The sequence below is a fragment of the Spinacia oleracea genome, chromosome 3 (assembly GCF_020520425.1).
Source record: "Spinacia oleracea cultivar Varoflay chromosome 3, BTI_SOV_V1, whole genome shotgun sequence".
Taxonomy (NCBI): domain Eukaryota; kingdom Viridiplantae; phylum Streptophyta; class Magnoliopsida; order Caryophyllales; family Amaranthaceae; genus Spinacia; species Spinacia oleracea.
In genome coordinates this window covers 64,940,258-65,012,346 of record NC_079489.1, presented here as the reverse complement: position 1 = coordinate 65,012,346, position 72,089 = coordinate 64,940,258, and the positions used below count along the sequence as shown (strand labels likewise).

General features: G+C 36.5%; 4 protein-coding genes across 8 annotated transcripts; 3 read left to right on the top strand and 1 right to left on the bottom strand.

Moving 5' to 3' along the window:
* Positions 1–24,002: 24,002 nt before the first annotated feature.
* On the bottom strand, positions 24,003–25,859 carry LOC130470370 (protein FAR1-RELATED SEQUENCE 5-like). Of its 2 annotated transcripts, none has more exons than XM_056840390.1 (2): positions 25,412–25,859; positions 24,003–25,098 (listed from the first exon to the last, which is right to left on the bottom strand). In XM_056840390.1, the coding sequence occupies exon 2, from the start codon at positions 24,846–24,848 to the stop codon at positions 24,189–24,191; it is 660 nt and encodes a 219-aa protein (XP_056696368.1). In that variant the 5' UTR covers positions 24,849–25,098; positions 25,412–25,859; the 3' UTR covers positions 24,003–24,188. Both variants share the same exon structure in this region, with proteins under 2 accessions (XP_056696368.1, XP_056696369.1).
* A 134-nt stretch (positions 25,860–25,993) lies between these two features.
* LOC110783558 (protein FAR-RED ELONGATED HYPOCOTYL 3) lies at positions 25,994–32,072 on the top strand. 3 transcript variants are annotated; one of them, XM_021987906.2, is made up of 8 exons: positions 25,994–26,222; positions 28,167–30,364; positions 30,480–30,536; positions 30,674–30,745; positions 30,827–30,895; positions 30,984–31,049; positions 31,518–31,568; positions 31,662–32,072. In XM_021987906.2, the coding sequence occupies exons 2-8, from the start codon at positions 28,196–28,198 to the stop codon at positions 31,722–31,724; spliced, it is 2,547 nt and encodes an 848-aa protein (XP_021843598.1). In that variant the 5' UTR covers positions 25,994–26,222; positions 28,167–28,195; the 3' UTR covers positions 31,725–32,072. The 3 variants fall into 3 exon arrangements, with proteins under 3 accessions (XP_021843598.1, XP_021843599.1, XP_021843597.1); XM_021987907.2 differs by lacking the exon at positions 25,994–26,222 and adding an exon at positions 26,245–28,069; XM_021987905.2 differs by lacking the exon at positions 25,994–26,222 and having other exon boundaries at positions 26,245–30,364.
* Positions 32,073–40,112: 8,040 nt separating this feature from the next.
* On the top strand, positions 40,113–47,629 carry LOC110783557 (protein SUPPRESSOR OF FRI 4). Of its 2 annotated transcripts, XM_021987904.2 has the most exons (7): positions 40,113–40,600; positions 42,421–42,521; positions 43,722–43,839; positions 45,430–45,824; positions 46,097–46,248; positions 46,365–46,418; positions 47,116–47,629. In XM_021987904.2, the coding sequence occupies exons 1-7, from the start codon at positions 40,407–40,409 to the stop codon at positions 47,185–47,187; spliced, it is 1,086 nt and encodes a 361-aa protein (XP_021843596.1). In that variant the 5' UTR covers positions 40,113–40,406; the 3' UTR covers positions 47,188–47,629. The 2 variants fall into 2 exon arrangements, with proteins under 2 accessions (XP_021843596.1, XP_021843594.1); XM_021987902.2 differs by having other exon boundaries at positions 40,143–40,600; positions 46,365–47,629.
* A 4,191-nt stretch (positions 47,630–51,820) lies between these two features.
* LOC110783556 (choline-phosphate cytidylyltransferase 2) lies at positions 51,821–58,599 on the top strand. Its single transcript, XM_021987901.2, has 8 exons — positions 51,821–52,210; positions 52,922–53,035; positions 53,323–53,418; positions 53,583–53,625; positions 53,734–53,889; positions 54,001–54,069; positions 57,815–57,925; positions 58,021–58,599. Exons 1-8 carry the CDS (start codon positions 52,074–52,076, stop codon positions 58,288–58,290), a joined length of 996 nt encoding a protein of 331 aa, XP_021843593.1. The 5' UTR covers positions 51,821–52,073; the 3' UTR covers positions 58,291–58,599.
* The last annotated feature ends 13,490 nt before the right edge of the window (positions 58,600–72,089 follow it).

Below are 72,089 nucleotides of genomic sequence, written 5' to 3'. Positions count from 1 at the left end.
AATATTTAGCATATCTTTATTTCCTTGAATCAAAAAATATTCCTATGTACCTTTTCAAGTACCATAAGTTTTTCTTGATCTCAATCTAGTTGATCTTCACTTAGATCAATAGAGATTGGTATATGTTCGTTATGCCTAAAGTCATACGATACGTTTTTGGCGATCCTCATATTATATCATACATGATAAATTCTTTTGCAGAATAATTCCCAATTGAATTCTATTCATGTGACTTTAGCTCATTCAATTTCAGCAGATACTGAATCCAGCTAAATTCTTTGACATATAATATAGGTTTAAGAATCTCACTTAGATCCTTTGATGTTTAACTTAGTAAATGCTTATACATAGTTCAAACATCTTTTACTTAGATTTATTCATATGGATCGAATATCTCCAATGGAGTCTTTCGTGTTTGATTTAGTAAATTCCATTTACTTAATCCAGAACAATATTATAAGATCTTTGTGAATGGATCTTAATACCCAGTATGCACTAAGTTTCGCCTTGGTCCGTCATTGATGAATAATTTTCAAATCTAAGTCATTAGCATTTGAATGTTATTTCACAATAGAGAGATATGTGTATGACACACATAGGACCAATTAAGTTTTTATGTACTCCCACTAAACTTCTTATATATCTATAAGAATCATGTACATTTTATGAAACTAAAATACTTATTAGCTTCACTAAAATACAATTTTAATTCCCAATTTGCTTGCTTAAATCTGTACTTAGACTTTATAAGCTATCTTTCCTTTTCAAGTATTTATTTGGATCCACAAATCCTATGACATACCGTGTACATAGTTTCTTCCAACATTTGATTGAGGAATTCGTTTTTGTCATCCAATTGCCATATGTACCAATATGCAATCATTTCTTGAATTATAGACTTAAGTATTACGATTATGCATGAGGTTTCAACACAATCCACGCCGTGAATTTTCTTGTAACCTTTAGCAACTAATCTAGATTTGTGTGTGAACACAATTCCATGTTTGATGGTTTTTATCCTTAAAACAAACTTGCAACCAATAGGTGTGAAACTATTCTTGCAAATCAACAAAATTTCAATTTTGTCATCAAAACATTGAGCATGTTTTAATGGCCTTTAACCAATTAAACATTAAGTCTATATATGGCCTCTAACCATTTTAGGGAATCTATGTTTCGTCATAGCTTTCTTACGAGTCATAAACTCATTAATCTTCGTGATAATAGTTTGACTGCAAGTTGTAGGTTTCTTCACTATCTAATAGAAGAATTGCATAGCTTCAGTGACCTAAACTCCATGCCTACTAGGGTATAGAACATCAAACAATAGAATATCAATAGCCACTTGTTAGTCTTTTGAATATTCTGTTCTCCTTGAAGCACTTGTAAAGTCTTCTAAGAGATGTCTATTCTTTAAAGCCACTTCTAAAGTCCTTAAAGAATACGTGTTCGGATTTTCTAAAGAACTTTGAAAAGCCTCCGGAATGTCCGTTTATGTTTGTTGTTTGCCTCGAAGACTTTCGAGGTCTATTTTCTCCCACTTGTCATTTTGGAAACGAATCTCCAAAAGGACATCATTTCGAGCAAACAAACATTATGTTCTCAAAAATTCGTGGTAGAAACAATACCCTTGTGTCTCATTTGAATAAATCACAATGAAACATATATCTATACTTGGGCCTTAGTTTGTTGAATAACAAACACTAAGCTCCCACTGAGTTTAGGAACTCTTTAGATATGTTATGAAAAGATATTCTGAAATTACTTTTCAATAGCTTTGACGAATTTGGTTTAGTTTGGTGGTAGTTGAGCATTTTGTTTTAGAAATTATAGGAAAAGTCTTTATGATTCATCATTGATCGAATCAAGTACTAATTGACTTCGATCATTCCAACTTAGATATGCCATATCTTATGGAGCTAGATCGTGAAATTGCAACACACGATCATTGATGATCATTTTTGGTCTCAAGTAATCATCAACATGATCTAACCTAGATCTTTATGATTTCTTTCCAAGTGGATTTTATACTTCTGAATCTTTGAACTAGCCAAACAGATTCAAACTTATATCACATTTAGTAAATAAACCTATATTCACTCCAATTGAGGTGAAATAATAAAGTCATAAAATCTTTCTTTAGCTTTTGAACTCTATTGTCTAGGTGTTCTAACAATAGTTCATATCTTTTGTAACTTTCAACAAGTAAGACTAGCTTGTCTTTAATGATCTAGAAATCAATCAACTTTCAAAAGTCCATCAAAATAGAGCTTATGAATGTTAACTTGTAGACATGGTCTAAGCAACAATGCCAAAGATTAGTGGAACTCAAATCAAGGGGTTGATTTGAACCTAGTAAAGTTCTTATTGTTAAAGAGTTGTTTGTTTTAATCAAGCATATTGACTCAACCTGTAATTGACCATTTCATTCAAATAAACAAACAAACATTGTTTTTGTTTTTCTTGAATATGAGTCTTTCTGTGTTTGAAGCAGAAATTTAGGTATGCTGATTATGGAACAAAATAGCCATTAAGTTCCAGCCTTTGAAAGGACTTAAAACAAACTAGATGACCCTACAACTAATGTAGCATTGCCATGTTTCATTTCCCACTTGTAGGCCATTAGTGTAGCCTAGCTTCCATTGTTTGAGTTATTACCGAAGTGAGAACCTCAAGCGGTATATGATACCAAGGAAGTTTGATTGCTAGGTCACTTCTCTTTAAACATAAACTTATAGGTAGGAACGGAATCGTAAATTCCTTTCATTTGTTCCTTTGTTTTCCTATTTCTTGTACCTTTCTTATAGTCTTAAGAATTGAATTCTTTAGTGTTGACTTTTATACTTTGTTAGACATGTCCAATGTCACTTCAACAAGGTTCTTACCATTTAATTTATGTTGAATATTTGTTTCAACTAGATGATCTTACCAGAAGCTTCTAAAGTTCTCTAAGCATCGATCTATTCGAATGTCTAGGGACTAGACTCATTCGATAATTAAATGGACAAAGATATTAGGTTGCTAACCATTGGTAAAGCTGAGCGTTTAAACTCAATGCTTTATGATCTCAAAGCTACATTGTATTTTGAATTCACAAGCACCAATCGGTTTGCCATTCGACTTTGATACTCGAAAACAACCATAAAAGTCGCTAAAAGAAACGTACATTTAAATTGCTCATTTTCTCTCATTTCCGTGAATCGTTCTTGGATTCACTACCAATCGAGGAAATTTATTGTTACCTTTCTAAAAGGATTTACTGCAGTGCAAGATATTTAATTATAAACAATAATTAAAACACTCATTGAAGCATGCAAAGTCTAAACATTTATCATGAATAATAACTTGAAAATTAAAGCAATCATGCAATTTAAACAAGTCATTAGCATTTTATTCGAATTATGTGTTCCGGCAGGTGTGAATAAAATGATTCCAAGACCCTAAAACCATTGAAGAATTAAGCACATTATGTATTTTGACTCAATTCTAAAACATCTTAGGTAAGCAAAAGCCTTTTGCTAATAGTCTAGAAACTACTCTTGGTTGTTAGGTACGTCTAAGAACCTATCGATTTTTGCCACGACATAAAAGGACTCCTTACTTATATCGTTGAGTTTCACCAAAACTAACATGTACTCACAATTATTTGTGTATCTTACCCCTTTAGGACCAATAAGTAACACCTCGCTGAGCGAAAACTATTACTAGATTGATGTAAAGGATATCCAAGTAAGTGTTTATTTTGGCATGGCACCTTTTAACTCAATTTTTTTTTAAGTTTGGAACTTAAGGCTCTTACTATGTTGGTTAGATTTTAAGTGAACTAAAATCCTTAATCATGCAACATAATCAAGCCACAATCTCATGCATAATTAAGACATATTTAAAGCAATAAATAACTTAAAGCATGCATAAGATAAATTTGATCTAGTATGGCCCGACTTCATCTTGAAGCTTCAACTTCAAAGTCCGTCATGAAAATGGATTGAAAACTCCGTCTTGAATTTCACCGTGGGAGGCGTCATTTTCTTCAAATAGGATAAGCTATAATTAAACTAATTACAACTATTTGATGGTACGCAGACCATGTTTAAATTGAAAAACAAATTTGGTGCATTAGACCAATTACATTCAAATTAATGGTACGCGGACCATATTTTCTATCCTATTTGGGCCATACTAGTCACTCCATAACCTGCAAAACAGTACAATATATACCATTCATCCATTCATTATCATGAATGGCCCACATAGCTGGTTAGTGCATCACATAAATATTTGCAGCGATTAATCAAGGGCACCAATAATCTACCAATTATTCAGTCCTTATTAATTCTAATCAAGTTGTTTAACCTTAAAGGATTTGTAGACCTAATCAAGAGTTTATGAATAAAATTGCTCCCACTTAAACCAATAAATTCATATGCTTTACTAATTTTAAACATAAAAATATATTTCTAGTCTAACCGGAAACATACAAATTTAATTAAAAATTTAAAGCTCATATAAATTTATAATTGAATCCATTAATTTAATTTATTTCAGTTGAATTAAACGAATTTAAATTAATTCAAGGTTTAATTTTGGTAAAATAATTAGTATAAATAATATTTATAATAATTATAATATTCAAAATTAAAATCCGAGAAAACAATTTAAATTATTAATTTTAAAATTAATTAAAATTATTTCCAAACTGAAAATTCAAAATTAAATTTGAAACGACTCAATCGAGACACGACGAGGCACTTGGGCTTGTGCCCCAAGCCCCATCGAGTGCACGAGGCTTAGTGCCCCTTGATTGTTTGTACAGCAACACGCAAGCAACCACACGCAACGCAGCACTGCAGGCCACGCTGTGCGCGCGCTTGCTCGCACGTCGCGCCTGCAGGCCACACGCAACGCAGCACTGCAGGCCACGCTGCGCGCGCCCGCTTGCTCGTCGCCTTGCGTCTGCTTGCTTGCTGGGCGTGGCAGCGCGCGCTGTGGCGCAGCACGCTTGCTGCCCACACGCGTCTGCCACTGGCTTGCGCCTTGCCCTTCGCCCTTGCCCACTCGCCCACATGCGCACAGCACTCGACACAGGGTAGCGTGCTGCCTTGTGCTCGTGTGCCATGGCCCTTGCTCGTTGCATCGTACCGCTTGGGCGACGAGCTCCCTTGCTCGTCGTCGCATGCCCGCACTATACAACACCTCTTAAGGGTAACACGTAGCGTCCATTGCTTTGTGCGTGCAAGTTTTATGAGCGAATTGCATAAAAATTAAAACTTTTATTTCCAAAATTAATGACAAATTAATAAATCATATTAATTTCATAAATTTAGGGCGAAAAATCGAAAATTTATTAATCAATTAATTTCCGATTAACATGGATTCAAATCTAGGTCATAAAAATTTAAAATTTAACACAAATTAACAATTTTTATGGTGGTTTTTAATCATTGGTACCTAATTAAATTATTAATTAATTATGAAAATCAAATCAATTCTAAATTATTCGAATTTCAACAAATTAATCATAATTACAAATTAGGTTGTATAATTAACAAGGCTAGGCATTCAAACTTGTTAAACATATACAGTAGGTCAATCAAAGATTCAAGATTTATCAACAAGAATCGCAAATATTCAATTTAACATCTTAAATTTACAAACTTTTGCGATCGAAAAACTAAAACCTCCGAAAAGTCATAGTTATGCTTCGAATTTGGGAATTCTGGGTTTCGGCAAAAAATAACAATTTTTGTCAAAATTTTAGAATGCCTTTTACATGCGGAATTGACACAAAAATCACTCGATTTGGTTGAGTAACGAACATTCTGCCGAAAAACTGCGTACATATAATTAAATAAACGCAATTTGCAATTAGTTAACAATTACGAAAATTAATCACCCCTTTTAATTCCTTGCAAATTTGTAATATTTAACCATGTTTATGCAATTTAGATTATAAAAATAATAAGAGGCTCGTGATACCACTGTTAGGTTATGATACATATGACAAAACATAAATCATGCGGAAAAACCATAAAGCTAGGAAACATATTATTCACACATAATCATTTAGCATAATTCAGATGCATACACTTTGTTGCGTGCCCTCCCTATCTGCGCTGGAACCGAACAAGAACAAGTCTTTAGGACTCCAAGTGTCGTCCCTCCAAAGATAGTCCACAGCACGTCCGGATCCGCCTTAAGCTTGACCAACTAGAATCGCCCTTAAGGTTACTAGGATTTTCGGCTAATAGGTTGCAAGTGTTTGGCTGATTTTTGCTTCAAAATCTTACCTTTAGAATACTTCAATTGTCGTCTGTTAAATATGTGACCCTAGGCCTATATTTATAGAGTTTATGGAAAGGAATTATAATCCTACTCGGATATGGATTTATTAATTAGAATCCTATTTGAACTCTAAATAATAAATTTAATCTATTAGGATTAGGATTTAATCAATGCACGAATTCCGATAGGATTAGGATTCGTTATGAACACGAGTGTCGCACGACCCCGAGGGAAGCACGCACCGCGCAGGTCTTGCGGCCCACACGCGTGAGCGCTGCCTCGCAGCCCACGAGCATGCAGCCCTCGCTGCCTCGCAGCCCACGAGCATACAGCCCGCGCGCGCCTGCAGCCTTGCTGGGCCTGGCCTTGCGCTGGGCCTGTCGAGGCTGTGGCCTTTCGTGTTGGGCGCTCGGCTTGTTGGGCGCGGGCCTGGCTTCGTGTTGGGCCTTCGTCTAGCAAGCCTCATCCGATGTTAATTCGTACGATGCGCTTCCGATTAAATTCCCGGTTCCGGAATTCATTTCCGATACGAACAATATTTAATATTTCCGATTCCGGAATTAATTTCCGTTTCGAACAAATATTTAATATTTCCGTTTCCGGAATTATTTTCCGATTCCGATAATATTTTCGATTCTGACAATATTTCCGTTTCCTGCAATATTTGCGATTCCGGCAATATTTCCATTTCCAATAATATTTTCCGATACGTACCATGTTTCCGTTTCCGGCAACATCTACGACTTGGATAATATTTATATTTCCGATACGATCCATATTTCCGTTTCCCGCAATATCATCGTTTCCAGAGTATTCATTTCTTGCTTGTGACGATCTTAGCTCCCACTGAAACCAAGATCCGTCGATTCCGAATATCCATAGATAGAGTATCTAATGCCATTAAATACTTGATCCGTTTACGTACTATTTGTGTGACCCTACGGGTTCAGTCAAGAGTAAGCTGTGGATTAATATAATTAATTCCACTTGAACTGAAGCGGCCTCTAGCTAGGCATTCAGCTCACTTGATCTCACTGAATTATTAACTTGTTAATTAATACTGAACCGCATTTATTAGACTTTAACATTGAATGCATACTTGGACCAAGGGCATTATTTCCTTCATAGTTGACTTGGTTAGGATGTGTGATAGCTTCCTGGTGTGTCTTTGATTTTGAGTATTGATTTGCAACTGTTAGTAGTGTTTTATGACTCATATACATGCACATTGTGGAGGACGAAGGCATTTTTCTATTTAGGTAGCCTTCAGACGAATTTAGATACATTTGTTCCCTCCTTTTCTACCCATGTTGTTGCTTGTGCCCTTTATTCGGTGACTAGCCATATTACAAGCCCGTGAAAACCCCAGTGGTTACTAGTCCCAAGCCTAGCTTGGGGGAGCTAATAGTAGTGAGGTGAGGAGTTGTAGTGTGCTACATTTTGAGCACAAAGTGAGTGTTGAAAAAGGAGTTCTTCTTATCATGTTTGTTGTTGAAAAATGAGTTGAAAATGAAAGAGATGAAAGAATAAAGCAAATGTGAAGGTTTCTAAAAGAAAGAAAAAAAAAAGAGAGATTGAAAAGGAAAAAAAGAGCAAATATTACTCTCAGAAAAAGTTCAAAGTATTGTTTCAATCAAGTTTTGCAAATTCTTATCCTTATGAGTGATTGGTTGTAATAGTGAAAAAGGCAAGAAAGTACGGTGTTGTTATTTGTTGTTTCGTCATGTGTTGAGTGGGAGAGTTATGGTCATTATGTTGGTTGATCATGGTTGTATTTAGATTTATGCTCCCCAAAGCCAAGGCTTTAAGCTCACATTTTACCCAAATTCACCGCACCCTTACCTAAGCCTAATATTACAAGCTTTGAAGACCTTCCGACCTTTGTGCATAGAGTCGTATTTATGTGAAAATAGTTGTTTATCAATGCAAGTTATGACATGACACATTTCGAGTCGACTACTAGGTTGAGTGTATGTTTTTCTAGACACACGAGTGTTGTGAGTTTTGGAGGGCATTGTTCACTTATATGTTGGGAGGAGAGCGAACGGGTACATCTTTTATCCGCCACATAAATGAGTGACGAGTGTGTGAGCACTAGTCTTGAATTCCATTGTGCACTTGTGGTTCGCTTTGCGTGACGATTGTTATGGTGGATTTGCGGTTGGATGGATTTGATTGGTTGACATTGATGCATGCTCGTTGGATTTTGCCTTGAATTATGTTTTTCATTTTGAAATATGTTGGGGGTGAAGTTGGTCTTGTATTCATCGGTGATTTCCTTGCTTAGGGACAAGCAAGGATCTAGCTTGGGGGAGTTTGATATGTGTGTTTTATATAGTGTTTTACCCCCGTCCCTTGGTACTTTTATGCATTAAATGAGCTCTTAGGAGCCGTTTTTAGTACTAATATGCGATTTTGAGTGTGCCTTGAGTTTCAGGTTTGATTAGTGAGAAATTGGTCTTTTTAGACCCGTTTCATGGTGATTTAGGCCACTACACGATCCCGAGGAGTATTCTGGGCTTTCGCAAATCGGCCGATCGGGCGGAATTCGGCCCGATCGGGCCGACTATCGAGCACCTCGCCCGATCGGGCGAAGCGTCGCCCGATCGGGCGACGCCAACCTCTGCAGCTTTTCGCGTGTTTTCTTTTCCGTTTTTTAGGCTTTCTTTTGGCAAACTATATAAACTAGCCTTAGTTATTTTTAGAGGTACCTTTATTTTCGAGTATTGAACCTTAGTTTATTTTCCTTAAGCTTTAGTTTTCTCTCATAGTTTATGCAAAGACTTAGTTTAATTTTCAATAAAAATCGAAGCTTTCAATTTCCATTGTTCTTGAATTAGGTATTTCTCTTATTTTAATTCATTGTCTTGCTTTAATAATGCTTTCAATTATGATTATCACTTTGTTTATTGTTAATATGCTTGAGTAGTCTAATTTCTAGGGTTGGGGATCCATGAATAATATGAAGGGGTGATTGAATAATTGTGATTTTTGGCATTGTAATTGATTCCTGTTGATTGGTTTATTTCACTATGCAATTAGATTTGCGCAGGTTTAATTGTGATAGTCATGCAATATCAAATTAAGATTCGAGAGATGCAATTTGATGTTTAGGCTTGTGTCAATAGGTGGAATTAGAGTTAATACGTAGCGAGAGCCCGTTAATTCTAAGTCTATGATTAGTATCGATTCGAGAGAGCATGCTAGTCTAATTAATTACTTTGTTGATTGTCGTGATTGTTTATCGACCTGGATTGTTATTTGTTGGTGAACCTATGCCCTAGATTTCTTAATATCTTGATTCTTAATCGTTTAATTATCGTCGTAGTCTTAGCAAACCATCAACCAAACTCTTGTTCCCAATAGTCTAGATTAATTGATTAATAGTAGAAAGAACGCCTGTTTCCCTGTGGATTCGATCCTGACTTCCCTTGCTACCTAGCTAGTAGACTTAGGTTTATTTTGTATTAGGTGATACGACTTTAGCCTATCAATTTTTTTTAAATATAATATTATCTAGGAAACCATATATTTCACGTACAAGGTTTCTTATATTTTTTTCTAAGAAACCGTACTTCTAAGATAATTTGTTTCTTCATCTAAGAAACCTAATAAGTCCCTTATACGGTGCCCTGTCAATGGTTCCTTAGCCCATTTTTGTAGTAGTGTTGAATGAGTTGGTGTCTAATATTTGGTTTGGCGAGGGTGTTTCGTTGGCTTCTGATCCCGTCATTGTGTCTCAAACACAACAACTTCTCTCTGATCCAGCATACCATAAGTTAATTGATGGTATTGTTGATTAGTGTTTAAAAATTAAGGCGGCAAGTGAAGGTTTTCAATTCAAGCCTCCTGGTATATCTAGAAAAGCATATGCAGGCAGTTCTAGTAATCAACTTTGCCGAGCCGGTTGTTCTTTGGATTGTGGCCCTCCCGAATCTAAAGTCTTATATGCGAGTCTTTTTATGAGGACCAATGCTCGTCTTATGGTAAGCATGCTACGGTTACAACTCGAAGTTGTTGACTATTATTTGCTGGACGACGACGTGATGAACACAAGGTTTTCTTTACTTCAATTTTTTTTTTCTATTTTGATGAGTGAATTGTTTTCTAATCTTATTTTTTTAATGCTTAGTGAGAACCTGGTGACGTTTGGCTTGAATTACATTGTTGAAAGGGAAGACATGCTTTCTCTTATTTCACCAAGGAGGATATTGTGGTGCATTGTTGATTGTTATGCCATGTATCTTAATGAGTTGCAAAAGTCTGATATTGGCATTACAAGATTCTTTTTTAGTGTAAAATCAAGTGTAAGTATCATTTCTTGACATTATTATCATGATTTGTGATTCTTTTTCTGTGTGTGTTATTATTGTTTTTAATTAACCATTTACTTGTGTTTTTCTTCTAGTTTTCTTTGGTAGAAGTTATGGACAAAGAGGAAGGTGAAAGTGATAATTCTGCAGTCGTGGAGAACTTGCAGATGTGTTGGGAACGTTGGGCGTATTACAAAAATTTTGGTTGTGATGTTCTGGGAGCTGAAATGGTATCTTCTGAAAGTCTACTACCTTTTCTTTCTACCATTCAACTTTCTTTTAGATGTAGAATGCAGAAAAATGAACCAAGGCTTATAGTTTTCTTTTTGTCTACAGATTTTTGTCCCTCTTTTGATTGAGGAGCACTATATCATGTTTGTTATTGATCATTTGAACGAGAAAATACATTACCTTGATAATATCATTTGGGCTACTGAGACACTTGGCTATTTTGAGAAGTTGTCCTTTCATGTGGTATTTATTCTTTCCTTGTTTCTCTTTTATCTTTTTCATTTTTTCCTGTTCATATATTTTCTAATATGCATATTTACAAACACATTTGTACAGGCGGATCAAATGGATGATTTTCTTAAAAAAGTAAATCATCCTAAAGCTGAAAAGGTACATTTTTACAAGTTTCATGTTCAAAATCTTCAGTGGAGAAAGAAGAAGCATGATAATCTTAATTGTGGTGTGTTCGTTATATATGAAATGGAGTTTTATGGTGGTGAACAGTTTCAATACGATGATTTGATGACAGTTAATGCTCTACTTAATTTTTCTTTGAGTTTATTTTTCTAGTTTGTATCTATATTTTTCACCTAACTTTGTTATATTTTTACAAGATTTTTGGGAGGCGGTTTCTTCGAGCTAAGATTTGTGCCACACTTGTTCTGTCTGACATGAATGCGTCAAGGTCTGATATTGTAGATGAAGTAATCAAGTTCAACAATAACAACAGAAACTCTGATTTTGTGAAGATTGTTGAAGGAAAGAGGAAGTTAGCTTTGGCTGAGCAGAAAAGGAAGATGGATGAACAAACTAAGCAGCTTAATGTAGCCAATGCACAGAAGGAAACTAAGGAAAAACGAGTAGTGGAAAAACAGAAGAAGTATACTCCTTCAAAAGATTAGCCATATTTGAACATTTTACATAGGACTAACTAAACTAAGGTCTTAAGGTGCAGGTCGTACATGAATGTGCAGTTCTAATTCTATGTGTAGTATGAATATTAGTATGATTTTGGTTTAATCACTATTATGCTTGTAATGAGTGACATTTATGACTGATAGAGGTAACTCATCTTATGACGTAATATTTTGGTTTTGTAACTTTGTGGATAAATTTTTAGAAGGGGTTATTGGTCATGTGCCACTATTACTTGTACTATGACACATTTTTGCACGTCTAGGCATTAGCGCCTGGAGGTTTTTTGTAAATTTGTTGAGACTCCTTGTATGTATTATCTTATACATGGGTAACATTATGCTACATAAGGGTAACATTTGTGCAACACTAGGGTCACATTTATGCTACAATGTAAAGAGTAACATTGTGCTATATAAGGGTCACATTGGTGCTATATTAGGGTCATATTTATGTTACAGCGAAAAAGGGCCATGAAGACACTTACACATTAGACTGACATGTTTAACTGGCTTTAGAATTCTTGATGCCAAAATTACAACATAAAATTTTAGAAACATAATAAAGTTTGAATAAAGAAATTATTAAAGTATAACTAAAACAAATGTGCATTAGGCGTCTTGGATCCAAACTCCGAATTTGCTTGGGGAGCTATGCTCTTCTTCGAACTCTTGCTTTCCAATCCGCCTTTTATTCTCTTGTTTCTTCCTTTCGTCACAACACGTTTAGGATCCAATACTCTTGGCACACTTACACCTGTTGATGTTGATGATGAATCAGGTTCAATAGTAGTGCTTTCAGTGAAGGAAATAATGCCCTTGGTCCAAGTATGCATTCTATGTTAAGTCTAATAAATGCGGTTCAGTATTAATTAACAAGTTAATAATTCAGTGAGATCAAGTGAGCTGAATGCCTAGCTAGAGGCCGCTTCAGTTCAAGTGGAATTAATGATATTAATCCACAGCTTACTCTTGACTGAACCCGTAGGGTCACACAAATAGTACGTAAACGGATCAAGTATTTAATGGCATTAAATACTCCATCTATGAATATTCGGAACCGACGGATCTTGGTTTCAGTGGGAGCTAAGATCGTCACAGGCAAGAAATGAATACTCCGGAAACGATGATATTGCCGGAAACGGAAATATGGATCGTATCGGAAATATAAATATTATCCAAGTCGTAGATGTTGCCGGACACGGAAACATGGTACGTATCGGAAAATATTATCGGAAATGGAAATATTGCCAGAATCGGAAATATTGCCGGAAACGGAAATATTGTCAGAATCGGAAATATTACCGGAATCGGAAAATAATTCCGGAAACGGAAATATTAAATATTTGTTCGAAACGGAAATTAATTCCGGAATCGGAAATATTAAATATTGTTCGTATCGGAAATGAATTCCGGAATCGGAAAATTTAATCGGAAGCGCATCGTACGAATAAGCATCGGACGAGGCCTGCCGGACGAGGCCCAGCACGAAGCCAGGCCATCGCCCAGCAAGCCAAGCGCGCCGCACAAACAGCCACGCCAGGCCTAGCGCAAGGCCAGGCCCAGCAGGCTGCGCAGCGCGCACAGCGCGCACAGCACGCACAGCGCGCACAGCACGCGCAGCGCGCAGCGCGCGCGGGCGCTGCGTGGGCTGCTGCTCGCGCGCACGCATGGGGCCCATCGTGGCAGCCGTGCGTGTGTGTGCAAGTGTTTGTGTTCGTGCACGTTTCCTAAAACATGCAGAGTTTGGTTAATGATTAAATTCCTAATTCTATTTGATAAATTAATTAAATTAGAGTTCTTGTAGGATTCTAGGTTTAATTAATTTGTATCTGAATAGGATTTCGATTCCCTTTCCATACCCCTATAAATATGAGGCTAGGGCTCACAATTTATAACGAGTTTCAAAGTATTCAAAAGTGAGTTTTTGAGAGAAAATTAAAACACACATCTTGCTCATAAAAGTGCCGAAATTTTCTAGTACCTTAAGGGCGATTCTAGTTGGTCAATCTTAAGGCGGATCCGGACGTGCTGTGGACTATCTACGGAGGGACGACACTTGGAGTCCTAAAGACTTGTTCTTGTTCGGTTCGGGCGCAGCTAGGGAGGGCACGCAACAAAGAGTATGCATCTAAATTATGCTATATGATTATGTGTAAATAATATGTTGTCCTGGGTTAATGGTTGTTTCCGCATGATCTATGTAATGTCATATGTATCATAACCTAACAGTGGTATCACGAGCCCCTTATTATTTTCATAATCTAAATTGCATGAACATGGTTAAATATTACAAATTTGCAAGAATTAAAAGGGGTGATTAATTTTCGTAATTGTTAATTAATTGCAAATTGCGTTTATTTAATTATACGTACGCAGTTTTTCGGCAGTTTCTTCGTTACTCATCCGAATTGAGTGATTTTTGTGTCAATTCCGCATGTAAAAGGCATTCTAAAATTTTGACAAAAAAAGTTTTTTTCTGCCGAACCCAGAATTCTCAAATTCGAAGCCTAACTATGACTTTTCGAAGGTTTTAGTTTTTCGAATGCAAAATTTCGTAAATTTAAGATGTTAAATTAAATATTTGCGATTCTTGTTGATAAATCTTGAATTTTTGATTGACCTACTGCATATGTTTAACAAGTTTGAATGCCTAGTCTTGTTAATTATGCAATCTAATTTGTAATTATGATTAATTTGTTGAAAATTAGAATAATTTAGAATTAATTTGATTTTCATAATTAATTGTAATTTAATTAGAAACCTATGATTAAAAACCACCATAAAAATTGTAAATTTATGATAAATTTTAAATTTTTATGACCTAGACTTGAATCCATAACAATCGAAAATCAATTGGATAATAAATTTTCGATTTTTTCGCCCTAAAATTATGAAATTAATATTATTTATTAATTTGTCATTAATTTTAAATATAAATTTTAAATTTTTATGCGATTCGTTCATAAAACTTGCACGCACGAAGCAATGGACGCTTCGTGTTACCCTTAAGGGGTGTTGTATAATGCGGGCATGCGACGACGAGCAAGGGAGCTCGTCGCCCGTGCGGCACGAATGCAATGAGCAAGGGCGTAGTGCACGAGCACAAGGCAGCAGCCCTGCCTTGTGTCGTGTGCCACGAGCAATGGACGAATGGGCATGGGCGAAGGGCGAGCCAAGGCAGTCGCGTGTGGGCAGCAAGCGAGCTGCGCCACAACGCGCGCTGCCTCGCACAAGAGCGCGCAGCCTCGCGCGCAGCCTCGCGCGCAGCGAGCGCAAGCTCGCGTGCCACGAGCGCTGCGCCCAGCATTGCTCGCGCGCACAACGAGCGAGGACTCGCGCGCACAGCCAGCATTGCTCGCGCGCACAGCGAGCGATGTCGCCCGCCCTGCGAGCGATGTCGCGCGCCCAGCGAGCGATGGCTCGCGCGCCCAGCGAGCGATGTCGCGCGCCCAGCGAGCGATGTCGCGCGCGCACTGCGAGCGATAGCTCGCGTGCGATGAGCGCTGGCGCGCGCAGCGAGCACCAATGCGTGCGGAGGCTTGCGATGGGGATGCAGCAGCTATGGCTGTGTGCGTGCGGCCCATGGGCGTGCAATGTGTAGGGTGTTTGCGTTACGATTAGATCGTTTTGAAATGTTTAATTTGAAATTTTTCAGTTTACGTAATTTTAATTAATTTTAAAATTAATAATTTAAATTATTTTCTTGGATTTTAATTTTGAATATTGTAATTATAATAAATGTTATTTATTCTAATTATTTTACTAAAATTAAAATCATGAATTAATTTAAATAACGACTGAAATTAAATTAAACTTTTTGGATTCAATTATAAATTTATATGAGCTTTAAATTTTAATTAAATTTGTATGTTTCCGGTTAGACTAGAAATACATTTTTATGTTTAAAATTAGTAAAGCATATGAATTTATTGGTTTAAGTGGGAGCGTATTTTAGTCATAAACTCTTGATTAGGTCTACAAATCCTTAAGGTTAAAACAACTTGATTAGAATTAAATAAGGACTGAATAATTGGTAGATTATTGGTGCCCTTGATTAATTGCTGCAAATGTTTACGTGATGCATAATGTGTTTTACTAACCAGCTATGTGGGCCATTCATGATAATGAATGGGTGAATGGTATATATTGTATATGTACTGTTTTGCAGGTTATGAAGTGACTAGTATGGCCCAAATAGGATAGAAAATATGGTCTGCGTACCATTAATTTGAATGTAATTGGTCTAAAGTACCAAAGTTATTTTTCAATTCAAATATGGTCTGCGTACCATCAAATAGTTGTAATTAGTTATAGCTTATCCTATTTGAAGAAAATGGTGCCTCCCACGGAGATTTTCAAGACGGACTTTGAAGTTAAAGCTTCAAGATGAAGTCGGGCCATACTAGATCACAAATATCTTATGCATGTTTTAAGTTATTTATTGCTTTTAAATATGTCTTAAAATGCATGAGATCAAAAGCTTGATTATGTTGCATGATTAAGGATTTTAGTTCACTTAAAATCTAACCAACATAGTAAGAGCCTTAAGTTCCAAACTTAAAAATTGAGTTAAAAGGTGCCATGCCAAAATATACACTTGCTTGGATATCCTTTACATCAATCTAGTAATAGTTTTCGCTCAGCGAGGTATTACTTATTGGTCCTAAAGGGGCAAGGTACACAAATAATTGTGAGTACATGTTAGTTTTGGTGAAACTCAACGATATAAGTAAGGAGTCCTTTTATGTCGTGGCAAATTCGATAGGTTTACCTAATAAGTTCTTAGACGTACCTATCAACCAAGAATAGTTTCTAGACTATTAGCAAAAGGCTTTTGCTTACCTAAGATGTTCTAGGATTAAGTCGACAAACTGTGCTTAGTTCTTCAATGATTTTAGGATCTTGGAATCATTTTATTCACACCTGCCGGAACAATAAAATCGAATAAAATGCTAATAACTTGTTTGAATTGCATGGTTGCTTTAATTTCAAGTTATTATTCATGATAAATGTTTAGACTTTGCATGCTTCAATGTATGTTTTAATTATTGTTTATAATTAAATATCTTGCACTGCAATAAATCCTTTTAGAAAGGTAACAGTAAATTTCCTCGATTGGTAGTGAATCCAAGAACGATTCACGGAAAAGAGAGAAAGTGAGCAATTTAAAATGTACGTTTCTTATATCGACTTTTATGGTTGTTTTCGAATATCAAATTCGAATGGCAAACCAATTGGTGCTTGTGAATTCAAAATACACTGTAGTTTTGAGATCATAAAGCATTGAGCTTAAACGCTCAGCTTTACCAATGGTTAACAACCTAATATCTTTGTCCATTTAATTCTCGAATGAGTCTAGTCCCTAGACATTCGAATAGATCGATGCTTAGAGAACTTTAGAAGCTTCTGGTAAGATCATCTAGTTGAAACTTAATATTCAACATAAATTAAATATTAAGAACCTTGTTGGGGTGACATTGGACATGTCTAACAAAGTATAAAAGTCAACACTAAAGAATTCAATTCTTAAGACTATAAGAAAGGGTACAAGAAATAGGAAAACAAAGGAACAAATGAAAGGAATTTACGATTCCGGTTCTACCTATAAGTTTATGTTTAAAAGAAAAGTGACCTAGCAATCAAACTTCCTTGGTATCATATACCGCTTGAGGTTCTTACTTCGGTAATAACTCAAACAATGGAAGCTAGGATACACTAATGACCTACAAGTGGGAAATGAAGCATGGCAATGCTACATTAGTTGTAGGGTCATCTAGTTTGTTTTAAGTCCTTTCAAAGGCTGGAACTAAATGGCTATTTTGTTCCATAATCAGCATACCTAAATTTCTGTTTCAAACACAGAAAGACTCACATTCAAGAAAAACAAAAACAATGTTTGTTTGTTTATTTGAATGAAATGGTCAATTACAGGTTGAGTCAATATGCTTGATTAAAACAAACAACTCTTTAAAGAACTTTACTAGGTTCAAATCAACCCCTTGATTTGAGTTCCACTAATCTTTGGCACTGTTGCTTAGACCATATCAACAAGTTAACATTCAAAAGCTCTATTTTGATGGACTTTTTGAAAGTTAATTGATTTCTAGATCAATTTAAGATGACTAGTCTTACTTGTTGAAAGTAACAAAAGATATGAACTATTGTCAGAACACCTAGACAATAGAGTTCAAAGCTAAAGAAAGATTTTATGACTTTATTATTTCACATGGATTTGAGTGAATATAGGTTTATTTACTCAAATGTGATATAAATTTGAATATGTTTGGCTAGTTCAAAGATTCAGAAGTATAAAATCCACTTGGCAAGAAATCATAAAGATCTAGGTTAGATCATGTTCATGATTACTTGAGACCAAATATGATCATCAATGATTGTGTGGTGTAATTTCACAATCTAGGTCCATAAGATATGGCATATCTTAGTTGGAATAATCGAAGTCAATTAGTACTTGATTCGATCAATGATGGATCATAAAGACTTTTCCTATAATTTCTAAAACAAAATGCTCAACTACCACCAAACTAAACCAAATTCGTCAAAGCTATTGAAAAGTAATTTCAGAATAACTTTTCATAAAATATATCTAGAGAGTTGCAAAACTCAGTGGGAGCTTAGTGTTTGTTATTCAACAAACTAAGGCCCAAGTCTAGATATATGTTTCATTATGATTTATTCAAATGAGACACAAGGGTATTGTTTCTACCACGAATTTTTGAGAACATAATGTTTGTTTGCTCGAAATAATGTCCTTTTGGAGATTCGTTTCCAAAATGACAAGTGGGAGAAAATAGACCTCGAAAGTCTTCGAGGCGAACAACAAACATAAACGGACATTCCGGAGGCTTTTCGAAGTGCTTCAGAAAATCCAAACTTATTCTTTAAGGACTTTAGAAGTGGCTTTAAAGAATAGACATCTCTTAGAAGACTTTACAAGTGCTTCAAGGAGAACAGAATATTCAAAGGACTTTCAAGTGGCTATTGATATTCTATTGTTTGATGTTCTATACCCTAGTAGGCATAGAGTTCAAGTCACTGGAACTATGAGATTCTTCTATTAGATAGTGAAGAAACGTGGAGTTCAGGTCATTGAAGCTATGCGATTCTTCCATTAGATAGTGAAGAAACCTACAACTTGCAGTCAAACTATTATCATGTAGATTAATGAGTTTGTGACTTGTAAGAAAGCTATGACGAAACCCAGATTCCCTAAAATGGTTAGAGGCCATATATAGACTCAAATGTTTTAAATGGTTAGAGGCCATTAAACATACTCAATGTTTTGATGACAAAATTGAAATTTTGTTGATTTGCAAGAATAGTTTCACACCTATTGGTTGCAAGTTTGTTTTAAAGGATAAAAACCATCAAACATTGAATTGTGTTCACACACAAAGCTAGATTAGTTGCTAAAAGTTACAAGCAAATTCACGATGTGGATTGTGTTGAAACCTCATGCATAATCGTAATGCTCAAGTCTATAATTCAAGCAAAGATTGCATATTGGTACATATAGCAATTGGATGACAAAACGTATTCCTCAATCAAATGTTGGAAGAAACTATGTACATGGTATGTCATAGGATTTGTGGATCCAAATAAATGCTTGAAAAAGAAAGCTAGCTTATGAAATCTAAGTACAGATTTAAGGAAGCAATTGGGAATTAGAAATGTATTTTAGTGAAGCTAATAAGTATTTTAGTTTCATAAAATGTACATGATTCTTATAGATATATAAGAAGTTTAGTGGGAGTACATAAAACTTAATTGGTCCTATGTGTATCACACACATATCTCTCTATTGTGAAATAACATTCAAATGCTAATAACTTAGGTTTGAAATTATTCATCAATGTTGGACCAAGGCGAAACTTAGTGCATACTGGGTATTAAGATCTATTTACAAAGATCTCATATTAATGTTTTAGATTAAGTAATGGCATTTACTAAATCAAACACGAAAGTCTCCATTGGAGATATTCGACCCATGTGAATAAATCTAAGTAAAGGATGTTTGAACTATGTATAAGCATTTACTAAGTTAAACATCAAAGGATCTAAATAAGATTCTTAACCTATATTATATGTCAAAAGAATTTAGCTGAATTTAGTATCTACTGAAACTAGATAAGCTAAAGTTACATGAATAGAATTCAATTGGGAATTATTCTGCAAAAGAATTTATCATGTATGATATAATATGAGGATCGCCAAAAACGTATCGTATGACTTTAGGCATGACGAACATATACCAATCTCTATTGATCTAAGTGAAGATCAACTAGATTGAGATCAAGAATACTTATGGTACTTGAAAAGGTACATAAGATTAGTTCTTGATTCAAGGAAATAAAGATATGCTAAATATTGATGCTACACGCATAAACACTGGCAAAGGATCAAGCAAGACCCTTTGGAGTTAACCATTGATAAGGACGAGCTATAGAGCATCGTGTTTTGAAATGGCAACATGGATTGGAGACCATGAGTTGTTGCGTGGGAAATTAAAATAATAATTTCTATGTTCTAAGATATAGTTGGAGAGTCTTCCACATGTCTATGAACTGCTTGGATAGGTAAAACCAAACAAAGCATCACTAGCAACCTATACAGTTGAAGTAAAAGTAATTATTGCCTAAGAAGCAATAAAACAGGGTTGTTTAAAGAGTTCTTCACTGAACTTGGGAAGATCACCTATCTGCTGGCTTGATGGTTCTTCATTGAAAAATGCGTAGAACCACTCTTGAAGCAAGAAAAAGGTCTGCTAACTTGATGGTTCTTCATTGAGAAATGCGTAGAACCACCATTGTAGCGAGAAAGACTAGATCACAAAATAAACATACTCAAAAGATCTTATCATCTATCTCGAAGAACATTCGATGAAAAGGATATTAAGATTGGCAAAGCATGATAACTAAACCTATGCAACAAGTGAGAAGCAACACTTACATTGTAGCACTGGAAATCAAGCATAGCTTTGAAATTCCATGAACTGTTTTAGAAGATGGGTTTGAGGCCCATGGTTGTAAAACATTGGGGTTGAACATTTATCATATATGAAATGTATTTTCATATTCCATTTAATCTTGGTTTAGTATTAAATGATGAGTCCCTTCAATTTGACGATATATTCAAGATAGACTGTCAGGACCAGTCCTGTGACTAAGAAATGTCTATCAAGTGAACTTGAATGTCAAAGGTTGAAAATGGTCCCTAGTCGGAGTTTTCTATAAAATCGGACGCATAGAAAACGTTAGACGACTAGAATGCAAGATGACTAGTAGTTCTGTTTCTTGAACTATGTGGACATGGCAATGTCATAATCATTTGCATAGATACTTACTTTGGGAAGACTAGTATCGGACAAGACCTATGAAACTTTACTGTAAGAGATGAAAATCTGTCATGAGTAAATTTCATTAAATTATTAGACACTAAATCCTCAATACCTGAGTGATTTGAGATTACTTGTTTGAGAACTGGTTGCTTTGACGTTGACCAACCGTCGCACCGTAAAAGGAGGCTATAAAGGCAACGCTCAGGTAATCACCTATCAAACGAAGTCTAATCTCAAGATCGCAAGATTGGGATTGTCCTCCCATAAATCGGGATGAGATGCTTAAAAGTTGTACAAGGCCACTCGGAGAGCTAGAAACTGTGAAATGCATGGCCGTGCTCGGATGAATCATAGGCTATGATTATCTGTTTATTTGATCAGTTGAACTCTGAAACCGAGGAACACCTCTGGACATAATAAGGATGACAACTCTTACCTTATGTTCAAGAGCAAGCATCGAGCGACAAAGGAATTAGGAAATGCACACTTGTCCCTAAGGACAAGTGGGAGACTGAAGGAAATAATGCCCTTGGTCCAAGTATGCATTCTATGTTAAGTCTAATAAATGCGGTTCAGTATTAATTAACAAGTTAATAATTCAGTGAGATCAAGTGAGCTGAATGCCTAGCTAGAGGCCGCTTCAGTTCAAGTGGAATTAATGATATTAATCCACAGCTTACTCTTGACTGAACCCGTAGGGTCACACAAATAGTACGTAAACGGATCAAGTATTTAATGGCATTAAATACTCCATCTATGAATATTCGGAACCGACGGATCTTGGTTTCAGTGGGAGCTAAGATCGTCACAGGCAAGAAATGAATACTCCGGAAACGATGATATTGCCGGAAACGGAAATATGGATCGTATCGGAAATTTAAATATTATCCAAGTCGTAGATGTTGCCGGAAACGGAAACATGGTACGTATCGGAAAATATTATCGGAAATGGAAATATTGCCAGAATCGGAAATATTGCCGGAAACGGAAATATTGTCAGAATCCGAAATATTACCGGAATCGGAAAATAATTCCGGAAACGGAAATATTAAATATTTGTTCGAAACGGAAATTAATTCCGGAATCGGAAATATTAAATATTGTTCGTATCGGAAATGAATTCCGGAATCGGAAAATTTAATCGGAAGCGCATCGTACGAATAAGCATCGGACGAGGCCTGCCGGACGAGGCCCAGCACGAAGCCAGGCCATCGCCCAGCAAGCCAAGCGCGCCGCACAAACAGCCACGCCAGGCCTAGCGCAAGGCCAGGCCCAGCAGGCTGCGCAGCGCGCGCGGGCGCTGCGTGGGCTGATGCTCGCGCGCACGCATGGGGCCCATCGTGGCAGCCGTGCGTGTGTGTGCAAGTGTTTGTGTTCGTGCACGTTTCCTAAAACATGCAGAGTTCGGTTAATGATTAAATTCCTAATTCTATTTGATAAATTAATTAAATTAGAGTTCTTGTAGGATTCTAGGTTTAATTAATTTGTATCTGAATAGGATTTCGATTCCCTTTCCATACCCCTATAAATATGAGGCTAGGGCTCACAATTTATAACGAGTTTCAAAGTATTCAAAAGTGAGTTTTTGAGAGAAAATTAAAACACACATCTTGCTCATAAAAGTGCCGAAATTTTCTAGTACCTTAAGGGCGATTCTAGTTGGTCAATCTTAAGGCGGATCCGGACGTGCTGTGGACTATCTACGGAGGGACGACACTTGGAGTCCTAAAGACTTGTTCTTGTTCGGTTCGGGCGCAGCTAGGGAGGGCACGCAACAAAGAGTATGCATCTAAATTATGCTATATGATTATGTGTAAATAATATGTTGTCCTGGGTTAATGGTTGTTTCCGCATGATCTATGTAATGTCATATGTATCATAACCTAACATTCAGTACTTTCAGCAACTTCAGGAGGAGCAGCAACTTCATCTTCTTTTAGAGTTGCAGCAACAAGCATCTCTTCAACAAGTTTCAGGTTTGTCTTATAACTCTCATCTATAAGTTTCCTTGTTTCTTCATTTGCTTGGCTCTTCAAGATTAAGTTGTAGTATTTTCTTGCAATTATTTGTCGCCATGGTGTATACTCGAGCTGCAGTTGATCTTGGTTGTTCAATCTGTCCCAAACTTCAGTTTTTTGCATACTTTGTCCACCTTGTCGTAATATATTCATCTGGTATCCTTGTAATTGAAAAATTGTGCAATACTCTGATGCAATGATAACATAACCACCCAGAAGCTTCAAAATTTTTGCAAGTACACCAAACTTTGTTAGTTGCGGGCATATAACAAACTTGTTGTGCAGACCATGTCTTGTCTTCCAAAGATACTTGGAACATCATAGTTTCTTTATTGCTCCAAATCAGTGAAGATGTTGTTGCCATTGAGTATCCAAATTCTTCTTCAAAGTCTCTGAAGAGAGACATAGTGTATACTTGTAAAGCATGCTTTAGTAAACCGGATATTGGAAATGCCGAAGATGGCACTGCCCTACTGCATGTGAACTCATCTTGCTTCTCTGTGCTTCTCCATCGTTGAATTGTTGCCCTAAAAATTCTATAGAACTTAGTTAGGGTGGTTGACTTGTTTGCTTTGAATCCTATTGCATGATTCGTGCTCTCGCTTCGTTGAGACGAAAGTATATCAGCCGAAAAAAAAATCTTTACTCAGTGCTGGACACCACTTCTCTTTCAGACCATAGATTTTGTTGAACCAAGAATGCTCTTGCAGACTATATGTTTCTATCATTGACTGCTACCTTGCCTCAAATTCAATTTATGTAACACACCCTTTCAAGCACTTGGTTAATACATGCTTAAATTTAGTTTCTTTTTTTAGAGCTCCAAATCTTGAAATTGCATTTTGCTCCAAATGCCATATACACAATCTGTGCCTTGTATCAGGGAATACCTGCAACCAACATATATACTCGGTTCTTAGTAATTGTTCTTCATGAAACACAAACCTAAATATACCAATACAAAGGGACAACAAAATACCTTTTCGATCTCATTAGCCATAGCTTGATCTTGATCAGTAAAAATTGTAGTTGGGAAGTTACCTCCCATTGACTTCTTAAAGGTCTCAAGTAACTATACAAAGGATTCGATCTTCTCATTTCCAATAAAAGAACAACCAAACATGCAGTTTTTCCAGTGGTTGTTGATACCCACAAAAGGAGCACAAATCAAATTGTACTTGTTTGTTCTATAGGTAGTATCAAACACTAATATGTCTCCATAGATTTTGTAATCCTCTAACATCATAGAATCTCGCCAAAATAGGTTGCAAACCCTTCCTTCTTCATTTAGTTTTACTCTGAAGTAGAAACCAGGATCATTTGCTTGTTCTTGATACAAGATATCAATTAAAGCTTGAGCATCACCTGCTTCTATTTGTTTCATTCTAAGTCTTGAACAAAAATTAAGATGGTCTATCGCAGTGTGCCCTACACAATCTTCACCTCCAGCTTCTACACACATATATCTAAACGACTCCATAGGTCTAAGGCCTGAGGTCCCCATGGCTTCTATATATTCTGCCTTTTCTTCTGTGATTTCCCTTTGAGATTTATGAAGATATTGCCACGGCTTCCTTATCAATTCATGGTTGTGATGAAGGACATGTTGTATTACTTCAAAGTTTCCCTCTTCATTCAATTTCACTCTAATACATGCTTTACATTCTGTTCTTGTGATTGCTACTTTTCTTGGTTTTCTCTTTTTCTTATCAACATCTTCCTCATCAACCATTTGAACTATCGATGTTTCTTTTTTTTCTTTTTCTCACTACTATTTGTTTTGCCTTCAGCAGAGCAACAATAATTTTTCTCTATTATATTAAATGTTCCAGTATGATATCTTGTTGTGTGCTTTCTCACTGAAAACCCAATCACAGAAGCATGTTGTTTGTATAAATCATAAATCTCTTCAAATGTTTTTCTGGTGAAACCAACTAATGATCCCTGGACATCTACATCACTGCAACCAGTGCTTCTTGTATCTGTGTTGGAGTATACAATACTGACGGTTAACTTGTATGAAACAAATGGTAAACTTATATGATACTAATAGCAAACATATAAAATTATTCTGAATGCATACCTTATAATTCTTATATGATCCTAATGGTGAACTTATATGTTACTACTAGTAAACTTATATGATACTAACAACAAACTTATAAAATAGTTCTTAATGTCAACCTTCAATGATACTGACGGTGAACTCAATGTCAACCTTCTACTATTGTATACTTATACGATAATAACAGAAAACTTATAAGTAATGGAAATTGTTCCTATAAGTAATTTTACCTTCAGTTGTAGAATCTGGAACAACTTGAATTGCAGGTTGTTCTAAGGTTTGATTTCCCCCAATTTCTGAATCTGGAATGTTGTTGAGGTCGATTATTGTTGGAGCTCGAAATTTCTTCTGAAATTGTAACAATCCACGAATTAGGATTTCGCAATTAGAGAAATTGAATTGAATTGGTCTCTCCTTTCTCATGGTTGTTTGCATATTCAAAGAATTTTCTCTCTCCTCTCGCATTGTTGATTGCAGATTCGAAGTTTCTCCTTCCTCTCTTGTGGTAGATTGTAGATTTGACGAGCTTTCTCCCTCCTCTCTCATGGTGTATGAGGAGCTTTCTCTCATGGTGTTGCAGAGAGTTTCTCGCTCTTTCATCTCGCGTTTTTGCTCCTCTGCAGTTTAGGTTTGTAGAAAATAATTTCTTAAAAAAAAGAAAAAGCTTCCACACGTGTGAATTACGCGGGAGTTCGATCTACAATAAAATTACTATAGATCCGGGGTACCTAAAACTTTTTGGAAAAAAATACTAAACCGGCCGCGAGTAAACGTTATTTAAGACCTTTTGCAAAACAAATGAGAAGAGAGCTAAAGTTTCCGTCCACAAACACCGCTGCCACGCGCGATTCACTCATTTTCCAAAAAACTCAGAGAACACATCAAGTAAAGGAGCGTGTATGAAAAACCCTGGAAAACCAACAACATCAAAAAAAGCTTTCAAGGAAAATTTTGGAATATCAACCTCCTTCTCTCTCCTCCACTCGCTTCCATCCCTCGCGTGACTCAGTTGCAGAGATCACTCGCTCTTTAATTTTAGAGGTACTCTTTCTATAATTCCCCCCCCCCCTCCTCATCTCTTCTATTAACTCGATCTCTCCCTCTTTCTCTCTCCTCCTCCCTATTTTTATAATTTGGAACCTAATCTCCCTGTTTGCTCTCTAATTGCGTAACGTTCTAAATTCATTTGTTTCTGATTATGATGATGATGATTTCTATTTGAGGAATTGTATCGATTTTTCAGATTAGGTTTAGGGTTTGTTGAATTTGTGGTTTAGTGGGAGATTGTGATTTGATTTGATTTGTTTGATGATCATAATTTAAGGAAATTGTTGAACAAAGTCTCACCTAAATATTGATTTTTGTTCATAATTTGATGTTTGCATTGTTATTAAATGATTATTTGGTGGATAATTGAAGAAAATGGTTTGGGAGTTGGGTGTATCTTTTTTCCTGAATTGAAGCTATTACCACTTTATGAGCAAACTGTTCAACTGATCAAAGTGAAATTAGCTATAATGTGTGAGGATAATATGGCAGTGATGAACTTAGATGAGAGTCGCACTCAAATCTCAGTTACCACACCGGAGCTTTTAACTAGCTAAACTAGTTGGCAACCACATTAGACAAAAAAAAATGGTGATTAAACTAACTAATCTTAAACACCAGACTTATCATTACTATTGCAATAAAACTTGAACACATACTTACCAGGATGAGGGAAACTTGTTATGCTTGTGTTTTACAGCAAGATCGTTTAAAAGTGGTTTTGATAGGAGGAATTCTGTCGATTTCGATAGATAAAATTGTTGTGCAGCGAATTAGCAATAACCCTAGTTAATAATAACGGAGAAGAAACTATCGATAAACGCATATCTATGTGCTGTCTTGAATGTGTTGGTGCATGTATGAGCTTTTATTTGTTCATGGAGTCTTCATTTTGTTAGCACAGTGTACTTTTGTCAATTCTGTGTAAGCATGTGGATTATGGAGCACCTTCTATTCTGAGGAGCTTCCCTTTATACCTGCTAATTGCATTTGATAGTCGTCAATGGTTCCTGCTTGATTCATTTTAGCTGAATATGGCCTTTCCATTGTCATTTTCTGGGTGGACTACTGACTGTTGATTTTCACCTTGCTGTTTTTATCCACTGATATTAAGTAAGGGATTCCGTATGTGTAGAATATCCTATATATGGTGATCAGAGGGATCCTTCAAATTTTATTTGGGTGCCATAGCAACTTTTTCTTCCTAATTGATGAATTTTGAATTATGTGTTAATTATGAACTGTGCTTACCAACCTGTTGTGATCTGCAAGCTTTCGTGGCTGTGTTAACCTGCTAAGAGAATTGTAGATTATCGTGCAGGGTGCTTTATGTTCATTTGATTTCACTTGTCTTATCTGATCTTATTTTGAACTTACCCGAACTTATCTGAACAACTGAACTTATTAAAACTTATCAGAACTTGTTTAGTTATAAATTGTACTTGGGTAGCTCTTATGTTTCCTGATGTTACCTGAACTAATATTTCCTGAAAAAGTAGAAATAAGTGGAAATTTGGTGAACAAAACAGAGCTTAAGTACCTTTTGGAAACTCATACAATGTGTTTGAATGAGAGAATTTCAAGCTGTGAAGGGGGAGGGAAAGTTATACATCCATTTTCTCTGATTTAGTTATGTATTGGTGGAAGACAAGGGAAGGGGAGTGAAATGAAGAGACCCAGATTCCTCTCCCTTTTAGTAAATCAAAGCTCATATCTTCCTCTGTCCCCCCCCCCCCCCCCCCCCCTTCCCCCTTCCTCTCCCCTTCCATCATTGTTATATAAACACACCGTTGGTGTTGGGAGCTCTTGCACCATTTTTCATGGAGTATAGTTAGAGCAGGGTATTTACTCTTTCTTTCTCACCCCTCATCCGTCAGCATTTAGCCTGACAAGTTGGACCTGGTTTTGCCTTGTACTTATTGATATAATTTCTGGAAGGTATTGGAAGCAGTTTGCCAGTTGCCATCATGGATATAGATCTTAGGTTGCCATCCGGGGAAGAGGATCTGCAAGATGAAGATCAAACCACTGATAGTAATATGTTGGACAGATATGCCAAACTAGACAGCAGTGGAGATGCAGAGACTACTCTAACTGTTGCAGAGGTGCATGCTGAAGAGGAACTAGCTCTGGGTTCTACCACATCGGATCTGGCTGAATATAAGGAAGATGTTAATCTAGAGCCTCTACATGGTATGGAATTTGTATCTCATCAGGAAGCATATGCTTTTTATCAGGAGTATGCCAGGTCTATGGGATTTAACACAGCCATTCAAAATAGTCGTCGTTCAAAAACATCAAGAGAGTTTATAGATGCAAAGTTTGCATGCTCTAGGTATGGAACCAAGAGAGAATATGACAAAGGTAATCGGCCCCGTATCCGACAATGTAATAAGCAAGAACCTGAAAGTGCTACTGGCCGTCGATCTTGTGGAAAGACAAACTGCAAAGCTAGCATGCATGTGAAAAGGAGGCCAGATGGCAGGTGGGTGATACACAGTTTTATTAAGGAGCACAACCATGAACTCTTACCTGCTCAAGCTGTCAGTGAGCAAACGAGAAAGATGTATGCTGCAATGGCTAGAAACTATGCCGAATATAAAAATGTGGTTGGTTTAAAGAATGACTCAAAGATCCCCTTTGATAAAAATCGTAATTTGTTACTAGACGCAGGGGATGCTAAGCTGTTGCTTGAATTTTTTACACAGATGCAAACTGTGAATTCTAACTTCTTTTATGCTGTAGATCTAAGTGATGATTTGCGATTGAAGAGTTTGTTATGGATTGATGCTAAAAGTAGGCATGACTACGTGAATTTCAACGACGTCGTATCCTTTGATACAGCCTACATCAGAAACAAGTATAAAATGCCTCTTGCCCTTTTGGTTGGTGTCAATCAACACTATCAGTTCATGCTTCTTGGATGTGCTATAGTTTCTGATGAAAGCACAGCTACATATTCATGGATACTGCAAACTTGGTTAAAAGCAATGGGTGGGCAAGCTCCCAAAGTGATTATTACTGATCAAGACGATGCTATTAAATCAGCTGTTTCTGAAGTTTTTCCAATTACTCGGCATTGCTTTCATTTGTGGCATATCCTGGGCAAGGTTTCAGAGAATCTCGGTCACATCATTAAAAAGCATGAGAATTTTATGGCAAAATTTGACAAATGCATCTACAGGTCATGGGGTGATGAAGAGTTTGAGAAGAGGTGGCAGAAGCTTGTTGTAAGATTTGAACTTAATAAAGATGATGAGTGGATTCAGTCACTTTATGAAGAACGTAAGCTGTGGGTTCCAGCGTTCATGAAGGATTGCTTTTTCGCTGGCATGTCAGCTATTCAGCGGTCTGATAGTGTTAATTCTTATTTTGATAAATATGTACATAAAAAAACTGCAGTGCCAGACTTTCTAAAGCAATATGACACTATCACTCAAGATAGGTATGAAGAAGAAGCTAGAGCAGACTCTGATACATGGAATAAACAGCCAGCATTAAAATCTCCATCTCCTTTCGAGAAGCACATGTCAACCTTATATACACATGCGATGTTTAGGAAATTTCAAGTTGAGGTTTTGGGTGCAGTCGCCTGTCATCCCAAGAGAGAAAGACAAGAAGACCTGATCACTACTTTCAAAGTTCAAGATTTTGAAAAGAATCAAGACTTTTTGGTTACTTGGAATGAAATGAAATCAGAAGTTTCTTGCATATGCCATTTGTTTGAATACAAAGGTTTTCTTTGTAGACATACAATGATTGTTCTCCAAATATGTGGACTTTCCATGATTCCATCCCAATACATATTGAAGCGATGGACAAAAGATGCCAAGGAGAGGCATTTGATTGGAGATGGGACTGAACAAGTACTGTCTAGAGTCCAACGGTATAATGACTTGTGTAATCGAGCAATCAAATTGGGTGAAGAAGGATCATTATCCCAAGAAAGTTACAATCTCGCCCTCCGTGCTCTAGATGAAGCATTCACCAATTGCATTGGTGTGAATAACTCTTGCAAGACACTTGTGGAAGTTGGTACATCAGCTACTCATGGGCTTCTCAGCATTGAGGATGGCAGTCCTAGTAGAAGCTTTAGCAAGACCGCAAAAAAGAAGAATCCGACCAAAAAACGGAAGGTATATTTGGTTTGTTATCTTTTGTAAGATGATACTATTATATAGTGGTTACTGGTTAGTTGTTTGTTTCTGCTATCTGTTTCTCGTGCTAAGGTTGATGTGTTTTGTGTAACAGATGAACACAGAAACGGAGGCTATGGCTATTGGGTCGCAAGACGGCTTGCAACAAATGGTGTGGTCCTTACACTTAAGATTTTTCTAATTTTCTTACAAGTGGATAGCCTTAAGTGACTTTTACTTGGATGTGATGACGTAGAGTAATAAACATATTCTATTATGTATGTTCTAAGTGGTTTCTGGCACTTGCAGGATAAGCTAGGCTCCAGACCAGTAACAACTCTTGATGGATTCTATGGCACACAACAGGGTGTGCAAGGAATGGTAAGAAATGTTATGTTATCAGAATTTTTTATATTCTTGACAGATGGTTTACTTTTGCCTTTTTATTCTTGGTTCTTGCAGGTGCAACTGAACTTGATGGCTCCAACACGTGACAATTACTATGGAAATCCACCAGCGATTCAAGGACTCGTAAGTCATCCTGCGCAATTATGATATTCCATTTGTTCCCAGTGCCTGATTGGACAAGATGATAATGTGTCTTTTGCTTTTCTTCCAGGGACAATTGAACTCAATAGCACCTAGCCATGAGGGTTATTTTGGTCAACAAACCATGCATGGACTGGTACGTTTGAAACTGTCAGTTTATATAGTGGTAACTGTCACTTCATTTTTAATGGTGTTGAGAGTACTTGGGTACACCTGATTATTGTTTTTTGTTGCGTAAATGTTGTGGAAAGCAGCAACACGTTCTTATCTTTTTGCTATAAAGGTTGTGTTCCTGCTGAAGGCAAGCCTATCTTCTTCTTCTTCTTCTTCTTCTTCCAAGCCTTAGTCCCAAAATGATTGGGGTCGGCTAACAGGAACTATTCGGTTCATGTCCAGAAGATGTGACTATGTTTTACGCTGGCCGCCACAAACCTACCGCAACAAAAACCTATTATTCAATAAATTTCTGCAGAATTTTAATGTCATGGGTTCAAGTGTAGGGTCAATGTCTATCATGCTAGTAAATAGGTCCTGTATTCCGCTACATGCTCATAAAAGTTATATCACCTTTCAATATTTGAACATTGAGATCTGGTTTGTGCAGGGGCAGATGGATTTTTTTAGGGGACCAACTGGTTTCTCGTATGGAATACGGGTTAGTTCATCTGTATGATATAAGTATCAGAAGGTAGTATATTGCATAAATGGTGGTTTAGTTTACGGTTGTTGTTGTTGTTGTTCTATGCAGGAAGAGGCCAATGTCAATGTGAGGCCTGCGCAATTGCATGAAGATGGAGCTAGACATTCTTAAAAGACACCCATTAACCCCAACCGTTGAAAATGGTACGTTCTGTAGATTGGAGCGTGAAGGGGCTTGTTGAGACGATTGCATTGCTTTAATTTCATGTAAAAGTAAACTTGGGGTTCAGCAATTACTGATGTCGTGCTAGGATTAGTTTTAATGTGTACAAGTGTATAACCTGTTGTATAATTATTACAAGTTTAATTCACAGCCTATTTGAAATCAGGTTAGAGTGTGTTTTTCTGTTGCTGTTATTTCCTTTGTAAAGGTGGATCAGATTGCAGATTGCTCCATTCAGCAGTTTTACAGTCATAGTGTATCAAGTATAAAACAATTAGCACTCCTTGAGTGAGGACACATTGTTGTTACACTTGCTCTCAATTTTTTCAGGTTTTGTACATATTGAAATATACTTCGTACTCTAATACGGAAAAGTGTCATACTGAGTATTATGGAGTAACTTTTAGACAGTTTAATACTACCTAGTTTACATGGGAATTCATTCATAGATGCTCTCTGAAACGCCACAAACCGAAGTCGATTCCAATTCCAGTTCAAGTGTAGTTGCATACAAATCATTAAGTGAAGTCGGATTATATGACAGTTTAAATAAGTTCCAAGGAGTGATTGTTTTTTGGGTTTTACGAAAACAACTGTTTGTTATTTGACCACACATATTGAACCGCTCAGCCATCTGTCCTACACAATTATTATGGCTCATAAACTCAAGAATTAGCGAGCCATTCTTATTTGACCACCAGTCGAAATTGTTTGTGGACTCCAAACATCTAGAGCAGCTGAACCTAATATAAGATACTACATCCGTTTTTTATTTCACTCTTATCATTGAGACGGACACATTTGTTATTTTGCCAATGCATCATCTCACTCTTAAATATCTACTTCGTATAATTTTGTACTTATAAGAATTATATAAAATTTGGATTATGAAAATATGTATTGTGATAAATCAAACAACGTTTTACATAATAACGTTTAATTATTATGTATTGGTAATAAATTCAAGTAAAACTTAGTACATGAATAGTGTCAAATTCAAAATGATGCGAGTAAAAACTCACAGTAACAATTATTCCGTACAACCCAAAATTTATAAGGACTTGGGCACCTGGCCATGGATGAAGTAATTGCCAATAGAAATGTTGGCCTACATAGCATATAAAGTCGAGATCATCTCTATTATACAAGTGAAGAGCTGAGGTTATTTTAGTAAATCCACTTTTAGTGTCCCCCTTGGATCACTAAACTACCCTCTACATACAAATAATTAAATTCAATTACAAAAGGTAATAATGAGAAGACGAATCATCTATTACTATTTACTAAAAGAGACACCAGGAATGACACGTGTTATCTCCTGGTGCAATCCTTAGTATTTTCCTTTTTTAAATTTTTTTATTAAATAATAAATAACTATAAAATCGAATATAAAATTGTTAAAAAAATAGGTAAAATTTAGTTTACGAATGATTGTTTACAAAAAATAACGGATGAAATTTCATATAGCATAAAAAAAATTAAATTCTCTAAAAAATAGAATAAAAGATAATATAAAGAAATCTAAAAATAATGTGTAGTTGGGGTACCTAAATTTTAGGAGAAAAAAAAATATCAATTAGATATTATTGAGATAAATACGTGAGTAAGTATTCAAATTTTAGCTTCCAAAAATATAGGAAACAACATCAGCCAATATATTTAGATTAAGTAAACAGCCAAATCGTAAAAAAAAAAATGAATTACTATATACTAAAAGAGACATCATGAATGACACGTGTCATCTCCTGGTGCATTCTTAGTATTTTCCTTTTTTAAATTCTTTTTTATTAAATAATAAATAACTATAAAATCGAATATAAAATTGTTAAAAAAATAGGTAAAATTCAGTTTACGAATGATTGTTTACAAAAAATAACGGATGAAATTTTATATAGCATAAATAAAATTAAATTCCCTAAAAAGTAGAATAAAAAATAATAAAAAGAAATCTAAAAATAATGTGTAGCTGGGGTACCTAAATTTTAGGAGAAAAAAAAATATCAATTAGATATTGTTGAGATAAATACGTGAATAAGCATTCAAATAATAAGTATTCAAATTTTAGCTTCCAAAAATATAGGAAACCACATCAGCCAATATATTTAGATTAAGTAAACAGCCAAACCGTATAAAAAATGAATACAATATGTTCAGATTACAAAAACAACCAATACAATACGGATGGCTATAAAAAAAATACCGTAAAAAAGACGAATACAATATGTTCAAATTACTTAAACAACTCACAAAATACTGATGGCAGTGGGTAACAAATTAACAAATAAAATTACAAAACAAAAATATTCCCCAAGTTACCTACTTTGTAGGTAACAAATAAAAAATATATTCTACAAAACAGAAAATTTCTTAAGTTCGCTGCAAAATAGGAATGCATAGAAAAAGATAACATAAATATCTTTGAAAAGATTACGTACAAAAAGCATTTAAGAATAAAAAATAGGTAGAAGTTAGAGATATATAATTAGGCGTGCAACAAAAAATATAAAATACTCCCTGCTTATCCAATAATCCCTAGAATCTAGAATAATCACAAAGAATTAGGGTTACACCTAATTCAACCAGCCATAATCAGCAGTATATATACTCCCTACTGATCCAACAAATATTATCAAGCAACATTATAAACGTCATTTGTGAGAGAGAAAAAATGGCACAAAATTTAAGTCTCATACTGAGTATTAATCCATCCATAGAAAACGTAACGATACAAGGGTTATCCGACTATGGACAGTTCCTGCCTTCAATAATCCGAGTGAAACGTATACTATTGAAATGGTTTTACTAGATGCAGAGGTAATTCCATCATTCATACTGTGCTATATTCAATGTTAATATCGTGAAATAATATGTTGCAAACTATTTCTTTATGTTACTTTTTATTATATACTAGGGAGGCAAGATTCAAACTTCCTTCCTGCTAACCCCTTTACCGTCCATGTCAACAAGAAAACCGGTTTAATTTTTTTATAAAATCTACAATAAACCGCTATCTTAAATAGCGGCTTATAAAACCGCGCGGTTTTGTTTTAAAACAAACCGACATTTGAGTTAGCGGTTTATACCATAGAACCGCCCATTCAAATGGCGGTTTGTTTTATAACAAAACCACCATTTCAATTGGCGGTTCTAAGTTGAACCGGGAAAAAAAGTACTTTTTTTCTTCCATGCTCACGTGGAAGGTATGGAGGGAAATAAGTTAGAAAGTGACGTATTTTGAGAATTATTGGATCTTTAAGCAATATTGAAGGAAATCGCTCAATAATATATCCATATTTTAGTATAAAAAATTAAAATTGTTTCATATTCATGTATATATTCATGTTATTAGTAGATATATTGTTCTAGAACATCTCAAATTAATAATTAAACGAAGTATTTGAAAAGTGGAACATTAGTGGTACGGAAATTAGATGGATATGAATTATTTTTTAACAAAAATATGTATAACATGTCAATAATTTTGGATTACCGTGCATTGCACGGGTCCTATACTAGTAATATACTAAAAGAGGGGAAATCAATGTGGTGATGACAAATGTCACTCATTGATTGATCTCTCTTTTAATTTTAAAAAATAATTAAATTAGAGAGGATATTAGTGATTGCCATTATAAAACTTAAAGATTTTCTGAATATTCCATTCTTAAAGATTCATATATTATGATAAATATTCTTTCCTAAACCTATAAAAATTGATTATATTGTTATTTAATTAAAAAATATTTATGTCACTATATTATTTTGACTTAGCTATGTAAAATATATGGACATATATTTATGCACGTAATCAGAAGCTTAAGTAATTATTGCAGGAATATTTCGATTATCTACACTATTATATACCACGTAAAAAATTATGGAAATTAACTTGCATAAAATGCTAATATGTTACTTGGTTACTTAAGCTGTAAAATTGAAAATTACAATATTGGCGAACAATTATTTTATTAATGCCGTTTATTATATATAATAAGATAAAACAATAGTCTCCAATATAATTAATATAAGTGATACGAGTGCAATAACCGAATTATGTCATAGTCATATATACATAGTAGATTTTTGGTGTAGTATTCGTATATGGTGAATTATGATTGCAAAGAATAAAATGCTAATATGTTACTTGGTTACTTAAGCTGTGAAATTGAAAATTACAATATTGGCGAACAATTATTTTATTAATGTCGTTTATCATATATAATAAGATAAAACAATAGTCTCCAATATAATTAATATAAGTGATATGAGTGCAATAACCGAATTATGTCATAGTCATATATATATATATATACACAGTAGATTTTGGGTGTAGTATTCGTATATGGTGAATTATGATCAATGTTAATCATCTACTATTAACCATCTAAACATGCATATTTAGGGCATTTATATGCGTAAATTTGCAATCATGACATTCATTGCCAATAGTATGTGTAATTAAGATCTTTTGTTTACATAAGCTAAGTGTGTAATTAATATCAAACTATATAAAAAGTAAAATATTTCCTAAAATGATAATTCATATTGCCGTGAATAATCATGATCATCTTAAAGTATTCGCACAACTATTTTCTAAAATTTGCTTAGCTTTCCCATATGACTATCTAAAGATATTTGAATTACCAAATACTACTTAGCTTTGTATGACTATCTACACCATTTACCAATATCACCCAGTATTGACCTCTATTCTATAAGGGAAGATGAGATGATTTGGTGTCCATGTAAAAAGATTAAAATGCACCCATTAAGTTACTAATTAAACTACATAACCTCTATTATAAATAAGAAAATGACTTAAATCAAGAAAACAAATAAGCATGTCGACAATATAAAGAGGAAAATAACAATAAAACTTACAAAAACCCCCCTATAAAAAAATTAGAGTAATATCAGATGTTGAAATTAAATTCTTTGATTGATTTTGTCATTTAGTATACCATACATTAAAGCATAGAAGATGCCATTAAAATCTTAGCTCAAAAAGCAATGTACAATCAAAAATCAACACAAATTCATGAAAATAAGGGGATAAAAATAATTTTCATTTTTTTATTCCTTTCGAATTCTACTAAATTTTTTATGTATTTAATTTAATTCAAACTTCTTTTATTTCATCTCAATTTGCACTTATTAATTTGTTGACAAAAGTTGATAAAACTAATACGTATTACATTTTTTTAATTCAAAAACATGGTAAAACTAATTATTTAAGAGTCAAAATCACAGTGTAAATAGTAAAGGAAATAAAGTACTTAGTTTATCCCTCAAATTCTGCAATTTAGAACCAACAATAAATTTCAAAGGACATGCAATCTGTCACAAAACCAAAAATGCAAGAACCTAACATGTATGGACTCAAGTAAATTTTGAATTGACTATTAATTGCAATTGAATGTGAATGAAGCTAATTAAGAAAATAGTTGATTATAAATTTTATTCAATAAAATTTCAATTTCAAACAAAATCATATTGTTAAGGAGTAATTATTTATTTAAGGAATAGACTTAAATTAAGAAAAGTAAATAAGTTTAATTGAAAATTTAGAAAAATAACAAATTAAGGAAATGATCAATAAAAACAACTTATGATAAAATTTTCTAAAAAAAAAGATTAAAATTAATGTTGAGATTCCTCTCAAATCAAAACAATTGGTCAAAATTGTTAGGCCGGCAAAAAATGGTGGTGGTATTATAATAAAATTATTATATTATTAATAAGTTTGCACAACATAAATATTTTGAATATGTTATGTAAATGATTGCAATATGTTATGCATGCATCACAGTTTATGATCGCGCGAGTTTGGTTTTAGGTTGGGCCGATGACGAAGATAGACATAGATGATTGACTAATATTGACTAATAAATAGAGATTTTGTGTTGATGAGCGGGTTTGAGGATATCATCTACCCTACCTTGGAGATGGAGCGAGTTTAAATTTCTTGGATTTGAATACACTCACTAAATCCTAACCATGTATGTCACTATTTAAATAATTTTATCAACACAATCAATTTTAATACCCCGTACTAACCTTATGTCAATATATTCAAAAGTTAGCTGAAAAATAAAGTAAATTATCTACAGAATACAGGGATGTTAAATTGTTTGCGGATTCATCTCACGGCCGAGCAGGGATGGAGGAAAGTTTGGTGGGTGATGTGGTTAAAAAATGTATGATCCAACGCGGGTGATGAAGCGGTGATGGATTTTAGATTGGACCTGCCTTCCTTGATTATCCTTCATCTAATTCATTATAAATATATCAACATTTTTTTACACTCCTTTTATTCCAATTTAATCGCCGCACTTTCTTTTTTCGACCGTCAATTTAATTTTCATACTTCTCTTATGGCATGAACTCACTGATATATTACATCTCTCTTCTCACTATCAAAATTTAAGGCCTCACTTATTCTCTCATTCACTTCAACTACTTTTGTGTTTAAATATAATAGATAAACCAAAATCTACTTATCATATAAAACTCTGTGAAAACTTAATGTGGCGATTAAATTGGGAGGGATAGGATACTATCCTATACATTATGTAGTATAACGTTTTGTTTATTTACTCAATTACTCTAATTAATCTGATAACCGAATTGTTGAATTCTCTAGAAAAAAGATTTAAAATTCAAAACACTCTTACCGAAAAAAATAGGTGAGTCTAGGGGAGGGTTTGAGGTGGATGTGGATACACTGGTAGGTGTTGGAGCAGAGAGGAATTTTATTTTTTACCCCTCGAGACGAGGATGGGGAGGGGTGACTATCGTTTCTATCACTGGTTGTGGCGGGGATGGGGATGAAATATTTTAGACGGGTACGATGTAAAGGTCGCGCCCCGTCTCAACGTCATCTCTAGAAAAATAAAGTAAATGGTGGAGTTATGTGTTAAGGTCGGATAATGAGGCAGATGAGACGAGTATTAAGGTAGATATAACTATCGAAAGGAATGGTGGATTAAAATAAATTTAATTTTGATAGAGGTGATGAATGATGACGAATATAATTTTGTCCCTGTATCCTTTTTTGTTTTATTTTTTTTAATAAATAAGACGAAAAATAGGTTAACAAAAAAGTTATCCATCATTAATTTTAATTAGCAGAATATCTATGACCTCTATTATGATGATTATTATCTACCACTATAGTTTAAATTCATATAAATTTATATTTAGATTACAAACCGTGCATCGCACGGGTACTATACTAGTAAAGTTTCTAATCAAATGCTACTGTTAGTAGTGGTAGTACGTTCTACTAGAGGAGCTTTACTCAAAAAAAAGTACTACTAGAGGAGTTGATTTGGAGCTGCGGTCTATTTTCGGGTCAGACCGGAGGCACAGAATCGGGTATAATTTAGTAGACCGGATGTCGTTTCTTTATGTCATTTTAAGTATCAACTCAATACTAACGGATTATGTAAAATAATAAACACACACAATCAAGAAACAACCAATATTAAAATAAAATAAAAAACTAAGCATAGAAGGCTTACCATTTCTAAAAATAATCTTTTATTTTCAATTAGCTCATATTGTATTTCAAACAAAAGATAAATGTTTACATTTTTGCAGCCTAAGTGACGCAAATGGGTCATGAAAAAAATATTCTCAATTTGGATACATAGTTTTTTTGTGCGTGTTATGGAGTACTTCTTTATCTAGAACATTATTATATTATTGGTTATCTGTTGCAAATCGATTCGACTCAAAAGTGCACACGTTGCGGACAATATAATAAAAACAAGTGAAATACTATTTTTTAGTTTTATTTTATTTATTTGGTATTACATTGTTAAACTATTTCGATATTTACTACATAGATAATGTCTATCTTTTCTCTAGAAAAACCTTGAGAAATATTTTAGTATGGCAAATTTATTTTCTATTTACATTCGCACGATCGCGTGCATATAAGACTGTTCCAACCTATGTCAAAGGGTAGCTTATACTCCATCCGTCCCTTAATACTCGCACCGGTTTGACCGGTGCGGAGTTTAAGACATTTAAATTGACTTAATAATTTAATGGGTGTTAGTTGATAATGAGGTATTTTTTTAATATAGTTAGTGGGAAATGGGTAAGAGGTGGAGAGTGATGAGTGGGGGTGTGAATTTTTAAATAATTTTTTGTAGGGAATAGGGGTGTAGGTGGGGTTAGTAAGTAAGTGTGAGAAATAATATAATATTGGTATAAAATTCCATTTATAGAAGCAGTGCAAGTATTAAGGGACGACCCGAAAAGGAAAGCGGTACGAGTATTAAGGGACGGAGGGAATAAATACAGATGACGAGTTACGTTGTACTGGGACGGGCCGAACCTCATATGATCAAAACCCAAAATTCTACATAAAAACTAAACCGAAGTTTATTCACACACGCTCTCCTCCTACCTTTCTCCTCTCCCCTAAATTGAGGTTTTTCTTGTAGCACCAGAAAACTGCATCATCTCCACGAATTCGATCGATTCAATTTCGTTTCAATTCAATTTTCTATATTTCTTCAATTTCATCGATTTCATTCAATTGAAGAAACAAACAATAAAAAGGGAGCAATTGTTTCTGTGTTTTGATTTTTTTTTTGGGAAGTAATTTGAGCAGAATCAATGGGGAAGAAGAAGAAGAGACCAGTTGAAAAGGTATTCTGCTACTACTGCGACAGAGAATTTGACGATGAGAAGATATTGTTACAACATCAGAAAGCTAAGCATTTTAAATGCCATGTTTGTAACAAGAAACTCTCCACTGCTAGTGGGATGGTCATCCATGTCCTTCAAGTTCATAAGGAGAACGTCACCAAGTATATTTTCTCGCTCCTCCTCTTTTTCTTGAAATAATAATTATTCATGTCTTCTTTCTAGATGTTTTTGCATTGTTTAGGTTTCGCCTTTCGTTGTTTACACTAGATCTTTATACCCTAAGACTTACTTACTAGGTTTATTCTAGCACACTGTAGCTTTTCGCGGTCGCACCACTTGATTTTTAACCAAGCTGCGGCTCGGACTAGGTTGAATTACCATTGGGGTACTTGGGGAAATACTGAGTATATATTACTACAGGGATTGATTTGGGAGCTTTGTTTTGAAGGGAATTTCAATTTTTGTACTTTTTAATAGTGGTAATCTATGGGAGAGGGTAACAATTTGCGTATTAGGGTTTAATTATATGCTTTAACTGGATGTCAATGAGAATTCTTAACTTGAAAACTGAAAATCATGGTCTTTTTAGGCAGTTAACACATTGGATCAGAAGACTCAAAACTGATTGGATTTAGCTATGTTACCGTATACCAAGTAGGCATTAGCCTCAGCGGCATCCATGTTACTGTCTTTGCCAGCACCCCACTTATAAATGAGGGAGTTGGGGAGAATGTTGGTTTGACAACGATTCATAGGTTGACTTCAACTTTAGTGGGGCCAAAAGTTTGTGGATTTTGTGGATTTGGAGGATCGAATTAGTTAACTGCAATATGTGTGGCATTTCCACCGATGCTTGGCAGTATGGTAGGTTGATCGTGGAGTTATTGGAAATGGGTTGGCAGGTTCTGGGAACAAATATTGAAGTCTGATTCTAAATCTGATGCATCAAATCTGGTGTATGCTTCTTGCTGTAGGTTTAAGAATGTAGAAATTAAAAGGAGATTGTAGTTCATTAATTAAGAGCATGCTTGTGTGAATGTCTAGGGTAGTGCAACTCCACCAGCAAGTTGGTGATTCTTTGTATTACTCTCTTCTTCCACTTAAACGGTTATCATGATAGTTGGTGATTCTGAATTTCTGATTACTAATAAAGAAATGGCTATATCATGGACTTGTATATTGATCATCTCATATTATGTAAAATTGTTCTTTCTTCACTACTTACTTCGATTTATGATCTTGGCATTTTTACTTAGCACCGTCCGTAGCTGATTTTTTTTGGTTATGGCTTCAACAAGCTCGAATTATTAAGGGCCGTGTGGGAGGCAGCAGATGTATTACTGTTCCATTCCATTAACACCGAATATTCTGTCCCTTTTGTATTCAGAGTGTGAACATGCACAAATGTTGTAGTGTTAATATAGTATGAAGTTAGGGATGTTGTAAAAGCTTAGGAAATCCTGAGATACTTTGATTTGACAAAAAATCACTTTTTCTCTAGAAAGCTTACATTCACGGCCTATTTGTTAGTTGGTAATAAGTGGTGGTATGAGAATGGATTCAAATCTATGCAAGGAAACTATCTTAGCTAATGCCCATGGTAATATAAACCCATCTCCAACCATATGTTTTCCTTCATAAATTTCAATTACCAACCAATATCCCCCCTTTTAATTGGTTATAAAATTTTATTACTAAAAGAGATTTTGGGGTGAATTGACATAGTACCTCCCAAAAGGGCTGTCAAGGTTTTGAGCTTTGCCTGTTTGTGAAAGCATATTGAGGTGAAGCATCGAGCATAGATCCAAGTTGTTCATTGCTTATATTTTTCAGAATACCTTGTCTACTCTATGCATGGACAGTAGCCCAGTATGGTTTTTAGTTTGGTGTATGTCTGATGCGTGTACAGGCGGACGCCTGTTTTTATCATTGGTATCATGTTAAACACTTTACATATTATTTCATTTTTGTGTTTGTGTAGGGTGCCGAATGCAAAACCTGAAAGGGAAGCAACCGACATTGATATATATGGAATGCAAGGGATTCCGCCTGATGTTTTGGCTGCTCATTATGGGGAACAAGGTATTGTCTTCTATTTTTGCTTGCCTTTGTTTTTCTCTAGAAAGTGTGTGAAAACTACAACTAGATACCCAGATCTTGTATTTGCCAAAAGTGAGCATATGTTCAAGTTGTAAAATGCACAAGTATACTTCATATCATTGACACTTTCTGAATGTGTTAAAGTAGGCATCTTGATGGTCTTCACTTAAATGTGATACTTAGAAGATTCTATAAAATAATGTTGTTTTATTTAATTAATGTTCATCCTTATGGAATTGCAAGATCCTGTAGCTAAAATATTACTTGTAACTAGTCGCGGCGGTAAGTTTGTCTAACTTGTAAGTCAGCCAATCAAACAGCTCATTGTGTTTGATTGTATCAGCTGTGAACTTGCAGGAGTGTTGTCCCTATTGCATTGATAACGAGTGGAGTGTGTTTGGCATGTGAGAGAGGAAGGGAGTGATTTTGCTTGGCAAGAACTGCCTATTATTTTTATTCCCATAAGAACGTGATCATAGAAGTTTTAGTAAGCATTACAACACGAAGTTCGGTGAAGGACACTGGATACTTGCAACATTTCCTGTCAAATAAGGTCACTCTGATTGTCTTATAATTAAATCCTAAATGGTAAAAAATAGTGTTACTTTATACTGAAAATAGGAACCAAGTAATCAATGACCTTAGTAAATAGAAACTAGGAAGAGGAACTGATTTGCAACACTGGGTAAATATTGTGGTGTTGTGTGTTTGACAAGTATGCCAGTCAATAGAATTATGCATTAAATAGTAAAATAGAGACAAAGAAAAATTATATGGCCTAGCATGGAGGTCGAAGTTGTATTATTGTTCAACTGTTATAGATTTTCCTCGATGTAGCGAGTGAATAATTGACAGGGCCGAGAGAGAGGATCAAGAATGGGATAGTATATGGAGGAAAGCTTGCAGTTTGAAGAGCAGGAATTGGAGCTTTCCATTTGTCTTGCTTGTCTGTGTGAAGACACCGGATACATTGTGTATGCCAGTGAACAAATATGAAACCTGCAGCAAGTTGTTTTTTGTGCAATAGAAGGAATATCATCATGGCTTCTAATTGTTTCATGATTTATTCTCTTTTTTGTTGTCATGATAAACATGTAATAATAATTGATTTACTTCGTCTGTTGTTTGTGCAGTTTTGTCAAGTAATTTTATTTTTTAACTTTTTTTTGCATCCCCTTGCAGAGGAGGATACACCTTCAAAATCTGCAAAAGTTGATGTTCCTGGTACAAATATTGTTGGTGGTATGATGCCAGGCGGTTTTGCACCACCTGGAACTTATGGAGTTATGCAGCGGCCCATGTGTGTTCTTAACTTCTCTTTTTCAGTTTCATATTTCTCACTCAATTTTTATAGTTAATTTCACAAGGGGTTGTTGGCTTGTTGCCTATGGAATGTGCATGTACTGTTTCCCAGCCCCCCAAGAAAAACCGCTCCCAATCTTTATAGATACCTTCTTGGCCCAGTTGTGGACTGTGGGGGAGGAGAGAAAGTTTGTTAACAGGAAGTAGAGGAGAGTGAATTGAGGCACTGATGGGAACCTGAAAAATGCTTCATGTTGTATGCAAATTTTGGCAATGTGGACATGGGGGCGCTTGAGAACTGAGACAAGTGATGGAGATGTTTGAGTAGCTCAGCTGAGAGATACATTAGGGAGTTTGTTAGAGGTCTGTTTTAAGGCTGCAAGTCATCAATGACCCATCCCCAGAAACCCGAGAGATTTCATAGTGGCCTTGATGGCTGCCTAAGCAGCAGTGAGACGGTGATGGGGCTTCAGCAGGTTGGAAGGGAAAGAAAGAGAGGCAAGGGTTGGAGGAAGAGTGAGAGCAGGTTAGGTATTGACCTTATAATTTGTAGTTGAATTGGGTGAGTTGTGATGGACATGTTTAACGTTGTAACAATCACGATTGTAGGCTATTAATCTTATGCTTCCAAGTCTATTCTAGTGGTTCAAATAAAAAGACATTTTATATCTTACAGGAAGAACTTTTCATTAAGCACCTTTCCTAAACACATTATATGGCAAAATTTTGGAATGCTGATGCCCTACGTTTCCATCCCCAGGCCTGTTGAATGCTGAACATATTCGTCTTTTTGGTGGGATGTGGCCGTGTGGGGGGGGGGGGGGGGGCAACATACTTTGGTGCTACCTGAAATCCCTGTTGGTCGTGTCATGGTCATTTAATGAATGCTGAACATATTCGTCTTTTTGGTGGGGGGGGGGGGGGGGGGGGAGAGCCAACATACTTTGGTGCTACCTGAAATCCCTGTTAGTCGTGTCATGGTCAGTATAAAAATTATGACAAAAAAGATGGTTACTGAATGACTCATTGGTTTACAGTCTATGTAAAGGGCTTTGCTACCTTAATCTGTTCAAGTCATCTTGAAATTTAACTTGGTGAATCTAATATTCCACGTGTGACTTTGGATTTTACTTCCTCTGCGCCAAAAGCTTATCCACCTTGAAATTCTTTGACCCTTAGTCACTTGTATGTGAATTTTAAGGTGGACAATCCTTGTTTTTTTTGGTGGGGTGGACGTCATGTCAAATGTTTGTGATTCTTCCTAACTTTTATTTGTAAGTCCCACTTTAGGCTGTGTCTATGACTCAAATTATGCTTGCTGCTTACAGCCCTACATAAGGGTAAGGGTTCAAACTTCAGACATCTAGATTATATCTCTGTATCCTGCCTTACGAAATGACCCTTGTGCTAGGATCTGGGTTGTTGTCTTAGTGTGATGTCTTAATTTTTGTTTGATAGCTCTAGATTTTGCCTTTCTTTTGCTGATTCTATTGTCTTGGCATGCATTTCTCTTTCAAACTGCTGAGTCCTACTGGGCATGCTTATGCTGATTCCAATTTTCTTCTGTCTATGTAATCGTTGGAGGCAGGTACAACCCAGCTGTTCCAGGACCCCATGGTTGGCAAGTCCCTCGTCCACCTGCGTGGTATCCTCCACCTCCAGGTATGTCAATGCCACCAGCAGTTTCAGCACCTCAAGCGGCTTCCGTTCCCCCACAGCAGCCTCTTTTTCCCGTTCAAAGCATTGCCCCACCCTTGTCTTCTGCTGTAGCTCCTGTATCCCAACCTCCTTATCCACCTGGCGTCCATTCCTCTCCAGCTCCTATCCCTGTTTCACAACCTCTGTTTCCTGTAGGAGCTGCCGCAACCATGGCAAATCAAATTATGCCTGCAGGCATCTTACCAGACATGAAAGCTTCTGCCGCCGCATATTCTAGTGTACACCCTAATATGGTAAACAGTTACCATTTACCAAATGGCCCAGGTACATATCTTGGTCTTTCAGTATTTTGGGGACTTTGTCTCATCGAGCTCTATGCATCCTCCAACATTTGTGTTATTTTCCCCTGTATTTGGGATAGCTATAAGAGTAGCGTAATAAGCTAATTAGCAATGGATTACAGGGAAACCTGGTTGTTTCTTCTTTTGATTGAGATGCTAAATTCATCACATGTGAGACTTTTTAGGTTTGAACTTTGTTTTTAGTCGTACTAAAATACAATTAAGTTCCTCTTTGCTCATTTTTTGGGAATACAGGAGCAGCTAATAATTCACATTCATATGCGTCTGGCCCAAATACTGGTGGTCCCTCAATTGGCCCACCTCCTGTGATCGCTAATAAAGCGCCAGTTAACCAGCCAGCCGGTAATGAAGTTTATTTGGTGTGGGAGGACGAGGCCATGTCAATGGTAGGTTTCTTATCCTGGAATGCTTGACCTGGTTGTTCAACTTTTGTGCAAATTGTTTTTAACTATCTGGAACTTATATTATAGTGTCTTTATGACTGCTTTGTAAATTTTTACAGGAAGAGCGAAGGGCATCGTTGCCAAAGCATCAGGTGCATGACGAAACCAGCCAGGTAAGTTGGAACTACCCTGATCTTTACCATGCTCTTCTGAAATTTCAATCTGCTCTTCTTTTTTTAATGGTTATCTGGGACATGATACAAGTATACAACTCTTCCCTATGTATTTGACAAAAAGGTAACATTTTTGTTCCATTGTAATCTTGACTTATATTTTATGGACGGACATAGTGAGATCAAGTTTGAAATTGAAAGTGCTTCTGATCACAAATGTGAAATATCATAACTTTTTTATGCCAATAGCTTCGACTTAGCACTTTTTCTAAGTGCCACTATCCAGTTTCCACGGAAATTCTGCTGCTTTTGTGGGCATCAAAAAGGTCCAAGTAGGTATTTAATTTGTGTTTTACTATTGATTGGTTAGTTTTGCAAAGCTGTTCAAGGTTTGGACCAGCCTTCCACTTTAAAAGTGTATTTTTATAGTTGAAAATTTAAATTTGCTACCTGGTAATAATTTCCCCCATGCATGACTGCGAAGTGTGGGGTTTTAAGTGGAAGGCGAGCTTGCCAACAGGCTTTTGCCATTTGTAGCGTTTCTTATTACTTCGTATCTTGTATGACTTTGCAGTTCTTTCCAGGTCAGCTTCTGTCTAATTTTGGTTATCATTGTATTGTGTAGAAGCTTATCCTAATTCTAAAGCATTTGCGGGCAAGAGTTTTAAGTTTGTTTTTTTTTTGGGGGGATTTTCAGATGAATTCCATTGATGCTGCCATTGATAGAAGAATATCTGAGAGCAGACTTGCGGGTAGAATGGCTTTCTAGGCATGCACAAAAGAAGTAACAACAAAATTTACCTTGATACACCATTTTGTGGAGCCCTTGTTTCGAGTGGGATTGAGATAGCAAGTGATTGGCGCTTCCCATTGAACATGCTGCGGAGTTTGACATCTTCTGCACAAAACTGGTCTGATTCTCAAATTTTCTGGAGTTGCCAAACCTGTGTAACAATCCAAAAGTTCTCTTTTTGCTGGAATTGTGCCTATAGATTAGCAGGATTGCATACTAGTAGTCTCTTTAGGTGAAGCACTCATTGAGTGTAATATTATCTGATTATTACAACTAGTCATTTATTTAGAATCTCATTTATCTGACAATGACAATTTTTAAGTCCAAATATCACTTGTTAAACCTCGGCGGCCTGCTTGATTTTAGAGGCATCAGCTGAAGAAACCGGATTTCATCTATAGAGCTTCTGGTAAAACAACTGCTGTGTTTTTCTTCTTCGTTTTCTTTCGAGTTAAAAAGACTTTTCTATTATTTGATGGTTATGTATGTACCTTGTATTAGGCTGAAATGTTTTGAATGTCTTCCTGTTTTAGGGTGCCGTAATCTTATAGCATTTCTTTCCCTACTTGTATACATTGTAATCAATGTTGACCTTGTGTCAAACAAGTTGGAAAAAGATACTAGGTTTTTATCCCTACTTGGGTTTTTTTAGTTATACCACACGGAGTAATTGACGTGTTGAACTATTCACTAGGGGTGTTAATGAGCCGAGACCGAGCCTTTATAGGCTTGGCTCGAGCTCGAAACTCGTGAGTGCTCGAGCTCGAAACTCGTCGAGCATGGGAAATTGGGCTCGAGCTCGAGCTAGAAACATTAAAACCGAACTCGGTTCGGCTCGAAACTCGATAGGCTCGTTGAGGCTCACTCGAAATTAATTATCAAATGTTTAATTAAGAAACATGTTTATCAATTTCTTCATGTTTTGTATGTTAAAAGTAAATAACTATTAAACTTAAGTATGCAAAAAAATATTTTATAAAAATTAATACATATATTAAAAAGAACTCGAGCTTGTTCACGAGCTTTCGAGTCGAGCCATTGATACAGCTTGGCTTGTTAAGTTCTTGCGAAGCCGATCTTGAAACGAGTCTACTCGAGCCGAGCTTTGACCAAGCTTTGTTGAGCCGGGTATCGAGTAGTTTGCGAGCAGGCTCGGCTCGTTAACATCAATTCCATCCTTCGCTTTTACCATTTTTAGATATAGGTTCAATATGTAGGATCTTGTTTCATTCACATCCTTGTATATTTTCATGATATTAACTTTTTTATGATTTTTATTTATCAATGATTAAAGTTATTAATTAATAATCAAAGTGTGCATTGATAAATGATCCAATTTTAAGGAGTATTGTACAACTTAAGTGGATCGAAGAAGTGAAAACTGAAAAGAATGTAGAACAAACGATGTAATCGGTTTTGACCTAGTGTCGAACAAGATGAGAATTTTATACTCCCTATGAGAATGAAAATTTATAATACAAAATCTGTAAGTGATTATTTATTCGATTTATCCTCAAATTATTGGGAGAGGTTTACAAGGAATTTTCACGATCCAGGGTGAGCAAATAAGTGTGTACTCGGTTTCAAAACTTGAAACACCTAAATTGGTTATGAGTTTGAAACTGGTTTACGTTCTGAATTCATTTTGATTGTATACCTGGTCTTGCTCCCCCCCCTAGTATGATTCATCTTGCAAGACCTTCGTAATACAAGATATTCAATGTTCCAAAATATAAGTCAATTCTTGAGAAGTTGGTATCCATCATTTTTTTTTTGGTAACTAAAATTAAGTCTGAAAAATCATAAGATGTATACAAAAGAGATTTGAAACTTTCAAATATATAACAAGTCGAATCAAACAAAAGTCCTTTTCAGCAAAACTACGATCATTGCACGTCGAACATCCTTTATGCCCTCTTTCACATCGATATTTGATACAACCTTCAACGAGTGGGTCTTTCGGTATGTTACAGTTTTGAAATTGAATTAAATCAAATTCAGTTTATGATAAACGTAAAACTGACCTTTGTCGCGACACTACACAAATCTTCATCGACGAAGCAATTTTTCCTGCGAAATAAAACTCTTCTCTCATACACAATCAATCTACTATCTTAAACATGAGAAAAAAGTTCCCTTAACGGAGAAGAAAAACCCTGTCTTTCGAGGGAGAAAAGTTCCTCATCCAAGGAGAAAACATTATTATAACCCTAATAAACAAACAAAATAAAAGAAAAATCAACGGAAAAAAATATTGAGGCTTTCCACCAAAAAATTCTATGAAATCCCCTTAAAAAACGTTAATGGAGACTGAGGTTTGAGACAGAGGAGAGAGGAAAACATTGTGGAGTACAATATCCATCTAAAATGTATAAAATGTCCTTACTTTTTATGTTTTAAAATTTAAGTTCAATGTTGGTACTATGTTTTAATATTTCCAATGTCCGATTCTTACATATTTCTTGCAAATAAGCGCAAATCGCGTAAATCTCTATCATATAAATAAAAAAAATCAAAAGCGGCGGCAAAATAATGATTGTCTATTTCACACTTTACTTAAATCGGAAAAATAAAAACAAACTAGCCACAAAAACATTTATATTACAACTTAGAAAAGATAATCAATTTAAATTTAAAGATATTTACCCAAAATACAAAATATTAAACTAGAAAAAGTTATGAATAAAAAAGGAAAAAAGTAATTAACCGATTTATTGTTATTGTGTGTACATTTTTCAATTACAAGCACGCGGCGTTTGCACAAAAGTATATTTTTTATATATAGTAGCATGACTCACGTACATTTAAATCTAGTAAAGTACACTATCTCCATTTTAATATTGCACTATTTCCCTTTGTATTTTTCTCCACCCTATCCCATGTTAGTGTATTTTTTAAGTTGTACCCATTGCTTACAACACTTACGCATTTTACTCATCAACTATATTATTGAACAAATAATACCTTATTTAATGATTCGATAATGTCAAAAGTTTAAAAAAGCTAATCCTGCCACCGCTATGGCGGCTCAGAAATACACCACCGCGATACTCCACCTCATATAGCAATAAAGGGAAGATGATGATGAATGGTAACTAACTAATGTAATTACTAAATGTGGAGTTGACGAAAAGGTTGTGGTGCGTACAATAACTGCACCGGAGGATTACAACGTGTAACTTTTCAAAATCATGTTACCTTCAATGAACTAATAACCCGGGGCATCGCCCGTGCCAATAACTAATCCCCACATCAAATTTCAAGAAATTGTCTAGAGTTGTTTGGTTGACCTAAATGAATTTGCAAATCATATCTTCATGTTTTAAGGAATATGTGATTCTAGTGGATTTGTTATTCACATGTTTTCACATTTTGTTGTCAACTTAACAACACCATATTTCACCATGATATTTCAATTCTCCATTTTTATGGTTCAACCAAACAAGCATTTAATTTTTGTGTCCAATCCAAACATTCCTCTATAAAAATGGTGCAATTAGAAAAACAAAGGAGACATGTCCCCTAATGTGTTTACAAATCCTTGTTAAAGATTTTGACATACTATATGCCACGTCACGACCTCATGTCCAACTTCCATATATGCTATTGAGCATGACCTGACAATAAATAAGTGTCAGACGATTGGACAGGACACCCACTACTAGATATGGCAATGGGTCAATTACATGGTGGAAGATTCGTTTTATAGGATATGGATCTTCAAATTTTTTGGACAAGATTGTTTTGAATCGGACCCAATCCTTTTCCGACAAATCAGATGTAGATATAAAGCTCATTATGAGATTTGGATTCGAGATCTTTTTTTTTTTATTTGGGATAAAGTATAGGCATTCTATATATTATTAATTTCGACTTTTTTAAGTGAAAAAAAAATACGAACTTATATTGTCTCTCATGGTGTTGAAACGAGGAAGACATGTGTATGAAATCTAAAACACCGAATTTATCTCTTATAGGGTTTCTTACTTTTTCTCTCAAAGAAACCTTATTTCTCTTATAAGATTCCTTTGTCTAAAAATCTGAATTATTGATTCAACGCGAAGTAGGAGTAGTTCATTAGTCATTTTATAGTAGTGAAATTTAGGCAGTTTTCTTTGTACATTGGGTTGTACATTTCACGGTTATTTCTTTTCCCTTGTGATTGGATGTTGTGAGCATATTGGTTAAAAACAGATTGTTTGACCACTTAAATTTACTTAATTTATCCTGTTAAATTTTTTAGTGATGCTATATGTTTTTCTTTTCTCAATTTTGGAGAAATGATGACAATAAGTGTGAAAGTTCAATGAAAATATTTTGTAAACCATGTTTTCCTTTTGAATTTATACTCCATATTATAATGTGGTATTTTTAAAAAGGAAAAAAAATTAGACGTGAATTCACCTCCAATACACGTATCAAAAATAATTTTCAGTATGGACTAGATATTGTTGGATCCTCTTTTCTTTAGGCCACGCTCTCAATTAGATTTGGATCCTACTAAATTTTCTTTGTAGTATGATATCCAGATCCGATCCGATCCGATCCGATCCATTGACATACCCATTACCGACTTTATAGTTTTGTTTAATGGAAACATCCCTATTACCTTTGATAAATCATGGAGGAGAGAGAATAATAAGACATTGAAAGTGAAAGCCGGATATTCTCCAAAGAGGAAGGAAGTGGCCTCTGTTTCCGCTGAACGAGGGGTAGAGAAAGAAAACGTAGCACCTGTTGTTTTTTTTGCAATAGAGAGAGAAACATGGCTAATCCAGAGAGATCAATCGAACAAGCATAGTACCCAAATACTTTTACATCTCCTAAAGTAAAATCCCCAATTTCATTTTTAAGCAACAAAAATGTCAAATTCTTCCAACCCCAAATCGCATTGGTGTGCTGAACCCCCTACTGACCGCCCTGTTCGTGTTTATGCCGATGGAATCTACGACCTCTTTCACTTCGGCCATGCTCGATCCCTCGAACAAGCCAAAAAAGCGTATGTTATTTTATTTTTAGACCTCTTTGATCTTAATTTTTCTGGGTATTCTTTGATTTTTAATTGTTGGCATTTTTTTTTGTAATATGGTTTAGAAAGTGAGATCTTTGTTTGTCAATTTTATGGGAATTTGATGTGCTTTTGTATGTAAATCAATAAATTGTAACATAATTAGGTTACTTTGAATGCTGGAAATTTCTGGGGATTACTTGATTTGTTGATTTTTTTTGGCGGTTATGAAATTATATCTCATATTTGAATTTGATGGGGTGTGTCTCGTACTTCTTATGTTAATTGATCTTATTCATATTATATTGTTGTGAGATGTACGACTTATTACTCGGATTTACTTTATTGTGTGGGAATTTGATGAACTCTAGATGTAAATTGATCAGGCCATCATGAATGATTGATTTTTGTGGTAATTTCCCCTTTTTTTTGTGGGCGGTTTATAATTCATGTAGTTAATTGGAGGTAATGTGGATTGTACATTTGTACATGATTAGTCAAAGTGAATGTAAATATTTTTGGATTGTATTCATATTGTATGGGTCTAAGTCAAATTAAATGGTGGTTTTGCCTCTTCATTCTCTAATTTGGGCATTAGGCTGACTCTGATTCATGTATATGGTTTGTGATTTGAATATTTGTTGTTATATGTAGGTGGAGAACCGCATCTGATTAAATTTCTTTGGATGTTGTTTTATGTAGATTTCCAAACACATATTTGCTGGTGGGATGCTGCAGTGATGCAATAACCCACAAATACAAGGGGAAAACTGTTATGAACGAAGCCGAGCGCTACGAATCTCTTCGTCATTGCAAGTATGCTTTCTCTTCTCTTAGGCCTTACAGTAGGAATATACATTTATAGAAAATGTCTTTCACCCTAGTTACTAACTATGGAGTACCGATTAACCCTAAGATAAGTTTGTATGAATTGGTCATATCTCTTGAAAGTGGACCCATGATGATTGGTGCTCCATGGAGAAGTCCTTTTCTGTGTATAGAGTGTTATACTTCTATCAAAACCAATTACGTGGTATTATTTTACTGAGGAATCATGTGTTTTTCTCTTCTCTTTTATCAGCTTTTATGATTGTCTTTTGCAGATGGGTTGACGAAGTTATACCTGATGCGCCTTGGGTGGTAGATCAAGAATTTCTTGACAAGCATAAGATTGATTTTGTGGCCCATGATGCTCTACCGTAAGTTTAATACGAGCCCTTTTACATATGCGTTCCTTTTCTGTTATCTGCTTTTGGTTGATTTTTTTTTACTCGATTTTCTTCTCTATCTATTTGTTATGTTTGGAACTCTTAACTTGTCATCTTGTAACTCGTCAAATGGTCATCTTCGTGATTTCTTACAGTTATGCTGATACCAGTGGAGCTTGCAATGACGTCTATGAATTTGTGAGTTTGATTAGACATCTTTGGAGTAGCTGCTCTAGAAAGAATTTTGCAATCTGTCTTACCAATAGCTATTGGATATTGTTTGTTAAGTTAGTCTCTTTGTGGCAGGTAAAAACTGCTGGGAAGTTTAAGGAAACCCAACGGACAGATGGAATTTCTACTTCAGACATCATTATGAGGATTGTTAAGGACTATAACCAGTATGTGATGCGTAACTTGGATCGTGGATATACTAGAAAGGAGCTAAATCTTAGCTATGTTAAGGTGTGATGATGTGATCTCTTCATTTTTCTGTTTGAAATCAGTGATGTGTTGAGGTGGTCTTGGTGTAGATCCCTTAAATTATGGACATGGATTAATGTTTTGTTGTTTCAGGAGAAGCGGTTAAGAGTCAACATGAGGCTAAAGAAACTGCATGAGAAAGTCAAGGAGCAGCATGAAAAGGTATAAGAAATTCATGAAATACCCCTCAGTTTTAAGTTAAATCATGAAATACAACAACAGCAACAACAACAAAGCCTTAGTCCCAAAATGATTTGGGGTCGGCTAACATGAATCGTCGTAGGAGATCGTCATTGTGATCAATCAAACCAGAAAGGAGCAGGAAGTAAAAAAAAAAAAAAGCATGGAAGAGAAAGTGGAATTAATGAAAGTAAGATAAGAGAAAAATGTATATAAATATTATAGAAGAAATATTGTAAGAGATAAGAAAAATAAGTAAAGTTTAAAATAAATGAATAAGTAAAATAAGTACATTTCAAAATAGCATGTAAAATAAAATTTTTTTACGGTTTGAATTTTAAAAATAGAACAAAAATAAAAACAAAAATGTAAAATAAAAATAAAAATAAAACATAGAGAGAATCAGAAACATTGGAACTGTATAAATCAAATGAAGTCATCAATGTATATTCTCTCCCTCCACTCTGTCCTATCCAACGCCATATTTTCCTCAATCCCAAGAAAGCTCATATCGTGCTCAATCACTTTCCTCCAAGTTTTCTTAGGTCTTCTCCTACCCCTTGCAATTCTATCACTTTGCCACCCTTCTATCCTCCTAACCGGGGCAACACTTGATCTTCTGCTTACATGTCAAAACCATCTTAAATGATTTTCCATCATCTTAAACTCAATCGGTGCAACCCCAACTTTCTTCCTAATAATCTCATTCCTCAAACGATCCTTTCTTGTGTGCCCACACATCCAACGTAACATGCGCATCTCCGCCACAAGTTAAATCATGAAATATCCTTTAAATTTCCAAAATTCATCAAATGCCCCTGTGTTTCTCAAAAATATAACCCTTAATGCCTATTCCCAAATTATTTCTTTTTTCAATATTTTCTTTTCTGTTTTCATTATTTTCCGATATTTTTTCTTCAATTTTGTCTTTTTCTCTCCATCAACCATGGAAACCTCAATTCGCTGCCACCCACCCCTCAATTCGCCGCCACCCAGTGTATAAAAAGGCGCGCCTAAGGCGCGCCTAGGCTCTGAGGCGCAAGGCGATTGGAGCCAGCGCCTTTTATTGTCTAGGCGAGGCGACTTCAATGAGGCGCACCTAAGGCGCAAAAAGGCGCAAAAAGGCGCATAAAGGCGCACTTTGAGGCGCAAAAAGGCGCAAAAAAGGCGCACCTACCAAGAGACATACCATTTTTTCACTTTTTTTTTTTCACTTTTTATTAGGGCGCCTCACTTCAATGAGGCGCACCGAGGCGCACCGAGGCGCGCCTAAGGCGCTGGGAACTCCAAATCGCCTTGTTGCGCCTTGAGCCTTTTTATACATTGCCGCCACCACCTTCAACCACCTCATCTCCTTCTTTCATTTATGCCACCTCCAGCCCCTCCCCCTTTCTCTCTCCTCCATTAATATCAATCTTAGAAAGTTGATGCAACCTCCCAATCTCAGCTGGGATACTCCCACTAAACCTGTTCCATCAAGAGACAACTTCTGAACACCAGAGAAGTTACCATACACGCTGGTAACCTCAGGGAAAATTTCCAAAATTCATCAAATGCCCCTGTGTTTCTCAAAAATATAACCCTTAATGCCTATTCCCAAATTATTTCTTTTTTCATTATTTTCTTTTCTGTTTCCATTATTTTCCGATATTTTTTCTTCAAGGAAATTATCCTGCAACTCAACTTGGGTTAATTTAGGTGCACCAAACAATCCTTTAGGAAATGATCCATTTAATTAATGCTCCCCATTCAAACCTGTGCAAGTCAGCTACAACTACCTAAACTCTCAAGAATCAGTCAAAGTAAGAAATTCCCAAATGTAATTAGGTTTTGTAATCTGTATTCTCTGCAAAGATTTGGGGTAACTACCTGTAAGCTTTTAGAAGAAAGATCTAGAAGCTGCAATTTCCGATTTGTACCTAACTTTTCCGGATATTTCCTGTAAAAATATTCTCCCATAACTGAAGATCTTCTAAATCAGGCAACTCTCCTAGTTGTTAATGAAAGAGGATGGCAATGAGGGTTGGTGGTTGTCGTTAAATGGACTGAGGAGTGAGGAGAGACAAAGGAGAAGAGACAGAGGTGGTTGGAGGGTTCACGTGCGGTCGTCAGCGGGTTCTAGCCAGTCGTCGCCGGTGCCGCCCCTTCCTCGGTAAAGGGGAAGGTAGTCAAGGAAAAGTGAACGAAGGGGGATAGAGAAGAAAAGGGGAGAGAGAAAAAAGAAAAGAAAAAAAGTTAACCAAATTGGCGGAAAATAGTTATTAAGGGTATTACTACGTATATGTATTTGTGAAAAACTCAGGGGCATTTGTTGAATTTTGGAAACTTGAAGGATATTTCATGAATTAATTAAAAACTGGAAGGCATTTCATGAAAAAACTATTAATTGTATCGCTTGATAGTCACTTTATCTAGCCTTCTTCCTATACGATACAAGTTCTGTTTCATGCTCAATATAGTATCACTTTGATATTTTTTTTTCCAATGGAACTTATCCACTTGAACAGATTTATATTTAGTGCCTAGGAGCAGAAAACCAAACCACATAAATGTGGTTCAATAATATTTACTGGTTAAGGAAATTTGATGTATTTAGGAGAATTTGAATCTCCATTTCCTTCTTATACTTAATTTTCCATTGCTGATGCCCCTGAAATAGAGGTGGAAAAGGCATTCTGATTACAGACCACACAAATCATTTTATTTTGAATTAGTTGCTTTTCTGGCTTGTTTGTTTATAGACACAAGTTGCATGTTGTGTGCCATTGAAACTTGAGAGTGGTGTTATTTCTTTTTCTTCTGTATATGATAGTGTTTCTGCGAGTCTGAGGGAAGGATAGCATGTATCGGTTAAAAGGCATAAGCAAAGTATTATTCTTTTGTTGTTTCAAGGTTTGAAACGTCTTTCAAATGGTGTTTATACAGATTTTTGAACTCTGTAGTAACTTGTTATTTTGTTATTCAAATTTGTTGATGGTTTGGTTATATTGGTTAGGCAATTGATATTTTTGGTAATACTCCTATTTGCAGGGTATGAAAAACTTGCTCGTATTCTTTAGATTTCTGCTTCTCATTACAATTCCTCCTCTCTTTATGATATTCTGTTGGTTGGGCAAGTTGTTGTCATGACTAATTAAAAGATTACTTGACACATTTGAAGAATTAGTCCTGAGTTCAAGACATGTCAATTGTGTTTAGCTATCATCTCCCCTCTATGTTTATATTTGCTGATGGCGTTAACAATGTCTAGAATCTGGTTGGTTGAGACTTTTGTAGTAGCAGACAATCATCACAAAGCCTACTAGTGAAGGAACATCTCCATAAAGCTTCTCATCTTGTGGTCTTCTAGTGAAGGAAAGCCTTTGTTTTATATTCACAGCGGTCTTTTCACCATTCCCTGTTAGAAAATGTTCTCATGCAAGTCACTAAGAAATAGAATTGCCCTTTTCCTTTGGTTAGAAGGCTCCTTTTCATTTGGATCTCCTATACTACACTTACTACTGGAGTCAGACTGGGTAGTTGTTTTAGATCAAAATAGATAAAGGATTCACTCATAAAAACAATCCTAATTTTATGGCTGCTGAATACTCCTGCACCTACCACCTACCACCTACCACCTACCATAAACTACCTAATCAAATGATGTGTATCAGCTCTTATCAAAGTACAATTTATGTTTACGTGTGTGCTTGGCATCTTTATTTGAACATCATCACTTGTTTTGCAGATCCAGACAGTGGCTAAAACTGCTGAAATGACTCGTAATGAATGGGTAGAAAATGCTGATCGATGGGTAGCTGGATTTCTTGAGATGTTTGAAGAAGGATGCCACAAAATGGTACATTATGCATGTTTGTGTTTTCAGATTAGGAAACCTCAACATATGAAAATAAGTGCAATTATAATAACCCCAACATTGTTTACATTTACCAGGGAACAGCTATCAGGGACCGAATACAAGAGAGTTTGATGGGGCAGCAGGCCAGATTGCTGCCTAACGGAATGGCAGATGGTGATGAAAGTGAAGAATACTTTGACGATGATCAAAATTATGAAGATGATGATGAGTACTATTATGATGAAGATGAGTATTACGATAATGAAGATGCTGAAGAAAAGGAGAAGCAAGAAGAGAGAACAAACAAACAGGAGAATATTGATGAGAAAAAGAAAGAACCCGAGAGAAAAGAAGTAAAGGAATAGGGGATTAGAATATCTTATCAGTAGAGGTTGTTGTGTTCTGTCACAGTTGGTGTTTGGAGGGGTTTATGTAAAGTACGACTGACATAGTAGTGTGTTTTCCATTGTATTTGTAGCTATAATGAAGATAAAACATGGAATTGCAGGACCTAAGTTGAAGCTGGTTAGTTGAAAGTTTTACTTGTCCCTCCCTCTTTTTCCAAGGTTGATCATGTAAAGAAGACAAGACAACGTAACCGAGGTTGGGTTGTTGCATATCCTCATTTTTTATTGGGATCTTGTATGTTTTAAGCTTGACATTTCTTGGTTGAATTGTGACTCTGAGATGTGCAATTTAAACGGACAAATGGAATACTAGATTGTAGGAAAAAGATTATGCAATGACATCAGTCTGATTGATTTTTTTAGGTGCGAATTTACCATGGTTCATAAGCATTAATGGAGTTGGTTTTCATTATTTACGCTAATATTAGTCTGGTCCACACTAACTTAGCGTGGATCTGGGTAATGGGGTAATTTGGTCTGGCAATACGTGTAACTGTCACGTGACAGTTATTTCGTGATTTTAAATAGTAACTATATGCGTATTACAGTAACTATGTGTTTGAAAGAGTTACTATATGTTTTGTAGAGTTTTTATACGATTTATGTCTAGCCCACTTTATATATGTTTTAAATTATTTTTTTTTTCAAAATTTCAGATCTGCCTTCTGTTCGTTTCTCTATCTTTATTTTCTCTTTATGCTCTTCAGGTTTTTGCCCAAATTTCTAGCATTTGTTCAATTTTGTTCGATTTTCTTCGTAATTAATTATCTTATAATTCTCATATTTGGATCTATTATATGAGTACAAAATGGAGGAAGTAGTAGTTAAGAAGGAGGTTTGTCGTTACTGAAACCGAATCGAAGAATTTGCGCTCGTCTACAAATCATCGCAAGAAATTTGAGAGATCATATCTTGGTTCTTTGTTTTTTTAAAGTATTTTAAGTCTATTTTTATTTAAAATTAAAAATATTTGTTGTTTTGGAGAATTAATGTTTGTGTTTTGCCGAAATATCGTTTTCACTTCGCGAATTCGATTAGTGACTTCACAATTTTAAATACTCCATCCGTCCCATAATACTCGACACGGTTTGACCAGCACATCATTTTCACTTCGCGAATTCGATCAGTGACTTCACAATTTTAAATACTCCATCCGTCCCATAATACTCGACACGGTTTGACCGGCACATCGTTTTAGGCAATTTAATTGACTTATTAATTTATTAGGTGATAGTTGATACTTGATAGCATGATACTTTTTTAATCTAGTTGAAATGTGACAAATAAAGGAGTGTGGTTGAATTTTTTAATATTTTTTAGGAAGTATGAATATATGTGGGTCATTGGGTAAGTGAGAGAAATTATATAATATTAGTAAAGATATGCCATTTGTAGAAACGAGACGAGTATTAAGGGACGACTTTATAAGGAAGTGAGACGAGTATTAAGGGACGGAGGGAGTAGTAACTATATGAGTTATACAATAACTTTATGGGTTAAAGAGGTACTCCCTCCATTCCTTTTTGTTCTCCCCATTTCCTTTTTTAGCATTTCTTTTTGTTCTACCCCTACTGAATCTTTACTATTTTTAGCCATAGTTTTTTTCCCAACTTACCCTAAGATTCCCCATTATTTACCAAAAACCCTAAGATTCTACCCTTTTCCCAACCTAAATTACACCACTTTCATTATTTTATTCATTCAATTGACCCGTCCCTATCTTCATCTCTCTCCTATATTCAACCGTGTTTTTCTCTCTCCTCCTTCCCCTCTCTGTTTCTCTCTCTCCTCCTTCCTCTCAAGAACATCAGTTCTTCATTTTCCATCTTCCTCCTCTCACTTTTCTCTCTCTCTCCTCCTTCCTCTCTCACTTTTCTCTCTCTATTTCTCTCCGCCACCTATACCACCACACCTCCGCCACCGCCACCACCCTCCGGAATGCTTATTATGGCTTTAAATGGTGAAATTCGACCATAAAAATTCTAGATCTAGAGTTTTATGGTCGAATTTGACCTCTAAATCCTTAAAATCGTGAGTAATAGCAAGGATCAAGTGGGTATTTTTTTTTTGTATTTTATTTGTCGATTTTTCTGGGCAAATTTTTTTGTCGAATTTCCTTGTTGAATTTGGTCGAATTTCTCGGTTGATTTTCGTCGAATTTTTGGGTTAATTTTGGTCGATTTTTTGGCTGAGTTTTTGGGTTGATTTTGGCCGATTTTTGGGTTAAATTTCGTCGAATTTGGTGGTTGATTTTGGGTTGAATTTTTTCGTATTTATGGGTTGAATTTGTTCATATTTTTGGGTTGAATTTTGCTCGATTTTTGGTTGAATTTGTTCGATTTTCTGGGTTGAATTTGTTGTTCGATTTTCTGGGTTGAATTTGGGTTTTTTTTTTGTTGAATTTGGGTTGAATTTGCTCGATTTTTTTGTCGAATTTATGGGTTAATTGCTGTCGATTTTTTTGGGTTTTTTTGGTTGGATTTTCTTGATTTGTTTTTTGATGTTTCTGGTTCGAATTTTTATTATTTTTCTGGTTCGAATTTGGTCGAATCTTTGGGTTGATTTTTTCCCAATTTTTTGGTTGATTTTTTGTCGAATTTTTGGTTGATTTTTTTGGTTTATTTTGTCGAATTTTCTGGGGGTTTTTTTGGTTATTTTTCTTGATTTTTTTTTTGATTTTCTGGTATGAATTTTCTTGATTTTTTTTGTTCAAAATTTGGATGATTTTTCTGGTTTGAATTTAATCTGATTTTTTTTGTTATTAAAATTAAATATCTCCCATTTATCTTATTTCTTTAATATTTTCTCTCTCCTTACTTTATTTTAAATATATAATCTCTTACACACAATTATTATTCTTACACCCAATCATTACTCATATCCCAATACAAACCAAGATTCAGTTTTCTTAAAACACACCCAACATTCTTTAGGGGTAGAACAAAAGGGAATGGAGGGAGTAATATGTAACTTTTAGAGTTGCTATGCAATTTTTACTATAACATTTGCTTATTGTATGTTATAATGATTTATCGACTATATTTAACTATAAATTTCATGATTATGTGACTTATAATCCAAAAGGTTTGTGATCTTCCACAAATCGATGCAAGAATTTGGAAAAAAGATTGGGCCAATAAATTCCCAAGTTGCTAAATTACTATATGTTTGAAATAGTTACTACGTTAGTTTATTATGTTATGTGCATGTTTTTGATGTTATTCTATATTTTTAGTGATAGAGTTACTATATTATGGATAAAGTTACTATATTATTATCACACCAAATATGTCTGCAACTCTGTGACTAAATGACCATCAATATATTTATAGGTATCATATCTTGTATAATAGTAACTATATGTTTGGTATAGTTATTATGTATATTATAATGTTCTTTTTATGTTCTTTGTTGTCCTCTATGTTATTAGTAATAAGAGTTACTATGTTATGGTCACAGTAACTATTCTGCTAGTATATGACTATCATTAATATTAAGAGATACTATATCATGTATAATAATAACTATATGTTTTAAATAGTTTTTTTTTTTGGGCAAATAATAAAGGATTATATTAATCACCAAAGAGGTTTTACAACTGGTCAACAAAACACCAGAAAACAACAAGAACAAGAATGACATACAAGGCTACATAACCCAACTATCCTCTACAAGCTACATTAAACAATATCCTGTGTACAACAACTTGACTTGTTTCCATCTGATTAGAGAAAATTTTAGAATTTCTCTGTAACCAGATTGCATAAACTATCTCTATGAACAACCTGTTGCACATAGTGGCCTTACTCTTACTGCTCTTTCTCCTCTTCTACGCCCAAAGAACTTCATCAGACCAATTCCTAACATTCCCAACAGCTCTATAAACTCCACTCCTCGGCAGAACTTGAGTCCAAATATCAGTAGTGTAGCTACACTCAAAGACTAGGTGAGGGAGGTCTTCATCACAACCTTGACACAGACTACATATACCATCACTGATCATATTCCACTTGAGCATTCTATCCTTAGTTGCCAACCTGTTATGAAGAGCAAGCCAGGTGACAAATGTGCTTTTTGGACTTGCTTTACTATTACAGATGATTTTTTTTCCATGCAACAGGTTCACCATGTTGTCTCAAATGGTTGTACATTCTCTGAATTTTGAATTTTCCAGCAGCTACAAACTTTTGAACATCACCAGACTGATTTAGAACTTCTCTTTGTTGCCAAATTTTCCTTAAAGACCAAGAAAGTCCATTAGGAATTGGCATGCTCCAAAATCCCTATTTTTGACATAGTAAGTGTGAATCCACCTCACCCACAATCTATCTTCTTTCATTGACAAAGCCCATCAGTGTTTAGTGACAAAAACTTTGTTCCAGATGGTTAAGTCTTTCAGATTCCCCCCCCCCCCCACAACTCTTAGGCAAACACATGTGTTCCCAGGCTACAGGGGATTTCCTTGAGCCACCTTCAGACCCAGTCCACATAAAGCATCTGCATAACCTTTTTAGGCATAACAAATATCCGACACCAATACGACTGGATGCCAAACAAAACTGTTCTAAAAAGCTGAAGTCTCCCTGCATAGGAAATCAATTTTGCAGCCCAACTTTTTACCCTTGCCACAATTTTCTCAATAAGAGGTTTACAATCAGTGAAGCTCAACTTTCTAGTTGTGAGTGATACTCCTAGGTACTTAAAAGGAAAAGTACATCTAGGAATACCCAATGTAGACAGAACAACACTATCTATTGAGTATGTCACACCAGCTAAGTACACTTCACTTTTCATCAGGTTGGCTTCCAACCCAGAAGCAATATAAAATTTACTAAAGGCAACAAATACCAAAGAGATGGAGGGCTCATCTCTTCTGGCAAACATCAACAAGTCATCAGCAAACATCATATGAGTTAGCCCAATTCTTTTACACCTAGGGTGGTGTGAGGGGGTCGAAAAAGCACGAGGCTAATGCGTGACCTCGTCCCTCGTGGGTGTGACGATTCTTTTTATTCAATCAAGTGTAATTGGATTTCCTGTGAGTTTACACCCAATTGACTAGTAATATAGGAGTCGCCATTCAGTTTTTAACGACAATGAGAAAAACTGACAAAACCCGGTTATCATGACATAAAGGGAGTGCAATTATGTTTGACCACGACGGCCGTAGGTTCCCTTGTGATCCCTGGTGTGGGGATCTCTCAACATACACCCGCAAGGTAGAGATTGAGGGTTCGGGGGACTGTAACTACCGAGAGGAGTACTTCGCTCGTTGATAACTCCAGAGGCAGGATATCCTTACTAGCTCAGCATAAAAAATTGAAGGGACATGCGTTAACTATTAAATTAATCCGAATTGATTTTAGCAATATGCAACATATAATACTAATTCGATCGTGATTATCTGATTTAAATAGCATTAAGGGACCTAGCATGATAATCCGATTTCCCAAAAATATTATATTTGTTAGGCGTGATAGAACAATCAGATTAGGTTAGTTTAACAGTTCATAAACAGGGCGAGGAAAGCAGTTAAATCATTGAAAAGGGACACATTACGACGCACCCTTGAGAGGTGCGTTACGGTTCTCAGAAAACTAACCACTTAGACTTTGCTATTTCTCCTTTTTATTTAACGAATCTCAATTATGGGACAGGATACGTTCTGTTCGATTTATGGATCGATTGCGACAGAACGCGTGAACAATTTCGCAGCGAGAGGCTTAGGCTAAGGGTTGGAGTCAATACTCAGAATATAATTATGTGTTGTGTGTCTTCTTTTCACGTCGAATTTAGGGGTCTATTTATAGGGAAGAGTTCGTGGAAAGATAGAATTGCAGAGTTCTAATCCACAAAGAATTAGGAAAAAACACGTACCCAGGTATTTTCAGCGCCCAGGCCTGGGCGCCGAAGATTTCGGCGCCCACAGACAGGCATTGAAAATAGGGTCTGGGCTGTTTTCTTTAGTCAGATTCGGATTCCTGAAATCCGTAGAGTTTGAGATTTAATCGAGTCTTTTAGCGCGTATCAATTTTATGACGGAATGCGTATGGGCCCGTTACGAACTCTAGGCTCGTTAGGATTTTAATTAATACGTAACTCTTATTTCCGAATCCTATTAGGAATAGGATTCTCGCGGTTTTCTATCTCATTTAGGATTTATGTTGGAATGCAACACCTAATTCTGACAGGTTTCTATCCTTTATGATTTGCCACTTTTAGAAGCTACCTTTTACGGCAGTTACTATTTTTAGCAGGTTTCCATAAATAGCAGGTTTCGGGTGAAATGAAAAGGGGAATTGAGATTCGTTTATTTTATAGGAGATGCGTTGTCAAGTGGAGATTTATGCTTTCATCATCGAACCTTTCCCTTTCGGGAATGGGGACAAAAGTAGGTGTCTACAGTTAGCCCCCACTTTGACTGAGTCTTGGAGTAAGACGATGGTCAAAGTATTAGACGGAGTGCGTCACACAAGCCATGGTATACGTGACCTGTTTTGCGAGGGTCTCACGAGCCCCCGAGTGATAACATTTGACTTAAGGGTCATCACTTGCAGTGTCGACATATCCCTCACGCGTCATTGGGATTTGCCAACTGATAGTATAGATACTTCCTCACTTTGTCATTGGAAGGATCTAAAGGTGCGTAGAAACTCCCTCACTTTGTCATTGGGAGTAGCTTACAGATGTTTTCGAAATCAAAACTATAAAGTGTAATTGGGCCTGGCCAAGCCTAATCACGAGGTAAAAAATGTTTTTAAAGATTGTCATTTTCAGGGCTAGCTAAACGAGAAAACCCCCTTGTTTTTATAGGACGTAAAACAAAGGAAAATCCAGCACCCTGGTTTTTATAGGACGTAAAACGAAGGAAAATCCAGCACCCTTGTTTTTATAGGACGTAAAACGAAGGAAAATCCAGCAAAAGTTATCGCTGCAGCGACTAAGGACCTACGCGGTTTAATGGCGCAGACCCTGCTGGCTAAAGATGGCGAGCCTGTCCGCTAAGGGTGGACACCCCGTCCGATAGAAGTGGACGAATCTGTTTTTTGAAATTTGAAAATAAGGACCTACACGGTTTGTGACATAGACCCCGCCGGCTAAAGATGGCGAACCTTGTCCGCTAAGGGTGGACACCCCGTCCGATAGAAGTGGACGAATCTATTTTGAAATTTGTTTTGCTTTTTTGAAAATAAGGACCTACGCGGTTTGTGACGTAGACCCTGCCGGCTGAAGATGGCGAGCCTGTTTTAATTTTGAAGACTTTATTTTTTCGAAAACTGAGGACCTGCGCGGCTAGTGACGCAGACCCCGCCCGCTGAGGGTGGGCGAGCCCTGTCTGCTGAGGGTGGACGTCCCTGAATTCGTTTTTTTTTTTTTTCGATTTGGGAACTCGCGCGGTTTGTGACGCGATCTTGCCGACTGAAGATGGGCAAGTTCCTATTTCTTTGGTTCTTTGTGATTTCTTTTGAGAATTTCTTTTTATTCATTCTTGCAAGAGCGAATTCTTTCGAGGGATGCTCGAATTTAGTTGTAACATGAACGTGGGCTGACAACGTGTTCAGACGGATCTTGGTCTTGCGACCGTCCGCTTTCGTGATTTTGAGCTAGTCTTTACGGCTCGACTTGGTCTTTGATCAGAGGACCGTGCACAAGTGTCAATGACGTCCTTTCGATGAGGTCGAACCTGTTGTTGTTCCTTTTGAGATATCCAAACATGATATGGTGTATGGCGCAGTCCGGGAATGTGATTTTGATCGCGCGCTCCTCGTTGGAGTCTATTTTTTTCGCGAGCCCCCAAGCACTGGGGCTCGTCGGTTGTTTTTCGCATCTTGTAATCATGTTTGGGGTCATGCTCGTATGTGCGAGCGACCTTCTATAGTAGTGTGCTACTTTAGCGAAGCCGTGGAGTGCAACTTTAGTTTTCAGGCGACATCCGGTTTTAGATTGGCCCGGATTAACCCTTTGACAGACAAACATTTTTTGGAAAACCAATGACTTGACGACACATATTTTTGGTGTTTCGAAGAATGACCATGATATTTAACTTGTTTTTTTTTTTTTTTGAAAAGTGTACATAAGCATTTTCTGAGACGAGTCTAAGTTTTAACCAAGTTTTAATGTTATATTTTTTTCTTGCTTATTTGGGAGCTAAAGGTGCTTTGGGCTTGATCCTACTTGCAATAGGGCCTCGTGTTTAGCAACATGGTCTTAAGTCCTTTCCTGTTCCGTGTTTTGTGAAATCTGGGCCTTGGGCTGCATTTTCAGCGCCCAAGACCAGGCGTTAAACATTTCGGCGCCCAGCCGTGGGCGCTGAAAGTCCTTTCCTGGTAATATTTGACTTTCGGATTTCCTAACACGTTTCCGAATGGGATCAGGATGTCATTGGGTGCGTTCAGCTATATATAGGGGCTAGATACGTCCCTATTTTCTACTACTCTCAAATTCTTTCTTTTCCTTTTGTTGTGCTTTAATTATTCATTGCTTTTGCCATGTCGATCCCTACTTTCTCACTCCAACGGACTGTTAGGCGTTGGCTACGGGCCCTTACTCCCACAGAAAAAGCTTTGTTAAAAGAATACCACCTAGAGGCACTTTTAGGCTTACAACAAATTAATATTGATTATAACTTTCTGCATGCTGCCCTAAGCTTTTGGGACTCCGATCATCATGTTTTTTCCTTTCGGGGCAATGAAATATGTCCTTTGCCCGATGAATTTGCTGCGATCCTTGGTTATCCTACTAATGCTACTCCTGTTACTCCTGGCACTATTGAAGAGGGTAAAACAACCATAAGGGCTTTCTTAGGGCTAGATGATAACATGTTTGCTGAAATTGTTGTAGAGGATAAGGTTAACTTGGCAAAACTTGTAAAACATCACTTTAGGCCTAGTAAGAATATGACCGAGCGGAAATTGAATATTCGAGCCCTTGTATTTTGCTTGTTGAATCATTATTTGCTATCGAATAACAATGGTGAGTTCGGTGACATAAGGTTGATCCCCTTGATTAGCCAGATGGAAAGTTGCTATTCTATCATGCCGTTGGTTGTTGCCGAGACTTTGCTGAGTGCGGATGACTTGAAGAAGGATGCCAAATCCGAACATTTTAAGGGAAGCCCCCTATTACTGCAGGTGATCGACTTTTCTTTGCGCACGTATACGTCCCTTTTGCATATTTTTTTTGCCTGGGGCTGAGTTTCAGCGCCCAGGGCTGGGCGCTGGAGTTTTCGGCGCCTGGTCCTGGGCGTTGAAACTGCGCCCTAGGGACCATTTTTTTTTCATTCTTTTGATTCGATCGTACCTGTTTTTGCAGATTTGGCTTGCGGAACGGCTTAGACTTTTGGAAGCTCCTGCCGATCCTAAACATTATCGCCCTATAGCCTTGGGTAACCGAAAATACTTGCACCAAGGCCAGGACGAGGCCGAATGGACCTCCTTTTTTACTTATGGCATTTGTTCTATTAAGTGGGTGGTACCATGGTGGGGTTTGACCACTATGACAGGGGGTTCTGATGTATCAGTTTATGTTTCTTTGTTGGGGCTATCTCGTCCCATTTACATTTTCCCTTACCGAGTCATGCGTCAATATGGTTTAAGGCAGACTATCCCCTTTTCTGATACGGTACCACCTAAGGTAGCGGCCTTTTCACAAACACGGGTCTTAGCGTGGGCTAAGTATTATGATGGTCTCCCGCGTTGGGCCGTAGCTACAAATGGCTTTGTGGGTCTTTCTGAAAACTACAAGTTGTGGATGAGCTCCGATGACAAAGATGTGAGGACCGAGGCTCGTAATGGGGAGCCGGCTGAGCTTTTGATACCTCGTATTCGTGTTAAGTATGAGGGTCCTGATTCTGCCAAACCTCGTACCTATAGTGTTAAGACTGCGAAAGCTCGTCCTGATCGAAAGCGAAAGGAAGTTCCTCCCCGTTCCAGTTTCAGGCCTAAAAAGATGCCTAACATGAAGGGGCCTGCTGTTGTTAAAAGAAATGCAAGCTCTCGCGGAGATCGTCGCCGGAACAATGTATGGGTTAGGAAGGCTCAGCCGCCTGTAGAAACAGTGGCTAGTCTAGTTGATGATAATAATCCTTCTCCCACCATTGCCTATGCCCTCGAGGCTGAGCGGGCTATAACCGAGAATGTTTCTGAAGCCTTGGCATCTTTGGAAGTTAGTGTCCAGGAGCCGGTTCTTATGGAGATTGACATTGGGGCAGCGCAGAAGACTGTGGGGGTGGATCCTGCGAATATTGCCCTCTACAAGACTTTATTTGATGATCCAGAAGAACTAGAGTAGTGCAGTTCTCGCTAGGGTGTGGGTGCCCTCTATTTATTTCAGTTGTGTTTGTTTTTATTTTTAGCACTCTGTTTTCCTTCTTATTATATTTTAATAAAGGCGTATTTTTAGTTTTCATTTTCACTTTTTTTGTTTCTCCTCTTTTTTATGTATTTTATATGTCTAACACTTTTTGCACAAAGAATATATATTTTTTATTTGGACCGAATCCTTGGTAAGGATTGCCTACGTATCTTGTCAGAATCAGGTCGCGCGTAGTTCTAGCTTTAGAATAAGTTCTAGTATGCCGGATTTCGGTAGATATGCCCTGAGGTGGAAACATATTACTTGATCGGTCAAATGAGTGAAGTATTATCTTTATTTTCATCTGCCGTTCTCTTTTTTTTTTTTTTTTTGCCATAGGTCGCGTAAAATTCGATTAATTTGTATAGCTATATTCTTGGTAAACCTATTTGGATACGTACTGTACCCCCCAAGTGTTCGTTATTTTTCCGTTGTGTGCGGATAAAATGACGAGCACTTTCGAAAAGAAAACTTTTGGCAGGCAAAGAGTTTCAACGCCCAGGCTGGGGCGTCAGAAATTTCGGCGCCCAGCCCTAGGCGCTGAAAATGACTTGGGCGGTCAATTTTTGACGCTTTGCTTCACATGTTCTTGCGTTTATTTCTATTTTTTTTTTGTGCCTTGATAGTTTGCTCGTATTTAAAGTTGATTTTGAGGCAATTTTGGAGGCTTTTTGACTGTTAGCGTGAAATGCATTTTTGTCCGGATTAATTTTTTTCTATTGGTGACTCGAAACAGTTTTGAAAATGGAGTTAGGGTGCGGAAGTTATGAAGACCTTTGTGTAGGCTTTGGAGGTGGGTTGTTAGTGAAGGGTATGATGGAATCTATGTTTTATGAATCTGTTTTTTTGGTAACATTTGCATTGTTTTGGATTTTGATTTCCTTTGATTTTGGGTTGCATGGATTGGCTCTTATGATGACACTGGTTGGCTTTTAGGTTTTGGGGATATGAATGGGATAGTGTGGTTTATTTTGTGGGTTTCGGGAATTGGTTCCCATGGCACTATTTCAAAATCGAGTGGGCTTTGTTTGTTGGGCCTAGAGTCGGCCACCTCTTTATTTTTGTATTTTGCAAGTACATTTGGTGTTTATTTAGTGTTAGAATAAAATTTTTAGGAGAAATATTACGCCTTTATTGATTCGGAAAGTAAGGAAAACACACTGAAATAAAACTGACCTATATTCTAAGCGGCCTTAGGACCATCTAAAGTCTCTATTATTTTTTCTATCAATCTAAAGAACTACTAGGCGCTTTTTACTAATGGTGCTCTATGTGGCTCAAGCCTGGGGTTTAGTCTCATAAAACTTCGGTCCTTCACCGGTACTCATCTTGAATTCCATTCCTTTTGCATTGACCCACTGATATGTCTTCACCCATCCGTTCTCGACCTCTTCTAGTGTTGATGCAGGAGAGATTAACCGGGTTGGATCGAAACCTTCATCTTGTAAAGCTAGGGTAGTCATCACAGTCTCGTTCTCCATAGGCCTCGATTCGTTAAACAATGTCCATAGAGCCTGGTTGTCCAATATTTCAGCTGTTTTAGTCTTGGTGAGGTGGGGTGCCTCATCCAAGGTGTGGCAGTCATGGAAAATTTCAAATCCGGGTTTTAGCAAGCCATCCTGAACGAAGGGTTCAGGGAAATCACAGCATGGGTGTTCTTCTCCTTCCCGAACGAACATCCCGTTAAGGGTCCTTTGATATGGGGGAAGGAGGGTGGTTTGTTTGGCTTTGTTAAGGCATAGCCTAGATAGGCGATCAGCAATATCTTCCTCCGTTGGTTCATAACCTAAGCCAAAGGGAGTAGATTTGTCGGGAAAAGGATGGAATGTGTATTCCTTCTTCCTTATGCCCAATGGGGTTCCTGGGAAATAACCTTGAGCTAACAGCATTCTAGGGATGACTCGGGATGCATGCGGGTCTAGGAATGCTGGATCATAATCTTCGATGAACTGGATTGTTTCTTCCATTTGAAACCCATAAAGGTCGTCTGCAGTTTCGGCCGTTCCAACCATAGTACAACTGACGTCGAGAGGAGGGGCGCGGATTTCTAGTATTACCCCGTTATGGTTAAGTTTAACCATTTGGTGCAAGGTAGAAGCCACACCTCCTAAGTCATGGAGCCAAGGTCGCCCCAAGAGGAGGTTGAAAGTGGGCTTGATGTCGATTATTTGAAACTCCGTGGTGCGTGCCACATGCCCGGTTTGTATGGTAAGGTTGATTTTTCCCAATACAGGCCTTCGGGAGTTATCATAAGCTCATACCCCTTGCGTGGAGGTTTGGAAGTCATCGTTTCCTAGCCCCAAGCAATGGGCGGTTCGCAATGGGCAGACATTAACCGCCGAACCATTATCTACGAGCGCTAGGGGGATGTTTTATCTTTTGCATCCAACCACTAGGTAAAGGGCTTTATTGTGAGCACCCCCCTCTTTGGGTAAGTCTTTATCAGTGAAAACTATGGCCTTTTCTCCGGCATCTCTCGTGACATGGCTAACCAATGAGTCAGGTGTGATATCTGTAGGTACTGAGATGAGGTCAAGTGAGCGAATAAGCTTTTCGCGATGTTCCTTTGAAGTACACATAAGATCCCAGATGGTAATCTCGGCCTTGGTTCTTTTTAGTTGTTTCAGGAGAGGATTTTCAATGACTTCCGCGACGGTGGCGTGCCGTCCATTCTCAGGAGTTTGCCTAACCGGGATGTCGTCCATAGGAGGTGGGTGAATATCCGGTTGGTATATCCTTCCGGATCGGGTGAGGTTGTCGACCTCGGGCTCCTGAGGGGTGGTGTCAATGAGAGCATACCCGGGCCAAGTTTCAGTGAAGAGGTCCTGGCCCGAGACTTGAGATAGGTAAATATCTTCAGCATCATCATTCCATACACCGCACACTTCTCTCTCGATTCGATCCATAGGGACCACAGCGAGTGGTGCACCTTGAGGTGTAATATACACCATGGGGTCGAAATTCTCTGGTTGGTCGAGAGAGATGTGACAAGAGCCGAGTGGGCTCTTGTTGTTGTTGGGTTTGCCAACGTTAGGGAGAGGTATCACTTCATCCTCTATCATGTCCTGGATCGTATGTTTTAGATTCCAGCAGTTTTCAGTGTCATGCCCATTTCCTTGATGGAATTTGCAGTAAGTACCTTCGACCCAATATTTGCTTTTGACAGGAGGGTCGCGAGTGGGGCCTATAGGTCTCAACTTTCCTTGATTGGTTAGTCTTTCAAAGGCTTGTACCAAAGTCGACCCGAGTGGGGCAAACTTTCGGTCTCGGACCCATCTTTCGGGGTTTCTTCGGGCGGGAGTCTCTTCTACAGCATGGACTTCTTGGGCTTGGGATGTGTTACCCCGATTATAGGTGTTGGTCTTATATGTGGGTTTGCTCTGTATGGTTTTGGCGAGGTCGTC

Coding starts and splice junctions, on each gene's coding strand:
- LOC130470370 (XM_056840390.1), bottom strand. CDS start 24,848: ATGGTTGATGAGGAAGATGTTGATAAGAAAAAGAGAAAACCAAGAAAA.
- LOC110783558 (XM_021987906.2), top strand. CDS start 28,196: ATGGATATAGATCTTAGGTTGCCATCCGGGGAAGAGGATCTGCAAGAT. Junction 30,365..30,479: donor ATCCGACCAAAAAACGGAAG/GTATATTTGGTT, acceptor TTTGTGTAACAG/ATGAACACAGAAACGGAGGC. Junction 30,746..30,826: donor AACAGGGTGTGCAAGGAATG/GTAAGAAATGTT, acceptor TGGTTCTTGCAG/GTGCAACTGAACTTGATGGC.
- LOC110783557 (XM_021987902.2), top strand. CDS start 40,407: ATGGGGAAGAAGAAGAAGAGACCAGTTGAAAAGGTATTCTGCTACTAC. Junction 40,601..42,420: donor CATAAGGAGAACGTCACCAA/GTATATTTTCTC, acceptor GTGTTTGTGTAG/GGTGCCGAATGCAAAACCTG. Junction 42,522..43,721: donor TGCTCATTATGGGGAACAAG/GTATTGTCTTCT, acceptor ATCCCCTTGCAG/AGGAGGATACACCTTCAAAA.
- LOC110783556 (XM_021987901.2), top strand. CDS start 52,074: ATGTCAAATTCTTCCAACCCCAAATCGCATTGGTGTGCTGAACCCCCT. Junction 53,626..53,733: donor GCAATGACGTCTATGAATTT/GTGAGTTTGATT, acceptor TCTTTGTGGCAG/GTAAAAACTGCTGGGAAGTT. Junction 57,926..58,020: donor AAGAAGGATGCCACAAAATG/GTACATTATGCA, acceptor TACATTTACCAG/GGAACAGCTATCAGGGACCG.